General features: G+C 42.6%; 1 protein-coding gene and 1 long non-coding RNA gene across 8 annotated transcripts; one reads left to right on the top strand and one right to left on the bottom strand.

Moving 5' to 3' along the window:
- Positions 1 to 13,788: 13,788 nt before the first annotated feature.
- On the bottom strand, positions 13,789 to 17,182 carry LOC144491712 (uncharacterized). Of its 2 annotated transcripts, none has more exons than XR_013497487.1 (4): positions 17,098 to 17,182; positions 15,182 to 15,373; positions 14,521 to 14,595; positions 13,789 to 14,050 (listed from the first exon to the last, which is right to left on the bottom strand). It is a non-coding gene; the product is annotated as an uncharacterized LOC144491712 (long non-coding RNA). The 2 variants fall into 2 exon arrangements; XR_013497488.1 differs by lacking the exon at positions 17,098 to 17,182 and adding an exon at positions 15,746 to 17,089 and having other exon boundaries at positions 15,182 to 15,411.
- Positions 17,183 to 26,781: 9,599 nt separating this feature from the next.
- Positions 26,782 to 62,777, top strand: LOC144491703 (RNA-binding protein 5-like). Of its 6 annotated transcripts, none has more exons than XM_078209899.1 (26): positions 26,782 to 26,901; positions 30,767 to 30,841; positions 32,049 to 32,262; positions 34,518 to 34,673; positions 35,981 to 36,053; positions 40,064 to 40,137; positions 41,627 to 41,704; positions 43,179 to 43,232; positions 43,508 to 43,568; positions 44,203 to 44,265; positions 45,834 to 45,994; positions 46,698 to 46,795; positions 47,502 to 47,589; positions 48,083 to 48,163; positions 48,749 to 48,842; positions 50,309 to 50,382; positions 50,715 to 50,793; positions 50,884 to 50,975; positions 53,128 to 53,295; positions 53,624 to 53,770; positions 55,452 to 55,538; positions 56,330 to 56,521; positions 57,128 to 57,202; positions 58,895 to 58,992; positions 59,136 to 59,265; positions 62,426 to 62,777. In XM_078209899.1, exons 2-26 carry the CDS (start codon positions 30,816 to 30,818, stop codon positions 62,549 to 62,551), a joined length of 2,589 nt encoding a protein of 862 aa, XP_078066025.1. In that variant the 5' UTR covers positions 26,782 to 26,901; positions 30,767 to 30,815; the 3' UTR covers positions 62,552 to 62,777. The 6 variants fall into 6 exon arrangements, with proteins under 6 accessions (XP_078066025.1, XP_078066026.1, XP_078066023.1 ...); XM_078209900.1 differs by having other exon boundaries at positions 41,624 to 41,704; positions 53,146 to 53,295; XM_078209897.1 differs by having other exon boundaries at positions 41,624 to 41,704.
- The last annotated feature ends 9,312 nt before the right edge of the window (positions 62,778 to 72,089 follow it).

The raw sequence follows: 72,089 nt of genomic DNA, 5'->3' as shown, positions 1-72,089 counted from the left end.
AAAGTCCGTAGATTATATGCTGTCAGACTGAGTTCATTAAATTCTCAATCATTTACATACCAAGATGTATTTGAGTTTTCTAAAGTAGGGGATTGGATTGTCTCATTGTCTATTGTGGAATGGTGTATTTTCTCCTTACTCATCGCACGCGAAAGAAAATGGATTGATATTGTTAAATAGTTTAATAATGTAAAATATCAGGTGGAACGATTGCTTCTCAACCTCAAGTCAAGCTCCAATTACTGCACGATGCAATCCATTCTTATTCTTATAATAGCCTCAAAGCTGCCATTCTATTCTCCCTTGTCCTTGAACCAAGAGGCATCCTCATTTACTGGTGTCTGTGAATCCTCTTGCTTCCAGATCTCCCAGGACCAAGATGCATTTCAAATTCAAACAATGGAGAGAGAATGAGAAGCACCTCCATGAACAATTTTAGACTTGTGAGTATCTGGTATCTTCCTCCAATTTCACAACAAAGGTGTCCTGTTTGACCTTTGCTTCCAGGCTCCTAAAATAAATACAAGCTTTTTTATTTGTGGGACAGTATTTTCTGCCATTCACCAACTTTTCTCCCCTTTCTTGCATTTTCTATGGCACCTTCAATGGGTGCCTCAGATGTTAATTACTCAGGTAGCCTTGGTAACATTCTTAATTCCAAGTCAGTTGGTTGTAGGTTTAAGTCCCAATTCAGAGACTTTAGCACATAACCTCGGCTGAAGTATCTGTGTGGTGATGAAGGTGTGCTGTACTGTCATCGGTGCTGTCTTTTGTTCTGACGTTAGCCCCATCTGCCCTCTCAAGTGGACATAGAACATCCCACTACCTGAAGAACAAGCACTACCTGAAGAACAAGAGAGTTTTCCCCATTGTTCTTCAACCAAGAGTTTAAAGTGGATTAAAGGGCGGCATGGTGGCACAGTGGTTAGCACTGCTGCCTCACAGCGAAAGGGACCCTGGTTAGTTTCCGGCCTCAGGTGACTGTCTGTGTGGAGTTTGCACTTTCTCCCCGTGTTTGCGTGGATTTTCTCCGGGTGCTCCAGTTTCCTCCCAAACTCCAAAGATGTGCAGGTTAGGTGGATTGGCCATGCTAAATTGCCCCTTAGTATGTCAGGGAGATTAATAGGATAAATACAGGGGGTTACAGGGATATGGCCTAGGTGGGATTGTTGTCGGTGCAGGCTCGATGGGCCGATTGGCACTGTAGGGATTCTATGATTCCATGGATTTTCTGATCATTATCACATTGTTGTTGTTTGTGGATCCTTACTGTGCAGAAATCATCCACGTTTCCTGCATTGCAGCACTTCAAAAGTACCACATTTGTAAAGCTCTTTTGGGCATCCCTGAGGTCATGAAAGTGCAATATAAATATTATGTTTTTCTTTTGCTTGTAGCTTATCAGCCAAGTTTTCCTTGTGTGTTTATCAGGACAGTTGGCATCAGTAGCTCTGTAACTGTCACATCTGATTAAGCTCAATTTTGACTTCGCTTGACACGTACACTGTTTTCACTTGTACGCTGACGACACCCAGCTCTCCCTCAACACCATCTCTCTCAACTCTTCAACTTTCGCTAAATTATCAAACTACTTCCAGGTAAATATAGGGAAGACTGAAGCCATTGTTTTCAATCCCTGTTCTAAACTCTATTCCCTAGCTACCAACTCCGATCCCTCTCCTTAACAACTGCCTGGGGCTAAAGCAATCTGTTCACAAGTTTGGGGTCATAATTGACCCAAAATAGCACCATCACTAATCATCTTTATCCGCCTCCTTAACATATCCGGTCTTCATTCCTGCCTCAGTTCAACTGGTGCTGAATCCCCCTTTGTCTTTGTGACCTCCAGAATTAACTATTCCAACACTCTTCTGACTGGTCTCCCACATTCTACCCTTTGCAAACTTAAGCTTTTTACTCTTATGTGAGGAATAAAAGAATGACCAGGGTGAGGTTAGGGCCGGTCAAGGACAGTAGTGGGAACTTGTGTATGGAGTCAGTAGAGATAGGCGAGGTGATGAATGAATACTTTTCTTCAGTGCTCACCAAGGAGAGGGGCCATGTTTTTGAGGAAGAGAAGGTGTTACAGGCTAATAGGCTGGAGGAAATAGATGTTCGGAGGGAGGATGTCCTGGCAGTTTTGAATAAACTGAAGGTAGATAAGTCCCCTGGGCCTGATGAAATGTATCCTAGGATTCTTTGGGAGGCAAGGGATGAGATTGCAGAGCCTTTGGCTTTGATCTTTGGGTGCTCGCTGTCCACGGGGATGGTGCCAGAAGACTGGAGAATGGCGAATGTTGTTCCTGTTTAAGAAAGGGAATAGAAATGACCCTGGTAATTATAGACCGGTTAGTCTTACTTCGATGGTTGGTAAATTGATGGAAAAGGTCCTTAGAGATGGGATTTACGACCATTTAGAAAGATGCGGATTAATCCGGGATAGTCAGCACGGATTCGTGAAGGGCAAGTCGTGCCTCACAAATTTGATAGAATTTTTTGAGGAGGTAACTGAGTGTGTTGATGAAGGTAGGGCAGTTGATGTCATATACATGGATTTTAGTAAGGCGTTTGATAAGGTCCCCCATGGTCGGCTTATGATGAAACTGAGGAGGTGTGGAATAGAGGGAAAGTTGGCCGATTGGATAGGTAACTGGCTGTCTGATCGAAGACAGAGGGTGGTGGTCGATGGAAAATTTTCGGATTGGAGGCAGGTTGCTAGCGGGGTGCCGCAGGGATCAGTGCTTGGTCCTCTGCTCTTTGTGATTTTTATTAATGACTTAGAGGAGGGGGCTGAAGGGTGGATCAGTAAATTTGCTGATGACACCAAGATTGGTGGAGTAGTGGATGAGGTGGAGGGCTGTTGTAGGCTGCAAAGAGACATAGATAGGATGCAAAGCTGGGCTGAAAAATGGCAAATGGAGTTTAACCCTGATAAATGTGAGGTGATTCATTTTGGTAGGACTAATTTAAATGTGGATTACAGGGTCAAAGGTAGGGTTCTGAAGACTGTGGAGGAACAGAGAGATCTTGGGGTTCATATCCACAGATCTCTAAAGGTTGCCACTCAAGTGGATAGAGCTGTGAAGAAGGCCTATAGTGTGTTAGCTTTTATTAACAGGGGGTTGGAGTTTAAGAGCCGTGGGGTTATGCTGCAACTGTACAGGACCTTGGTGAGACCACATTTGGAATATTGTGTGCAGTTCTGGTCACCTCACTATAAGAAGGATGTGGAAGCGCTGGAAAGAGTGCAGAGGAGATTTACCAGGATGCTGCCTGGTTTGGAGGGTAGGTCTTATGAGGAAAGGTTGAGGGAGCTAGGGCTGTTCTCTCTGGAGCGGAGGAGGCTGAGGGGAGACTTAATAGAGGTTTATAAAATGATGATGGGGATAGATAGAGTGAACGTTCAAAGACTATTTCCTCAGGTGGATGGAGCTATTACAAGGGGGCATAACTATAGGGTTCGTGGTGGGAGATACAGGAAGGATATCAGAGGTAGGTTCTTTACGCAGAGAGTGGTTGGGGTGTGGAATGGACTGCCTGCAGTGATAGTGGAGTCAGACACTTTAGGAACATTTAAGCGGTTATTGGATAGGCATATGGAGCACACCAGGATGATAGGGAGTGGGATAGCTTGATCTTGGTTTCGGATAAAGCTCGGCACAACATCGTGGGCCGAAGGACCTGTTCTGTGCTGTACTGTTCTATGTTCTAAGGACTGTAATGTCCTAACTATGTTACGGGTTGTGGGTTTTAACAAAAAAAAAGTGTTTGCACACTTAGATTCAAACTAACAATGACAGATTTGTTGAGGAGCTGATCTCTGCACCAGAGTACAAACTGAAAGTAAAACAACAATCTGTGCTAACACTCTAATGACATCACCATCAATCATGTGATCAGCTATTAAAGCAACCTGCAACCACTTAAATATATAACATTCCTTCCCCTTTATTTCTGTGGTCATGACAACAAATTACTGTGATGTTATACAAAAGATCAATAATACTGTAAACACCATACTGTGCATCACTAATCATTGTACATAGTCAATAAGAAAGTCAATCAGGCGATGCCTATTCCTCTTTGAATATATACAACATTCTGGAATTTGGCTGTCCTTGATCCTAGAAGTATGATTTGGAACTTGACTAGACACTTCTTATCCTGGAATTAATTCTGTATCATTCTCACTCTGTATAGTAGCAGAGCACAATCATCAGGCAAATCAGATTCAGCCATGTCTTCTATAGTAATATTCACAACACCAGAAATTGGACCTGTCTTTTGGCTGGTATCCATTTCTCACTTGTTGATGATAATGCACTAACACTTTATCTCCCTGCTGAAATGAGCACTGTTTTGCCCTCACTTCTTGTCTAGCAATTGGAAATTGTTGTTGACACTCTACTATCTCTGAAGTTTCTGGAAGTAATAACAAATCAAACATCGTTCTCAACTTTCTCTTTAAGAGTAGTCATGCAGGTGAACTTTGGGTAGTCACAAGAGTAGTGTTTCTCCATGATGCCAAAAAGCTATTCACACGACATGATAATGAACATTGCTCTCTTGAAACTTTTAAAGAATGTTTCAACGGTTGTGTGAATCTTTCAGCGAATCAATTGGATGATGGATGGTGAGGTTTACCGAATCTTGCAAAAATGTTGTCAAATTTTCAATGGTTGGTTCCATTGTAGTAGATCTCATGATAACCTCTGGCCACTTTGAGTGTGCATCAATTATAGCTAAGAACATGTAACCCTCAAATGGACCAGCAAAATCTGCATGTGATCATTGCCATGGCATTTTAGGCCACTCCCAACAGAGTAAGGGAAACAACAGTGGTGTATTTCACATTTATATGGCCCAAAAATAGTAGTTAAGTGTTGATGATCAGTCAATAATATGAAATGATGATCATATAAATAATGATGAAACATTTGTACGTCACAAATTATACTCTATGCTCTTTTTCTAGCTGAGCAAAGTGAGATTCAGCACTAGTCAAAGCAAAAGCTATTGGTCGTTCTTCTCCCAAGGCATAAGATGTGAAACTACTGCCCCTATTCCATAAGGCGAGGCATCGTAAGCAAGCAGTAATTGTCTGGAAAATTAGACAACTGGACCAGTTTGCACTAAAACTCGTTTACCCAGGTGCCCTTATTTTTGAGATGAACAAAAGGAAAAGACTTGGTTTGCGGATCAACCCAATTTTATTAACAAGTTCAATCAATATTAACAGTTATTTTACCCAAATTATCTTGACTCTATTTACCTACAATTCTAATACTACCTGTGCTGATGGACTTGGCCAAGCTGCGGGTCCAATTCTCTGAGCCTCTGCCATCTCAGGGTCCTCGTCTGCTAAGGTGTTTCTCATATGCCCTCTGCTGTCCCTCTCTGGGTTGCCACCAAGTCTTGTCTGTAGTCTTCTTCGCTGCAGGTGGTGTTGAGCCTTCGCTGGGGTTGGCCTTCAGGTGTCTCTTCTTATCCCCCCTCTTTGCATCCTTCTAGAAGGTTCTCTGGCTTCCAGCCAATGAGGTTACCAGGCGGAGGTTGCAGCACCCCATGAAGTTGCAGATCCCTCATTTGGAGGATGCTGGATGCACCCTAGATGTCTGTCACTGGGTATACATATTCCACGAACCCCCTCCTTCCAAACAAGGTCGTGGCGGGAACCCGAGGCGCGAGAGAGTTCTGGCTGAAACCAGGGAATACACTATCTGCAAATATGGTCAGGGTCAAGTCCTTCCAATGTCTGCTCCTGGGGCATTACCTGGCCTGCTATGCTCGTTCCTGATCTGTATTGTGTTTGGCCTTGGCCTGTCCGGGTTTCCAGCGTTCCTTGTTGGAGGAGCTGTTTGCTGCAACAGTTTAATTTAGAGTGTCCAATTGTCTGTTGGGCCTACGATTCTGGTCGTTGGTCATCTGGCCACACAGCCTCAGATTAAAAAGAACCAATGTTTCAGACTTCTGCAAACCACCTTTCATATCCTTGTATGCTTTCTCACATTCAGTTGTCCCATGACTGTTTTACACAAAGTAAATTATGCAATGGCTTCAAAAATATAGCTATGTTAGGAACAAATTTACCATAATAATTTACTAATCCTGGAAAGGATCTCAATTGCATCACATTCATCAGCCATGGTGCTTCTAAATAAGCTTCCAACTTTCTAGGTGCGTTATATAGGCCTTTACTATCAATAATGTGACCCAAATACTGGACTGACATCGAGGAAAAAGTCACACTTTTCTTTCCTAATATGCAGATCATGTGCTTGAAGATGTTGCTTCTAAATTATTCAAGTGCACTTGTTCACTGGACCTGCTAATTAGGGGATGGCACAGTGGTTAGCACTGTTGCTTCACAGCGTCAGGGACCCGGGTTTGGTTCACGGCTTGGGACACTCTGTGTGGAGTCTACACATTCCCACCATGTCTGTGTGGGTTTCCTCCAGGTGCTCCGGTTTCCTCTCACAGTCCAAAAGACGTGTTGATTAGATGCATTGGCCATGCTAAATTCTTCCTCCACATACCCGAACAGGGGTGCATGCGGCAACTAGGGGATTTTCACAGTAACTTCATCACAGTGTTGATGTAAGCCTACCTGTGACAATAATAATTTTTTAAAATATCATCCAGGTAACATTGTAAACCAGAGAGACCACTTAAAATCTGATTCAACGATCTTTGGAATAGGGTTGGTGCAGATGTAATTCCAAAAGGCAATCTTGTATATTGAAAAAGATCTTTATGAATAACAATGGAAAGCATTGACTGTGATTCAGCAGCTACGTTCATCTGTAAATATGCTTGCGAAAGATGCTTGCGAAAGACCAATCTTGCTGAATTTCTGCCCATCTGATAGCCCAGAAAACAAACCTTCAATTAAAGGAAGCGGATATTGATCAGCACACAACAATGGATTTATAGTTGCTTTAACCACAAGTACAAACAGAGCCATCTGATTTCGTGACAGGTACGATGGAGGTAGCCCAGTCACCCATTTTAACTGACTCCAACACACCAATGTTAACAAGTGCTTGAGGTGTGGTGATCCTCAGGTTAAATCATGACCAGTCAGCTCTTCACCTCAAAGGGAAGAGCAGCCTATGGTAATCTGGGACTTTTATCTTACCTTTACAGCAATGTGTCCCTCTTGTCAAATATGTCAGATATTGCCTGGAATCTCATCTTTCTCACAAAACCACACAGAGCTTTTTCTTACTCAAGTCTTCCTTCACTGGCACTTCAATCTTTTATCCTGTTCTTGCTTCTCCCCAGCCTGTTTAATATTTGAAGTAAGGACCCACATTTTTTTCTTTTCTCCACTGAGGATCTTTTCTCAATGTTCTCAATTAAACAAAATCCCAACTGTTAGATGTTTTTTTTGCACTGTAGATGTCCTAACTAGAGATGCACCACAAAAGGCATTCTTTCTAGTTGTATCACAGTTTGGTATGGCTCCTGCTCTGACCAAGATTGCAAAAAATGACAGAGTCATGAATAAAGCCCAGTCCATCACTCAAACCAGCTTCCCATCCATTGACTCCATCTACACTTCCCGCTGCCTCAGGAAAAGCAGCCAGCATAATTAAGGACCCCATGCATCCCGGACGTACTCTCTTCCGCCTTCTTCCATCGGGAAAAAGATACAAAAGTCTGAGGTCACGTACCAACCGACTCAAGAACAGCTTCTCTGCTGCCATCAGACTTTTGAATGGACCTTTCTCTATACCCTAGCTACAACTGTAACACTACATTCTGCACTCTCTCCTTTCCTTCTCTATGAATAGGATGCTTTGTCTGTATAGCGTGCAAGAAACAATACTTTTCACTGTATACTAATACATGTGACAATAATAAATCAAATCAAATGTTTGGGGCTATGGATTTTACCAGAATGTGGTTTGCACATGTAGATTCAAATTAACAGATTTATTGGAGAGCAGTTCTCTGCATGGCAGAATACAAACTGAAATAAAACAGAAGCCTATGCATCACCATCAAATCAAGATCAGCTCTTAAAGCAACCTGCAACCACTTAAATATATAACAAGAACTATCCGTATCCGAAATTGCATTGAGTCCCATGTTCACATTGGTTTTTAGACAAGCAACATCTCGATTTTAAAATTCTCTATCCTATTTTCAAATCCCTCTTATGTACTCCTGATTAATCTTCCTTATCTCTATAGTCTCATCCAGACCCACAACTCTCCAACATAACTGCTCCTCTAGTTCTGGTCTTTTGAGCATGGTCACCTAGGCCCTAAGCACTTAAATTCCTTCCCATGTCTCAAAGAACAAAGAAAATTACAGCACAGGAACAGGCCCTTCGGCCCTCCAAGCCGGCACCAACCATGCTGCCCGACTGAACTAAAACCCCCTACCCTTCCGGGGACCATATCCCTCTATTCCCATCCTATTCATGTATTTGTCAAGACGCCCCTTAAAAGTCACTACCGTATCCGCTTCCACTACCTCCCCCGGCAACGAGTTCCAGGCACCCACTACTCTCTGTGTACTTGTCTCATACATCTCCTTTAAACATTGCTCCTCGCACCTTAAACCTATGCCCCTTAGTAATTGACTCTTCCACCCTGGGAAAAAGCTTCTGACTATCCACTCTGTCCATGCCTCTCATAATCTTGATAAACTTCTATCAAGTCGCCCCTCAACCTCCATCGTTCCAGTGAGAACAAACCAAGTTTCTCCAACCTCTCCTCATAGCTAATGCCCTCCATACCAGGCAACATCCTGGTAAATCTTTTCTGAACCCTCTCCAAAGCCTTCACATCCTTCTGGTAGTGTGGCGACCAGAATTGAACACTATATTCCAAGTGTGGCCTAACTAAGGTTCTATAAAGCTGCAACATGACTTGCCAATTTTTAAACTCAATGCCCCGGCCGATGAAGGCAAGCATGCCGTATGCCTTCTTGACTACCTTCTCCACCTGCGTTGCCACTTTCAGTGACCTGTACACCCAGAACCCTTTGTCTATCAATACTCTGAAGGGTTCTGCCATTTCCTGTATATTTCCTATCTGTATTAGACCTTCCAAAATGCATTACCTCACATTTGTCCAGATTAAACTCCATCTGCCATCTCTCTGCCCAAGTCTCCAACTGATCTATATCCTCTGATGGTCCTCATCGCTATCCGCAAATCCACCAACCTTCGTGTCGTCCACAAACTTACTAATCAAACCAGTTACGTTTTCCTCCAAATTTATTTTATTTATTTATATATATAAAAAAACAGCACTGATCCCTGAGGAACGCCACTTGTCACAGCCCTCCATTCAGAAATGCACCCTTCCACTGCTACCCTCTGTCTTCTTTGACCGAGCCAGTTTTGTATCCACCTTGCCAGCTCACCTCTGATCCCATATGACTTCAGCTTCTGCACCAGTCTGCCATGAGGGACCTTGTCAAAGGCCTTACTGAAGTCCACGTAGACAACATCCGCTGCCCTCCCCTCATCAATCATCTTCGTCACTTCCTTGAAAAACTCGATCAAGTTCGTGAGCCGCGACCTCCCCTTCACAAAACCATGTTGCCTCTCACTAATACGTCCACTTATTTCCAAGTGGGAATAAATCCTGTCTCGAAGAATCCTCTCCAATAATTTCCCTACCACTGATGTAAGGCTCACCGGCCTGTAATTACCTGGATTATTCTTGCTACCCTTCTTAAACAAAGGGACAACATTGGCTATTCTCCAATCCTCTGGGACCTCCCCTGTAGCCAGTGAGGATACAAAGATTTCTCTCAAGGCCCCAGCAACTTCCTCCCTTGCCTCTCTCAGTATTCTTGGGTATATCCCATCAGGCCCTGGAGACTTGTCTACCTTAATGTTTCTCAAGAACCCCAATACCTCCTCCTTTTTGATCTCAACATGGCTCAAACTATCTACACATCCTTTCCCAGACTCCTCATCCACCAAGTCCTTCTCTTTGGTGAATACTGACGCAAAGTACTCATTTAATACCTCGCCCATTTCCTCTGGCTCCATGCATAGATTCCCTCCCTTATCCTTGAGTGGGCCAACCCTCTCTCTGGCCTTGGGATTTTCCTTAATCCTGCTGGCAAATGCTTTTTTGTGACCCCTTTTAGCCCTCCTTACTCCTTGCTTAAGGAGGGCTAAATACTTTCCTTGTATTCTACACTTGCTTCGTGTGTTCCCAGCTTCCTAGCTTTGGCAAATGCTGCCTTTTTCACTTTGACTAGGCTCACAATATCTCTCGTTATCCAAGATTCCTAAAACTTGCCATACTTATCCTTCATCCTTCCAGGAATGTGCCGGTCCTGAATCCCTATCAACTTACACTTAAGCCTCCCACATGCCAGATGTTGATTTGCCCTCAAACATCTGTCTCCAATCTACATTCTTCACTTCCTGCCTAATATTATTGTAATTAGCCTTCCCCCAATTTAGCACCTTAACTTGCGGACTACACTTATCTTTATCCATCAGTACCTTTAAAGCTTACTGAATCGTGGTCACTGTTCCCGAACTGCTCCCCTACTAAAACATCGACCACCTGGCTGGGCTCATTCCCCAATACCAGGTCCAGTATGGCCCCTTCCCTAGTTGGACTATCTACATACTGTTTCAAGAAGCCCTCCTGGATGCTCCTTACAAACTCTGCCCCATCCATGCCCCTAGCACTAAGTGAGTCGCAATCAATATAGGGGAAGTTAAAATCTCCCACCACAACAACCCTGTTACTTTTACACCTTGCCAAAATCTGCCTACATATCTGTTCCTCCATCTCCCGCTGGCAGTTGGGTGGCCTATAGTAAACCCCCACCATTGAGACTACACCTTTCCTATTCCTGAGCTCTACCCATATTGCCTCGCTGTATGAGCCCTCCGATGTGTCCTCCCGGAGTACAGCTGTGATATTCTCCTTAACCAGTAGTGCAACTCCCCCACCCCTTTTACATCCCCCCCCATCCTGCCTGAAACATCTGTATCCTGGAATATTAAGCTGCCAATCCTGTCCTTCCCTTAACCAAGTCTCTGTAATGGCAACAACATCGTAGTTCCTAGTACTAATCCAAGCTCTAGGTTCATCTGCCTTACATAACACTTCTCGCATTGAAAAGATGCACTTCAGTCCACCAGACCCTCTTTGATTAGCAACCCCACCCTGCCTGCTGTTTCTCTGGGTCTTACTGGCTTTACTCTCTGGTTCCCCTTCAGCTAATTCACCTTTGCTTTGGTTCCCACCCCCTTGCCAAACTAGTTTAAATCCTCCCGTGTGACACTAGCAAACCTCCCGGCCAGAATATTTGTGCTCCTCCAGTTTAGATGCAACCCATCCTTCTTGTACAGGTCCCATCTGCCCCGGAAGAGACTCCAATGGTCCAGATATCTGAAACCCTCCCTCCTACACCAGCTGTTTAGCCACGAGTTGAGATGCACTATTTTTCTATTCCTAGCCTCTCTAGCACGCGGCACAGGGAGTAATCCTGTGATTACAACCCTAGAGGTCCTGCTTTTTAAATTTCTACCGAACTCCCTAAACTGCTGCTGCAGGACCTCATCACTTCTCCTATCTATGTCATTAGTACCAAATGTACCATGACCCCTGGCTGTTCACCCTCTCCCTTCAGAATGCTTTCTGTCCATTCAGAGACATCCTAGACCCTCCTTTAAGATACCCTTTAAGTTCTGCTTCTTTAACAAAGCTTTTGGTCATCTCCTTACATGGCTTGGTCACATTTTGTTTTACGATGGCTGTGTGTGGCACTGAAGGATGTTTTATTACTTAAATAACATCTTTAATGTAAGCTCTTCTGCATATTTCCCCAGTCCAAAACCTCTTGTGAACAGAGCCTCAATCATTAGCTAAGCAGAGATTGGTTTGGATTCTACACCACGCAGTAGTTTTATTTAAAAAAAAATTTCCACTTCCTATACCCTTCCCCAAATGTGGCAATGTGTTCAAAGGTCTCCATTAGCACTGATTCTATTTTTAGGGCCACATTAGCAGACAAGGGGAGGATCCCCTCCTTCCTCATTCTGTGACAGCAGAAACAAGATTAGGAACTTTATGTGGAAGAATCCAGCAGGCACACAGACACACCAAGATAGATTGTAGCCCATGAGACAAGTCAGGCATTCTTCCGTACAATCAACCTGATCAAATAGCACAATCATGCTTGTGCAGACAGGCAACTCGGATGCATATGCATGCCAAGGATGTCATTTAATATTTGGAGATCTTCTTCATTACCAGTGGCCTAAGCAAACTAATATATCCCAGAAATTCAGAGGTAATTGGATCATAGGTTCATGTCTGTTTCAGAAACAAATGCTATTCATATTTTTTTCCCACTACTTCTTTTCTAGATACTCAATCAGCTGCTACAGGCCAAAAGGAAATCTGCAGGTAAGTACTGAGGCAATTGTTTTCTTAAAAGGTCCCCTCCTTTGCTGGGGACACTGGCTTGAATGTGGGAAGAGGTATTCCACAGATGTCAGGTACCCAAGACCTCGCCCAAGTTGAGACTCTTCACATGGAAGGCAATGTTAAACACAGTAAGATTAATACATCATGTGAGGTTATTCCAGCTTAGCCGGACCCTGCTCACTTTTTAAAAATTTATGCACAGTATCAGGGATTGCAGGCAAGACCAGCATTTATTGCTCATTCCTAACTGCGCTTGAGAGAGTGGGAGTAAGCCACCATCTTGAATACAACTGAAGAACTTGGTATACCATTTCATGGGGAAACTTGGGCACGCTGGTCATGCCATTAGTACACAATTATAGCAGTGTGTACCAAAATGCACTACAGCAACTCACCAAGGCTCCTTCAACAGCTCCTTCTAAATTCACGATCGCTATCATTTAGAACAATGGCAGTAGATGGATGGGAAAACGACCACCAAACCGTTCACCCTGCTGACTTGAAAATATTATCATTCCTTCACTGCTGCTCGGTCAGAATCCTGGAACTCGCTCCCTAACAGCACTCTAGGTATACCTACACCATGTGGACTGCAGTGGTTCAAGATGGCTGCTCACCACCTTCTGAAGGGCAGTTAAGGATGGGCAATAAATGCTGGCCTAGCCAGCGATGCCCACATCCCATGAATCTTTTTTTAAAAATGGCTTAGGAGGCTAATGCTCTTGGATGTTTGAAGAATATCTATCTATAGCACAGGATAAATTGAAAGATTTTTGTTTTGCAGAGTTTAATCATCGTGTTCCAAAGCCAAAAGGCCCACGTCCTCCACCAGCAGCATGGGGCAAACCTGCAAACTGATCAGTGTGTCAAAGACCTACAAACTCCACCAGCAGCACGGGGCAAACCCGCAAACTCAGCAGCAGGAATCCTTATGAACTATTCTGGGTATTGCCGAAAAGTGAGACATGCTGTCAAACTTTTAGTCTTGTACTAATCAGGACAGATTTGTATGAATACCAATCGTGAAGGGAAAATGTATACTGCGTAGAGTGCTGATTGGTTGGCAAGTGGACTCTGATTGGCAGAAGCTTTTGCCATGGAGAATTCACGATGGTACAGTTAACTGCAAAGCTGTCCTGATGAGTGCAAGACGAACAGCTTCTGTGGCCTAAGCTGGCCTATCGTATACTAAAAATTCAGTTTGTTTCAAACCATAGCCTTGTGGCTTTAAGTGACGAGCATTTCAAAACTCATCTACTTTAACAGAAGGTGGTTGGTTACTGGTCACTAAATGGCTCAAAAACTTTGGAATATTTTTCAATCAGAAACCCAATGTACTAAAAAACAGCAAGAAAACAATTACTTTAACAGTGTCTGAACTTTATTTCATTTTGTCCAATTCATTTTTTTCACTATACCAAATTAATAGCATAAAAATCCTGATCCCCATCAGTTCTTAACTCTTGGTCAACTTGCATCACAGCCACATGTATGAATTACAGTGTCCCTATTTGTCCTGTTTCTTGGGCGACCACCTTGTACTTATGCATCCGGTGTGGGGCAGCTCAGCATAGCTATGTCCTCGAACGGCACTCCATTCTTCCTATGGTGCTGTCTCATGAACCCTGGAAAGATAGCATGCATTTTACTTGGTAAAATTACAAAAGATGAGTTCATCTTCGAGGAAGCATATTAAACTGGGCTGAAAGGTTTTAAAGCAAGCTCACTAACACCTGGCTATGTTTTACGGTGAATGCAGTCCTGGGAAAAAACATAGAATGCTGAAACTCATGTTCTTACAGGCTCCATCATATGTGTTGGATGTCCTGTCTTTCTTGGTACCAAGGCATCATAATCTCAGCAAAGATTAAATTTTTACTGATACCTCAACTGCTCAGTCCCAGAACTGAATGTATTTATTTCACCACCTAGCTGTAAGTACACCCTGAGAATACTCTACATGCAATACACATATCTGCTTATGTACACTTGATTACTGTTAAGGTATTAACAGCTTGAACAGCCTTTATGCTGTAGCATCAATGAGACCCATCTCAACATGACACACCAAAGAGTTTGCTCTACATGGACTTACCCTGCCTTCACTCCTGCTCTACTGTCCTCCAAGAAAGCAACAAGATCCAGCATATACAGCACCGCGTAGTAATAACTAAAATGGAAAGAGAAAATTATACGTTACTTTCTTTGACTGTTTCGTGGTAGGTCAGGCTTAGAAATTCAGAATGTGCGGGGGGTTCCGCATAGTTCTAATGATGGGGCGGCACGGTAGCACAGTGGTTAGCATTGCTGCTTCACAGCTCCAGGGTCCCGGGTTCGATTCCCAGCTTGGGTCACTGTCTGTGTGGAATTTGCACATTCTCCTCGTGTCTGCGTGGGTTTCCTCCGGGTGCTCCGGTTTCCTCCCACAGTCCAAAGATGTGCGGGTTAGGTTGATTGGCCAGGTTAAAAAAAAAAATTGCCCCTTAGAGTCCTGGGATGTGTAGGTTAGAGGGATTTGCGGGTAAATATGTGGGGTGGGATTGTGGTCGGTGCAGACTCGATGGGCCGAATGGCCTCCTTCTGCACTGTAGGGTTTCTATGATGCTTACTTCAGCTGTCTTACAGTTAGAGCTAGCTAATTAAAAGTTACACTACACGCTTTTTAAAGCTTCCCAAATAACACATCTTCATTTGCAGGAATACAGCAATCAGAGGCCATGATTTGTGGAGTGCAGGTGGCACAGAAAATTCCTTACCTGGTTTGTTATCCGACAAACATGCTTCTTGCTTGGTCACACAGTTCAAATAGTCTTGTCATCCTCCAGGCTGAGCCTTTCTACTTCGCCCTGTGCTCCAAGGGCCGAGTGCGTTTCACCATACCCACCCGACAGGGCTTTATCATTAAACCCTGGCATGTCTGGATCTGGAGAACAGTGGTGTGGGTTCAGCTGCAAAGAACAGATTGCAGAACAACAGAAGCAAATTACTACAGATGCTAGATTCTGAAACAAAAACAGAAAATGCAGGAAAATCTCAGTAGGTCTGGACAGCATCTGTGGAGAGAGAAAGTAGAGCCAATGTTTCGGGCCTGGGGGATCTTTCTTCAGGGTCATGCAATTCTTGAAATGTTAACTCTGTTCTGGGGTGGCACAGAGGTTAGCATCACAGCATGAAGGACCCGGCTTCAATTCCCAGCATGGATCACTGTCTGTATGTTCTTCCAGTGTCTGCGTGGGTTTCCTCCGGGTGATTTGATTTATTGTCACATTAACATACAGTGAAAAGTATTGTTTCTTGCGCGCTATACAGACAAAACATACCATTCATAGAGAAGGAAACGAGAGTGCAGAATGTGTTACACATAGCTAGGGTGTAGAGAAAGAGCAAGGCAAGTCCATTCAAAAGTCTGACAGCAGCAGGGAAGAAGCTGTTCTTGAGTCGGTTGGTATGTGACCTCAGACTTTTGTATCCCAAAGGAAGAAGGTGAAAGAGAGAATGTCCGGGGTACATGGGGTCCTCAATTATGCTGGCTGCTTTGCCGAGGCAGCGGGATGTGTAGACAGAGGCAATGGATGGGAGGCTGGTTTGCGTGATGGATTGGGCTACATTCACGATCTTTTGTAGTTTCTTGCGATCTTGGGCAGAGCAGGAGCCATACCAAGCCGTGATACAACCAGAAAGAATGCTTTCTATGGTGCATCTGTAAAAGTTGGTGAGAGTCATAACTGACATGCAAAATTTCCTCAGTCCTCTGAGAAAGTAGAGGCGTTTGTGGGCTTTCTTAACTATAGTGTCAGCATGGGGGGACCAGGACAGGTTGTTGATGATCTGGACACCTAAAAACCTGAAGCTCTCGTCCCTTTCTACTTCGTCCCCATTAATGTAGACAGGGGCATGTTTTCCTTTACGCTTTCTGAAGTCAACCACAATCTCCTTCGTTTTGTTGACATTGAGGGAGAGATTATTGTTGCCACACCAGTTGATCAGATTCTCTCTCATTCCTGTACTCTGTCTCGTCATTGTTTGAGGTGCTCCGGTTTCCTCCCACAATCCGAAAAACTTGCTGGTTAGGTCATGCTAAATTCTCCCTCAGTGTACCCGAACAGGTGTTAGAGTGTGGTGACTAGGGGATTTTCACAGTAACTTCATTGCAGTGTTAATGTAAGCTATACTTCTAACGCTCAAACTTAAAACTCGTAATTCCAGAGCAGAGCCACAGCTGCCAAGAACACTAGGGAACTTTCACAGTAACTTAATTGCAGTGTTAATGCAAGCCTACTTGTGACACTAATAAATAAACGTTTTTTCTCTCTTCACAGATGCTCAAACCTGCTGAGATTTTCAAGTATTTTGTTTTAGATGCAGAATGATAAATCTGATTGTTTCAGAAGATGCACAATATAAAAGTGTAATTTTAAACAATCCCCTCCCAGTGAATAAGAGTGAATTGTGATCTGAGCTATCTGGCTGAGATGCCTCTACACTATTGTCGGCTGCAAGATGGCAGTGCCCAGTGGCTGAGGCTTTGTCTTGGCCGAGATTTCAATTGGCCCAACATCCCATCAAACACTCGCTTTTTCTGCCAAACCCTGCCCCACAGAAACTCGGGGACACCATCAGCAGCTGCCTGTCTTCAAAGGATCGCCACGATAGCTGAAACTTATCCAATTACTCGGAAGACTTTGCTCCCTCCCCCTTCGCCGCTCTTCGCCGGTAACAGCGACAAAATGGCGCCGGCTCCTCGTCCGATCGGTACTAAAGCCGCCGCGCTGCACGCCGGGAGAGGGAAGGTCCGCCCATTCCCTTCAATGGGAGGTGGACGGTGAGGGCGCCGTACTGCACGCCGGGAAGAGGGCAAGCCTGCCTGCCTGAGGGTTACAAAGAAAATGGTTTCCTGGCAATGTTGTGGGTCAAGTTGGTGGGGGTTGTTCTGTTTTTGAGGGGCATAATTCTGTTTTTTGAAAAAGTCCTGATGTGCAGATGCCGGCGTTGTACTGGGGTAAACACAGTAAGAGTTTTAACAACACCAGGTTGTTAACCTGGTGTTGTTAAAACTCTTATTGAAAAAGTCCTCCATTGCTGCAGAAAATTTCTTCCTCAAATAATTGTAGGGCTTTTGCCGCCACTACTATCTGCAAGCCCTTTTCCATTTAGACTATAAATCTTTTCCTGAACAATTCCCAGAGATCCTAGAATGTCAGTGCATTGGAGGGGGATAAATAAAGTCAAAATTATTTTGCGTAATGGCAAAACACTGCGGATACTGGAATCTGAAACAAAAACAGAAAATGCTGGATAAACTCAGGTCTGATAGCATCTGTGGAGAGAGAATATAGTAAATGTTTCAAGTCTGGATGACCCTTCGTCAAAGCTGAGAGCAAAGCGAATCAGATGAGATTTATATTACGAGGGTGTGCTGGGAGGTGGTGGGGGCTGTAATTCGACAAAGGAAATGTAAATGATGATGAAGAAGGCTGAGAAAGGTGCTAAAAATGCCCATTAAGTGATCAAAATGTGTGAATGGCAGAACAGAGGTACTGATTATTAGTAGACTACCTAAGGAATGTAGCAGTCGCCCATTTAGGGCACCCTCAGAGTAGAAATCTTGTCTGATTCTCTTTGCGCTCAGCTTTGATGAAGGGTCACCTTGACTCAAAACATTGGCTTGATTCTCTCTCCAGAGATGCTGTCAGACCTGCTGAGATTTTCCAGCATTTTCTAAATTATTTTACACCTTGTGAGGCACTACTTAAGCAGCCCCTCAGGATTGTGGATGATTTCTCTCCACGGGTTTGATGGCTGCAGAGATGGCTGAACAGTCCAACTCTTGGACTGTTGGATAGAGTGGAGTAGTCCAATGCATGATATACATTGCCACATGCAGGCTGTGCTTGAAGAGTTGGGTAGATGAAGTATTTGGGTGTTTATATGTTCTCTATCTGAATTTCACCTTTGCCTTCTTCCAATTATGTCCCTCAATGCACTTTGTTTCTTTTTGATTAAGCCTCCATTTTAGTGGTCAGTCACAGTTAGCCAAGAACTCTCATGAGTTAACAGAGATGTTTTAAGGACATCCCAAAAGCATTTCTGCTGTTCTGTGAGTTTCCTGCTGTGACTGATTAGAACAGATGCTTTGGGGGTCAGTTGTCAAGATAGAACATAGAACATTACAGCGCAGTACAGGCCCTTCGGCCCTCGATGTTGCGCCGACCAGTGAAACCAATCTAAAGCCCCTCTAATCTACACTATTCCAATATCATCCATATGTTTATCCAATAACCATTTGAATGCTCTTAATGTTGACGAGTCCACTACTGCTGTAGGCAGGGCATTCCACGCCCTTACTACTCTCTGAATAAAGAACCTACCTCTAACATCTGTCCTATATCTCTCAGCCCTCAATTTAAAGCTATGTCCCCTCGTGTTAGCCATCACCATCCGAGGAAAAAGGCTCTCACTATCCACCCTATCTAATCCTCTGATCATCTTGTATGCCTCTATAAGTCACCTCTTAACCTCCTTCTCTAACGAAAACAACCTCAAGTCCCTCAGCCTTTCCTCATACGATCTTCCCACCATACCAGGCAACATTGGCAACAAGGAGAGATAAGCTGGGTTTACCCCAACCCTGAAGAACTCAGGCCTCACAGCTGCTGGATACCAGGTAGGGAGAAAAGAGAGTTTAACATTATGTTGATGCATAAATATATATATATATGTAAAATATAATTTAAAGAATATATATATTTGTTTAGATCAATGCAGCTCTTTTAGGCTTTGATAATGAATTCGGCTGTATCTATTTTTAATGTCTTTGCAAGGATTTATTTGATAATTATCAAAGTGCTTACATCAGTGTGTTATATAAAAATTGAATTGTATTTATCTGTATTTTATATGTTTATAAATATTTTGTTGTGTTTGTGATTAGTGTGTCTGTCAGTTTTAAATGTTATCTGCATCTTTAATTAATTATCAATATATTTGTCAGGATCTCTATTACGTTTGAATTTATTTGCATGTATCTCTGTCTTGTTTTTGTAGATTATTTGCTTGTTTTTCTCTGTTATTTCAAATCCCAGCTCACTCACTCCAGTTGTTTGTGAGACAAGAAACGTAACAACTTGCACTTGCAACATGCAGCAGCAGAAGCATTCAGTGTCGGTAACACGCCCACTGGCCAGCAGGAAGGTAAAGGCAAAATACTGCGGATGCTGGAATCTGAAACAAAAACAGAAAATGCTGGAAAATCTCAGCAGGTCTGACAGCATCTGTGGAGAGAGAATTGAGTAAGGAGTCTAACAACACCAGGTTAAAGTCCAACAGGTTTATTTGGTAGCAAACGCCACTAGCTTTCGGAGCGCTGCTCCTTCGTCAGGTGAGTGGGAGTTCTGTTCACAAACAGGGCATAGAACTCCCACTCACCTGACGAAGGAGCAGCGCTCTGAAAGCTAGTGGCGTTTGCTACCAAATAAACCTGTTGGACTTTAACCTGGTGCTGTGAGACGTCTTACTATCTTTACAAAAGGCATCGCCTTGATTTTCTCTCGCACTATATCAGGTATCTTTTGACTATGAACTCACATACTTCACTCCATTTTAAAATGATTCAAAGCACCAATTAGTATTTGCAAATTCAAGAAACATCAGAGGCAGGGTGAATCAGACATGTTGACTCTTGTGAATCTTTCACAAAGAATGCAATTACAAACGGAAGTTAGGCCCCACCCATGATTTTGTGAGAGGGCTCGATAATTTAGAGTTGTGATTGATGAGAATATGCATCCTTCTGAGCATTCCTGAATTCTGAAACTGTCTGGAACCTGTACCCTAGCCCTCAGCTCTGACGAAGGACCATCTAAACTCGAAATGTTGGCTCTACTCTCTCCACAGATGCTGTCAGACATGCTGAGATTTTTCAGCATTCTTCTGTTTTTGTTTCAGATTCCAGCATCCGCAGTAATTTGCGTTTACCTTGGCTATGCTTGACTTCCACCCTCTCTACATACCTAGCCAGGCTCCAGCATAATGGGGGTGAGTGTCTCAGCGCTGGGACAGTACCGCCCAAGCACAGGAATAGTTCCGGTCTATGGTTAGGTCTTCTAGGTCTAGGCTTCTTCCCTGTTGTCATCAGACATTTGAATGGTCCTATCATATTAAACTGCTCTTTTGTCTTCAACCTACCTGTAACTGCAACACAATATTCTGCACCCTATCCTTTTCCCCTTATGTACTGTACGAACGGTATGTTTTGCCTGAACAATACTTTTCATTGCATCCCAGCACGTGACAAAACTAAATCAGTGTTTCTTAATCCAACTCCAAGCACTGTTACCCAGTTCTGACGAAGAGTCATCCTGACTTGAAACACTGGCTCTATTCTCTCTCGATGTGGAAATGCCGGCATTGGACTGGTGTAAACACATAAAGTCCAACAGGTTTATTTGGTAGCAAACGCCACTAGCTTTCGGAGCGCATTTTGTAAAGATCCCAGAGTACAAAAACAAGTATATTATGTATACAGTATAGTAATGTTGCAAGGTGCTCCATAAAGGCTGAATCAGTGAATGTTCAGTAAGAAGTCTCACAACACCAGGTTAAAGTCCAACAGGTTTATTTGGTAGCACAAGCTTTCAGAGCGCTGCCCCTTCATCAGGTGAGTGAAGAGTTGGGTTCACAAACAGGGCATAAACAGACACAAACTCAATTACAAGATAATGGTTGGAATGCGAGTCTTAATAGGTCATCAAGTCTTTACAGGTGCAGACAATGCGAGTGGAGAGAGGGTTAAGCACAGGTTGAAGAGGTGAATTGTCTCAAGTCAGGACAATTAGTGAGATTTTGCAAACCCAGGCAAGTCGTGGGGGTTACAGATAGTGTGTTCTCAAGCTAGGACAGTTAGACATCCACATCAGTGAATGTTCATAGAGCTTGAATAGGAGAAAAAAAGAAGATAAACATTAGAAAAATGATAATAATTAGCATTTTGGTGGAGCCATTGTTAAAAGTAAAGTAAAAGTAAAGTTTATTTATTAGTTACAAGTAGACTTATATTAACACTGCAATGACGTTACTGTGAAATTCCCCCCGTCGCCACAGCCCGGCGCCTGTTTGGGTCAATGCACCTCACCAGCATGGTTTTCAGAATGTGGGAGGAAACTGGAGCACCCGGAGGAAACCCACGCAGACAAGGGGAGAACATGCAAACTCCACACAGACAGTGACTCAAGTCAGGAATCGAACCTGGTTCCTGGTGCTGCGAAACAGCAATGCTAACCACTGTGCTACCGTGCCGCCCATTGTATAGTGTTGTTGGGCTGGGGAAGGTAAAACATGCCCATGATGCTTTTTGTTGATCACTTCATGAGAAATGCATATATTGGATTATGTCTGGCAGTAGAATTGGGTTCTAGGGTGATGTCTTCGTTTTTTTCATTGCTAATCAGGATGTGACTGATATGGGCAGGACCACATTTATTTTCTATCCATAGTTGCTTTGAGAAATTAAATTTACCATCTTAATGCAGTCAAAGCGTAACTCACCACCTGACTCCCCTGTCCACCATCTTCAAAGGCACAAGTCAGGAGTGTGATGGAATATTCTCTACTTACTTGGATGAGTGCAATTTCAACAACATTTAAGAAGCTTGACAGCAAAGCAGCCCATTTGATCAGCACCCCATCCAACACCTTAAGCTTTCACTCCCTCCACCACTGACGTGCAGTGGCAGCAATGTGTACCATCACCAAGATTCCTTTGACAGCACCTTCGAACCATGCGACCTTTTGACTTATTATTGTCACATGTGTTGGGACACAGTGAAAAGTATTGTTTCTTGTGCACTATACAGACAAAACATACCATTTATAGAGTACATGGGAGAGAAGGAAAGGGGAGGGTGCAGAATATAGTGTTGTTACAGATAGAGTGAAGAGAAAGATCAGCTTAATTTTTATAGGTCCACTCAAAACTCTGATGGCAGCAGGGAAGAAGCTGTTCTTGACTCGGTTGGTACGTGATCTCAGACTTTTGCATCTTTTTCCCGATGGAAGAAGGTGGAAGAGAGTATGTCCGGTGTGTGTAGGGTCCTCGATTATGCTGGCTGCTTTTCCGAGGCAGTGGGAAGTGTCGACAGAATCAATGGATGGGAGGCTGGTTTGTGGAATGGACTGGGCTACGTTCACAACCCTTTGTAGTTTCTTGTGGTCTTGGTCAGAGTAGGAACCATACCAAGCTGTGATACAACCAGAAAGGATGCTTTCTATAGTGCATCTGTAAAAATTAGTGAGAATCATAATGGACATGCCGAATTTCCTTAGCCTTCTGAGAAAGTAAAGATGTTGGTGGGCTTTTTTAACAATAGCATCGGCGGGGAGGGACCAGGACAGATTGTTGGTGATCTGAACACTTGAAGCTCTCGACCATTTCCACTTCATCATCATTGATGTAGACAGGGACATGTCCTCCATGATGTTTCCTGAAGTCGATGACTATCTCCTTCGTTTTACTGACATTGAGAAATTATTCTCATCACACCATTTCACCAGATTCTCCATCTCTTTCTTGTACTCTGTCTCGTCACTGTTTGAGATATGACCCACCACGGTGGTGTCATCAGCCAACTTGAAAATGGAATTGGAGCGGAATTTGGCCATGCAGTCATAAGTATATAAGGAGTACAGTAAGGGGCTGAGGACACAGCCTTGCAGAGCATCGGTGTTGAGGATGATCGTAGAGGAGGTGTCGTTACCTATCCTTACTGATTATAGTCTGTGGATCAGGAAGTCTAGGATCCAGTCACAAAGGGAGGAGCCAAGCCCTAGGCCATGGAGTTTGGATAAAAGTATTTTGGGAGACAGCAGTTAATGTTCACGCAGCCAGGTAGCAACCTACTGCGCAGATGGCTTGCACGTGGGATGCATGCAGCATAAAGAACTACCCCTTTATCAATGACCCAAAGATCCGTGGCTTTGACCTTCCTCGGGGACAGGGACAGCACTCAATTGAATCGGCACAAGACATGGGAGATGTGGTAAAAAAGCAAATTACTGCGGATGCTGGAATCTGAAACCAAAAGAGAAAACGCTGGAAAATCTCAGCAGGTCTGGCAGCATCTGTAAGGAGAGAAAAGAGCTGATGTTTCGAGTCCGGATGATCCTTTGTCAAAGGTAAAAGGCACAGAAAGTGGGAGATATTTATACTGCAGGGGGAGGGAATGAAAGATGAGTCATAGCCACAAAAACAAGGGGAAAGGCTGCTAATGGCTGTTCACAGAGAATAAAGAGTGTGAATGGCCAAATGGCAGAGAAGCTGTAAACTGTGACAGATGGAGATATTGGGGGGGGGGGGAATGGGACAGAAGTAGAATGTAGAAAAGGGTAAGCTGGGGAGAGAAAAGGTAAGGAAAGGGGACGAAGTAGGGGGGAAGAAAAATGGAGAAAGACAATAAAGAAATAAAAGGTAAAGAACAGTAAAAAAATTAAACAAAATAGAATGAAAACAAAGGGGGCTGAGGTGGGGTAGAGCAAATAATCTGAAGTTGTTGAATTCAATATTGAAGGCTGTAAAGTGCCGAGCCGGAAGGTGAGATGCTGTTCCTCCAGTTTGTGTTGAACTTCACTAGAATATTGCAGCAAGCCAAGGACAGACATGTGGGGCATGGGGGCAGGATTGTGTGTTAAAATGGCAGCAACCGGAATGTCAGCGTCCTGATTGCGCACAGACCGAAGGTGCTCAGCAAAGCGATCACCCAGTCTACGCTTGGTCTCTCTGATATAGAGGAGACCACATTGGAAGCAGCGAATGCAATAGACCAAATTGAAAGAGGTGCAAGCGAAACACTGCTTAACCTGGAATGAATGTTCCGGACATTGGATGATGAGCATAGAAGAGGTAAAGGGACAGGTGTTACACCTTCCGCGATTGCATGGGAAGGTGCCATGAGTGACGGGAAAGGTGTTGGGTATAGTGGAGGAGTGGACTATCCCAGAGGGAACGGTCTCTGCGGAATGCTGACCGAGGGAATGAAGGGAAGATGTGTTTGGTGGTGGCATCACGCTGGAGTTGTCGAAAATGGCGGAGGATTAAGCTTTGCATGTGGAAGCTGGCGGGGTGAAATGTGAGACAAGGGGGACTCTATCCTTGTTCTGGGAGGGGGGCGTAGTGGGTGAGGACCATGGCGCAGAAGATGGACTGCATGCTGTTGAGGCCCTGTCGACAACTGTAGATGGGAATCCATGGTTGAGGAAAAAGGAGCACATATTAGAAGCACCACTTTGGAAAGTGGCATAATCGGAACAAATGTGATGGAGGCGAAGGAGTTGGGCGGCACGGTAGCACAGTGGTTAGCACTGCTGCTTCACAGCTCCAGGGACCTGGGTTCGATTCCCGGCTTGGGTCACTGTCTGTGTGGAGTTTGCACATTCCCCTCGTGTCTGCGTGGGTTTCCTCCGGATGCTCCGGTTTCCTCCCACAGTCCAAAGATGTGCGGGTCAGGTTAATTGGCCATGCTAAAATTGCCCCTTAGTGTCCTGAGATGCGTAGGTTAGAGGGATTAGTGGGTAAAATATGTAGGGATATGGGGGTAGGGCCTGGGTGGGATTGTGGTCGGTGCAGACTCGATGAGCCGAATGGCCTCTTTCTGTACTGTAGGGTTTCTATGATTTCTATGAGAAAGGGATGGAGCCCTAACAGGATGTGGGGTGTGAAGAGCTGTAGTTCAGATAGCTGTGGGAGTCAGTGGGCTTGTAGTGGATATTGGTAGATAGTTTATTGCTGGAAATGGAGACAGAAAGGTCAAGGAAGGGAAGGGAAGTGTCTCAGATGGACCAGGTGAAGGCAGTGGAGGGGTGGAAACTGGAAGTGAAGTTGATGAATTTTTTGAGGTCTGGAGCATGAAGCGGTACCAGGGATGAGATGCGTTTTGTTGGTATAATGGTGCAGATGAAGTGATTTGAGTTTTGTGTGTTATCCAGACCATTCAACCCATCAAGTCAGCACCAACTCCTTGAAGAGCATCTTAATCAGGCCCACCTCCGCCCTATCCCCATAACCCTGCATATTTACCATAGCTAATCCACCTAACCTACACATCTTTGGACATAAGGGGCAATTTAGCATGGCAATCTGCCTAACCAGCACATCTTTGAACTGTGGGAAGAAACCAGAGCACCCAGAGGAAAGCCAACCAGGAGAATGTGCAAACTCCACAGTCACCCAAGGCAGTAATCGAACCTGTATCTCTGACGCTGTGAAGAAACAGTGTTATGCACTGTGCCACCCTTGAAGCATCACATCTGTACTGCATTTGGTAGTCTGCAATTCATGCATTGCATTTAACTTCTCAGCTATGTCAGACTCATCCAACCGGAGTAGAAACAAATCATCTTTGATTCTGAGGGAATGCCCAAGCAGGAGTTCCACATAAAGTGTAAAATAATTCTAGTTTGTTTATCCTATTCTGAGCCAGTGAACAGTCATCGTTCAGACCACGCTGGAAACCAGCGGGAACGCAGGTTCCATAGACTTTGCGGCACCAAGTGCCTTCAGCAACTCCTGGATATCATGTGGAGTGAATTGAATTGGCTGAGGACAGGCTTGTGTTGTTGGGGCTCTCTGAAGAAAGTCCTGATGGATCATTCGCTTAACACTTCTAGATGTCGAGAGATCGGAAAGTTGTGGGAGATGCGGAAGGTGCTCAGCACTGTGCCTCGACAGCCCGAGCACTCAACATTACGATCGCAGTGTTGGCCACCCTTGCCGTGGTAGTTTCCATTGTGTCGACACTCGTTATTGTTTTAAGTTTCAGTTGAATCCAACAAGAACAACAAAGCATGGTTATTCCAAAGCTTGGAATTGAAGCAAGCTTGGGAATAACCCAAGCAACACCTCATTTTCTCAGTGGGAGTCTTTTTCTGGCCAAACTCTTTTCAACACCTAGATGCATTCTGTCTATAATTGATTTTTCCTATCAACAATGTCTATGCAGTGCTGGCATGTTTGAAGTGATCACCCAGCAACAATTCAGATTTCTTAAACTTGGCCAAGGTGTGGCCTTGCCTGGATAAATAAAGCAATTGATGTAAAAAAAAAGATCTTAAAGTATGGAAAAGGGCTTGAAGATAGTGGTGGAGGCAAAAGCCCTTTTGAGGAAGAAATCTGCTGCAGCAATGGAGGACCTTTTCAATGCATGAAATGAGACTGTCAAAGAGCAGAATTCTCTCCCTCAAACACAGAATTGCCACAGGAAGCCATTTTCTTCGTGACCCGCAGGCAGGCAGACTTGCCCTCTTCCCGGCGTGCAGCGCAGCGCCCTCACTGTCCACCTCCCATTGAAGGAAATGGGCGGACCTTCCCTCTCCCGGCGTGCAGCGCGGCGGCTTTGGTTCCGATCGGACGAGGAGCCGGCGCCATTTTGTCGCTGTTAGCTGCGAAGGGAGGCGAAGCGGGAGGGAGCAAAGTCTTCCGAATAATTGGGTAAGTTTCAGCTATCGTGGCGATCCTTTGAAGACAGGCAGCCGCTGACCGTGTCCCCAAGCTTCTGTGGGACAGAGTTTCGCAGAAAAAGCGAGTGTTTGACGGGCAGTTGGGCCAATTAAAATTTCGGCCAAGACATAAAGCCTCAGCCACTGGGCACTGCCATCTTGCAGCCTACAATAGTGTAGAGGCATCTCAGCCAGATAGCTCAGATCACAATCCACTCTTATTCACTGGGAGGGGATTGTTTAAAATTACACTTTTATATTGTGCATATTCTGAAACAGTCAAATTTATTATTCTGCAGCCTGTTTTTTTTTTCCAGATTCTGCCTTGCGTGTTTTGAGATGGCTGGCAGCTTTTGTGTTTTTATGTAATACGCATTTTCCGTTTAAAAAATGTCTCGCGTCCATTATTTTTGCTTCCATATCTTCAAGTGTAATGCTTTATTAAATTTTATTGCGCCTAGATATGATCAAGAGATCTCTTCGCTCAGTTTTTCAGTCCTGGGTTCCTGCAAAACTGTAGCACAGAATCAGGCGAACTGGTCGACACCGGAATTTATACTCCATGCGCCTCCACCCACTCTAATGACCTCTGGCAAATTTTGTCTTCTGTCTTTCTTGGTTTGGTTTCCAACTGTGTATCAGTGTCACTCCGTGGCACCGGGTTTAATGTTCCTTCAACTTTCTGAATTTTTCATTCCCCCCCCCCAGTGCGCATAGATTTATGGCGCCTTAATTTTGATTTGCCCACAAATGGCAACTGGCTTTACATCCACCCTGTTGAAGCTCTTCTTAATTTTGTCCAGTTCCACCTGGTTTCCTTTTAGTTTCTTTTTCAAGAGGAAGATGTCCAGCTTTCCTTGACCTCCCTAATAGTTGTTTCCTCAGTTCTGGTAAGATCCTGCAAAATCTTTTGCACTTTCTCCAGTACTTTACTACCCTTTGTGGTGTGGAGATTGGCATAATGCACCGGGTGTAGCCTAAGCAAGACTACACATTTGAAATTCCTCCAGAAATAATCCCTCCAATTTTGCGCTCATTGGCCATAGCAACTACTTTTAGCCGTTTAATAGCTATTTGTAATCCCAGTTTTCTGTTCATGCACCTTCTACTTGCTTACTTTCCCAGGAGTGTAGTTTCTTATTTCACCTCACTATATTGAATTTCATTTGCCATTTTGCCACCCACTCAGACTCTTTATCATGCTGCATTTTTATGCAGTCCTATATCTGCCTATGTATTAAAATTAGAATCACCTTCATATTGTTTCACCATATCTCAGATTTCAGAGGCTTCTATTTTTGGGCATCTTCCATTCAGTCTGCTAGCTGACCCCAATTACATGTGTCCTTATCTAAAATCTCTTCTGTAGCGTCTTTATCAAATACCTTCTGAAAACGCAGGATTATAGGTCACTTTCTGTTGCCTCTGCCTTCGTGCCCACTTCTTTAGCCATTAGTTCACCATACCTTGGGATGTAATGAAACTTTCTACCCATCTTCAAAATTCTCATTCCACCTAGACCCTTCCCATTGGCCTGTTATCCTTTTCGGGTATTATTGAGAACTGCTGGAATGACATTGGCCATCATAATTTCTCTGCTGCCCTCTAACCTGTCTCCCTCTGAATTTGCCTTACTCTGTTCTCTCAATCCAACCCTAACATCATCTTTAAATCTGCTGACAAAGATAGTGCTGTTCCTCTTGCCTGGTGTATTGAGCTCTACTTAACAGAAGCCATCTCGCCGAGGCTTCCTCTGGATCTTGACTCCACTATCAAACATAACTGACATCATTCCCTTCTGGAGACTTTCCTTTCATGACCCCCAACCTCATGGACCCAAACAGCCTGCTTCTTCTTTTTGCCCGAAATTCATAAACAAGACTGCTGGTTGACCCGTTGTTTTGGCCAGTTTCTGTCCCACTGAACATGTTTCTTCGTGTCTCAATTCTATTTCTTCTCCTCAGTCTTTCCTTATCTTCGTCCATGACTCAATTCCCTGAATCACTTCCTGTTTCCACCTTGCTGTCCCTGACTGTCTCATTTTCACCCTGGATGTCCCAATCCCTCAACACCTCCACTCCCCCCATCGCCCAGTCTTGGTGTCTGATGTCTGAAATGTGAAATTTTCCATCACAAACGTGCCACACCTCTATACTAAATTCTCACAACTGGTTATTGTTGAACTCTGCAGACTACTTAGAACAATATCTACAATATGGGCGCAGATTATGTTTGCTATATAACAGTGTTTAAGTACTGAGGGTTCTTAATGAACATATTAGTTAACACCAAGCTAGGGTACAGTCTGATTCAATTTCTGTTATATGCAAAAGCATGGTAAACAAGCAGGATGTTAGAAACAAATATCTTGGTAATGCTATGAATGACCTGGAAGCAAAATTTGGGAAGTAAATCGTGTGCAAGGAATTTTAGTTAATTTGGATTGTGCCTGAGATCAAGAGGAAATCAGGGCTGAAGGAAATATGTCTGCGTGTACTTCCTGCAGTGTAAATTCCTGTGCTCATATTGATAATGGAAACTGCAAAAGATTGTTGTACAGTAATAACACCTGTCCTTGGTTGAAGCACTGCAGTGACGCTCCTGTTGGGGAGCTGTAATTACAGTACAGGAAGTTTCCATCGGGTATAAATGTTGGGATTGTAATGAAAGTGTAAAATGACTAACTGGTGTCTGAATTATGCCTCTGTGATCTTGCCCAGTTGTTCCTTGGCTTCTTACCTTGTTTCACCTGAAGGCACATGCTTTTAACTCAGAGTGCAAAGCCAAGGGAGTCTGACCAGTACTTAAAAACATAGTTTTCGATATTAAATAATGGGGATTAAAGAACAAAACTTTTGCAAATATGCATTGCTCACTACTGGATGTGCTATAAAATAATTTTAATTTGAATACACTGGGGTTTGTTTTGAATCTACTGGATGATGTCATGTAGCTATTGGAGCTTCAACTGAAAGAACTGAGGCCTGGGAAAGAATATCCTTTGGGGAGTCAGTGCAGACTTGATGGGCTGAATGGCCTCCTTCTGCACTGCAGAGATTCAGTGGTTCTAAATGGTTACATGGGAGTGGACAATGGCTGACATCTTTATTTGATGCTTCTATATAGTGGCGAATGTTTGACACTTACTGTGGGAAGTGAAAGAGGCAGGTGACAAGGCTAAACCTGCATCATTTCATTCAATTAATCTCAATGTCCTAATGAGTTACGGAATGTTTTTTTGAAAATAATGTCTGGTTCAAATTAGAGAGTAAAGACTTCTAGCAGATATTCTTCCTTGTGTGCTGCAGAATCTCATTAGGTCACACAAATCATTTTTACATGATAAACCCTTAGACAAACTCCAGGTTTTTTACATAGAAATCCTAAATTTGTAGCTGTTAAGAGGTGGACCAGTTGTTAGATACTGTTAAATTGATGATTATGGGCCACAAACATTTGATACAAAAGTGCATAGCTAATGGCAACTAATGGTCATTCCCTTTTTAGGGCAATAATCAAATTAAGATTCTACTGGCATTGTACTCGAGAGGTAATTAGCCCAGGATCTGAATTTGAGGTTTCCTTTTGGACATTTGTGACTGATGTTGTATCTCTCCATCTTATGGGGCTTGGGGTTCTTTTTGTGCCTGAGGTTTGCTGAATTTATTTTGCAACAATGAACAAAGGGTTTTGCCAATTAGCGACATATGGTGTTGTGAAAGGTGTTCCAATTGTTTTTTTTGGAGAAGGGGGGGGGGGGGGGGAATAGCTGCATGGCTGTACATTGCAAGGAAATGTAGTTTTTCTGCTTAATTTATTTCCATGCTCATGAGTTTGGATTTTTTCCCCCGCTTTAGATTGCTCCTCTTAACTTTGGAAGAGTTGAGTTCGCATCCATCAATAACAATGGGCTATGATAAATATGATAAACGGTAAGGATTTTTAAATTCTATTAAGTTATTTCCATATCATGTTTCCTTCTGCCCATCCCTGACCCCTAGTCTGAATGGGTGATGGCAGTTTTGAAGCTGGGTGTTGCATAATTTTGAGAAAGAAAGGACTTGCTTACCCTTATAACAAAGCTGTTAAAACATCAAATAACCCATCTTTAAAACCTTTAGCTCTCCACTTGGAAAATACTTAGAATCATTGTGGACTGGAGGAGAAAAATATGCAGTTTGTTTTATAGTTCTATGGTTATTGTGCCATTATGCTTGCTAATCTATCCTGAATTTGGAGATGGAGGGTGTTACTACAATGCTTCCCCTCACAGGCCTCATTAGTAATGCATCTAGAGTTTTGGTATGGTGCATAATTATCCTTTTCTGGTTATTTTGCTGCTTAGTGCTAAATTACTTTATTAATTTAGTCCCAGCAGTTGCAGTCAAAATTGGCAGGTGTTTAAGTGAACAATCCCCTTTTAAGAGATTTAATCCCATAAAGGATTATTGCACAATTTAAATTTTAAATGATTCTTTTAGTTTTTGTTAGCTGATTATTTATTTCAATTTTTAAAATAAGTATGGTGCCAGAATAAGTACTAGAAATGATGTAATTGCAAGATAAGTTCGTTTTTCTTAATTATATCATTCTTGGAGGGGTTCACGTTTGCTTGAAGCAATCAAAATGCAAATCCTGTATTTAAAAGAAAACATTTTTTGGTGGCTGAAGTTGTGACCAGTGCACCAACTCATGTAGCGCTCAGTCATGGTGACCAGGACACAGGTGTCCCACACTGTTTCTGGTAACAGGCCATTTGTTGCAATACAGAACTCTCCTCAGCTTTGGTTCCTGGCAGACCACAGAGTGACAAGATCAGTTGACTTTATTTCACCTCCACTACAACTAAAGTCGGCTAACAGCACAGGGCGGAGTTTGAACCTGGGGCTTTTCTTGGCAATTTGGCTCAATCTCTCTCTAATTAAGCTAGCTGTGCCACTGGGGAAGCCCCTGATCTCTCAGTAATGTACAGCTGTGTTTGTCTTGAACTATTTTTGCAGTACTTTAGAGAGTTGATTGGATGTTTATGAGGAATAATGAGGGTTACGTGGGGCCTAGAATTCCATCACCGGTCTATCTAGGCACTTTTGCTCAAATAATTTTCTGCCAAACTAATGATTTTAATGCTAATTCTTGCAGTGAAACTAGTCGAAGTGAGCGGAGCGGCCGTTATGGCTCTGAATGGAACAGAGATGAGCATAGAGAGTCAAGAAACAGACGTGACTATGACTATAAGGATGTTGATTATCGTGCTCCACCGAATCACAATAGGGACTACGAACGTGATAGACGCCGCAGTGATTATCGGAATAATGACCGCTATCAAGACTACAGGAACTATGAGAATTCTGAGGTATGCAATCCTGCATCTCCTGAAATAGTAATTGGAGTTGTTCCAGATGCTTCTGTTTTCGATTGTGTCGCCCACAAAGTGAATGTAGAAAGTCTATCCCTGTATCCATGTCAATGCAGCAGTTAATATCACTTTGGGGTAGGAACTTGGCCTTCAGTGTTCATACCCAGCGGTTGAGGAAGCCTTCCCTTGACTGAGGTGGTCAATATCTGAATTTTAGCCCCTGACTAAGAATATCAGCATAACTCTCTTGCCCAAGTACTGCTGCAATCTTACATTGAACAGCTGTTGTAAGAGGAGTTGAGTAAAACTGAACACTGGAATCATCAGCAATGTTTATATGGAATGAGCGTGTAACCTGGCAAGGGCAGCATTTGTTGCCCTTCCCCAATTGCCCTTGAACAGAGTGGTTTGATATGCCATTTCAGAGGGCAGCTAAGAGTCAAATCACATTGCTGTATTTGCAATCACATGTATCGTAAGTAAGGAAGGCAGATTTCCTAAAGTCTAGGTGGGTTTTTATGACGATCAATGGTAGTTTCATGGTCACGATTACTGAGTTTAAATATGTAATCCAGGTTTATTAATTAATTTAAGGTTTTGAAACCATGTCCCCAGAGCATTCTATGATTCAAAGCATTTGCCTAGGTTTCTGGATTAGCAGTCCAGGGACATTACCACTATGCCACCATCTCCCAGGCACTCCTGGTCTTATAACAGCTGGAGAGGTCATTGGTGAAATGTTTCAATATCTGAGAGGAACTCCAGTGGCAATCTGTAACTGCATTGACGACGTCTGGCAGCCAGCCATCTATCTATTTGTGTTCCTTATGCTGGCCACTGCAAGATTTGACCCACGTTGACACCTGTTTTGCTGGGATTTGTTGCTGCTGTGCTGAATGCTGCCTTTAACCCAGAATCAGCTGCAGTCACCTCTTGCACCCGTACCTCTGTGTTTCTGATTGAACATACGTTGAGTACCTGTGAGCAGTTATTGGTGAATAGATTTTGTTGGATTCTATTAATGATCCCTTTGTTTTGATTCAGAGGGGGCCGCTTCTTAATTGGCAGCAACCATAATATTTTCAGCTTTTTTTTGATCAGCTGTTCCATATGTAGTAGTTTGAGTTTTACCCAGTGCCTCCCTGTGACAGGAATTTAAAGCTTTGTGGGCGTATTACTGGACCACCAATATGGTATCTGGCATTTTAAAATATTGAGCTTTTAAGTAGAAATCAGTCTTTTTTATCAGTCATGGATGAAAGGGAACATGGTTGCTGTATTTAGTCCCCTCATCCTTAAAGTTTAAAAGTTTATTTATTAATGTCGCAAGCAGGCTTATATTAACACTGCAGTGAAGTTACTGTGAAAATCCCCTAGTTGCCTCACTCCGACGCCGACACTGAGAGAGACTTTAGCATGGCCAATGCACCCAACCAGCATGTCTTTCGTACTGTGGGAGGAAACCTGAATACCCGGAGGAAACCCACACAGACACGAGGAGAACATGCAGACTCTGCACAGACAATGACCCAAGCCGGGAATTGAACCCGGGTCCCCGGTGTTGAAAGGCAGCAGTGGTAACCACTGTGCTGCCTATTTACTGGTTGGTTTGTGAATTATTTTATTCCTTCATTTTGCAGTTGATTCTTGGTTGGCCTACAGCACACTGGATCCAGAGATATGCTGTTCAATCTGATGTCACTCATTTTGAAGATTTTTTAAATCAAGTTATATTTACTTCTTTGATTCAGGAGTTTAAAAACTGATGCTTGATAGTAATCGGATTTGTATGACCATTTTAATGCCTCATTTTAATTGACACTGTCTCATTTACGGAATGCGGTGGCAGCAAGTGATGGTACCTGTCCTAACAGGTTGGCAAAAGAAATATGTCTGGCCCTGGAATCCCAGAGATTTCAAGGCCATGATCTAATTGGGTTCAGGTGGCAATTACCAATAGTTTGTGTTTTCATGCAATCGTTTTCAGCATCTGCTAAACTCCTGAGATACCTCTTAATCACTCCCGTGTGTGTCACCCATTTAACTCCAGCTTTAATCGGTTGATGTAGGTAGGCTTACTATAGTGGTACTGATATGCACTAAGTTTTTTCAAATCACAATATACCTAAGACGATATTGACCTGCTTACCTCAGATTTTTTTAATGCATCTAAATGTTGATAGAGTAAGATGTACTTATTTGAAGTGAGAATGGAACTTTTATACAATGAGCAAAAATGTCTCTGCCTCCAGAATTGTGAAGATGACAGCAGATATGAAAGATCCGAGGGAAGCCAGTACTATGACGGCGACTACAAGGACCACGATTATAGAAATGATGGAACTGAAGAGAGGGAAAACAAAACGATCATGTTGAGAGGTCTTCTGCCGTCAACAACCAGAGAGGATGTGTGTATATGTTTAATGACATTTCCATATACATTTGTGTTTATTGGAATTCCAGGAATTAATTTTGTGCAAAATGGTCATACAGCAAGCAATTTAATTTGCAGCACAAAGGTAGCGAATGAGTCGCCACAAGTATCCACACTGCGCAAACTATTCATTTGTATTTTTGCTTTATTTGAGTACATGGCAGCAGGCAGTGTTCTGTTGCAAGCTATGGGGGAAAGAGAGCAGAACAAAATACAATATTTTCAAGCGCATGGCAAATTATAGCCTTGCTGTAATGCAAAGTGTGGCATTTTACAGGACTTTTGTGGAAAAACTTTGCAGTTCATACCTACAGATTGTGGTAGCCTGTTGCTTGTCCTAAGTTAACATTTGTTGTATTAACAAACTGCAGTCTTTTAAATGAACTACTTTTGAAGGAACCAACAAAGATCCAGCTTGCTCATTCTGAACAGATGATGCTCTTGGCTCTCTCAACCTGTATTCTTCCATTCTGTCTTTTGTTTTCCTACTATTACTAACATCCCCCTATTACTGATACAAATGCAGCAATACAGTGTATATAATTGTAGGATGGAACATTTACAAAGGATAGAATGCATTCACCAATGGTTATGCTTTCTATTTGTAAATGTACAAAATAAGTTGGTAGTTTTAAGCGCAATTTCTTCCTGGTTTTCTGAGCATAGACTTTCTTACTAGAATCTGTGGGGAAATGGAACTTTCAAATATCGAGCATTTCTGATTGTGTATGATCGAGGTGAAGAAAGCTCAATCTTACCTAAAACTGAACAAACTGCTTTTTGCTGCACCCACTAAGAGCAGCCATCCTTGGTGCCTTTGTCGTTGCTGAGCTATACATTGTTTTGTACAGTGGATTGGCATGCTGTGGAGTGGGGCCAGGTTCTGACTGCCTTGCAAGTTGCAGCTTACTTGCTATTTACAGTCCAAAGCACCGTTTCTTCTCAAATTTAATTCCCTCAAAGGTAATGATTTCTTGTTGAGTTCACTAGTTGCATTCCAGTGTCTGTTCAAAGTCATATAAAAGCTGTGATAAATGCCAGTTGATTATTTAGCCTCGAAGGTGTCACAGTTGATCCTGTCTTCTGATGTCCAGCCATGTCACTAAAGCCATGTCACCCAACCACCCTGAAACAGTGCAGCAATTGAACCTTGCATTTTCCTATATTTGTATGTCAGAGCTACTTTCCAATGACTAGTAATAATACAAATATTTTCAATTACGTGCTGTTGGGTAAAGTCCCAAGGAGAATAATGCAATGTATTTTAAAATTTCCTTTCAGATTCTTGAAATATTTCAGGACAGTGATGAATTTCAGCCCAAAGACGTGCGAGTGATGAAGTGTAAAGTATCAGGTGAGATTTTGGCTGCTCTTGCAGGTGTTTTCGGAGAAAAAAATATCCCATTTCCTCTTTCAAATTCCGGAAAGACAACTCACTGACCTTTGCTATGGCTGAGGTACATGTGATTGTATTAACCAGTTAAAAATGAAGTTGCTTTAATCTGCAATGGATAAATTGCAGAGATTTGCGTGGTATTAGTAGATTGCCCAACAAGAGAACTCTTGAACAAAAACTTTGAAAAGTTACATTTGTATTCCTAAAGCAAATTTGTTAAATTATTCCATGCGCCACATGCCGACCCTGGAAGCACTCAGATTGCCAAAACCACCTCTTCACTAGCATTGATGGGATTACAGCGGATGAGGCAATCCTTTTGGAGAATGTTAGGAAAGTTTTTATTTGCTTCTTGAATGCTGAGACTTGGTAGCTCTTGGTTGCCAATATTTTTTTCCTTCTGAACTTATTCAATCTTTCTATTTCTTACGTGATTGGGCCCTTTTAATGTAATTCTATATCTTGTCAACTATTAAAAATTGAGCTTCCATTTCATGGAAGTATTGTCAACTTGAACCTGTTGACCACAGCAATTCGCTTCAAAAACATTGTTTCATATTACGTTTCTGTACAGAGTGCAACCTACTCCAAAATAAACAAAGCTTTATTATTAGTTTGTGTTCTGTATTCCCATGAGTCTAGTAATAGGCTCTGAGGTAAGGTGTTTGTTATTTCTCTGCATGCCTTTTTTTAGTTAGCATCAGGATTGTTATTCGAGCAATAACTACTTGTGTTTATGTAGTACCTTTTAACATAAAAAATTTCAAGGCCTTTCACTGGAGTGCTACAAAATACTGAACACGAGGTGTTTGTCAGGCAGATAACCAAAAGCTTGTAATAGAGGTAGATTTTAAAGAATCTTTGAGGAGAAAAGACAAAGAAATTCAGCTTAGGACTAAGGTAGTTGAAGGCACAGCCACCGATGGTATGCAAGGTGGGCAAGGGCAAAGCCATGGAATAGCTTTGAAGCGATGATGAAAAATTTAAAATACGTGCATTGTTTAACCAGAAGCCAACGTAGTTCATTGAGTGCAAGGGTGACAGGTGAGGCAGGAGCCTTTTAGAATGACCTACGGTTTACTGCTGTCAGGCTGGCAAGGAGTGTACTGGAATAGTCCAGTAAGGTCTGGGTGAGCTTTTCAGCAGAAGATGAACTGAGGCAGGGGTGCGCTCAGACTATATCAACAAAGTGGTTAATAGTCTTGGTGATGGTGCAGGTCTGTAGTCTTCACTAGTTCCTAGGACTGGCATTCGGCCAAGATCCTAATGATCTCCATTGGTTATAGATTTTGTAGAAGAGATACTTGTAAGCTACCCAAGCATGCACAATGTGGAATTAAATTCAACATGAATTTTGAAGCCAGTTTTTCCATTTACTGGTGAATCTTAATTAAATTTAGGATGTAGCGGGAGTGATAATGCAGCCATTTATGCCGTGTTAATGATCATGCAACTTGCTGGCATACAGGAGGAAAAAATTGGGAATATTAAGCTTGGAAACTTTTATATTTATAATTTCTTTGTGAGAAACCAGTTTAAGCTGTTGGTGATAATTTGTGTCCTGTATACTGGCAAAGAAAGGGTCAAAGGGCTGGTGATATTAAAACAGCTATTTGCCTTGATTTAAGTAGAGGGCACCACTTTCTTTGAAACTTGTTTTTATGTGTATGTGTAATTTCTTTATGGAACCTAGGTATGGGGAAATGTTAAATTTTGTGTTGTAGCCAAGAGCTTTCCTTTCCAATGGAAGCAACACAGTTGCTTGGGACTGAGGTTACCCATAATCGCAAAGGTCAATTTCTCCTGGGATAAGGATTGAAGTATCTTCCACCTTTGGAACATCCAATAGCTGGATAGAGCTGCATTGTTTTAAGCTAGTTTGCTGTTGTCTCACTTGATGTCTGATCGGAATATTGAAAAACAGCTTAGCTAGTGAGTCTACAAATTATTTTTATACGTTTTTTTTATTTGAATGAAATGAGTTAAATGTAGGTATACAAGTTGTATTTTGCCCTTCATACACCATATTCAATGTCAGTAGGCACGGATCTTGGAAAAGGCAGAATTTTCACACTCAAAGTGGCTATTTTGCACCAGCAGAATTTTTTTAATTATTAAAGAAGATTCTCATCCAGAATGAAAAGCTAATAACTTAGTATAATGGATATAACCTTTCTAAATTATTCCGATATAACCTGGGTGTATCAGTAACTAAAATTATGGACCAATAGACTAATTAAAAAGCTGCAATTTATTGTCTCACTTTTTCAGTTGGAATCTATATGCTTGAAATTGCAGATGAAATAATGCAGAACCGTTGTGCAGATATGGGCGTATGGATATTAACACAAGGAATAATCTCACTTGGCTTCAGATGGGTACATGGGGATAGCTGTATTGATACTTGGAATTATTGCACAATTGCATTAGCCATTTCAATTTCCCACAATCTCTCTTATATGGTTTGCTGTTTAAATGCCAGAACCACTGTCTTTCACAGTTTTGGAATTCAAAAAAAGACAATCAAGTCTTATGTAGTTACAATGAGATATGTTTGCGGAAATGCTTTTGTTAAAGGGATTTTGTCATTTGCAGAACAGCCTCAACTCTGCCAGAGTCCCAGAATTAGTTGCCATTTGAGCCAAGGGGCAATTTGCCCCATTTAAGCACTACATTTACATGAAGGTTTGAACATTTCATTTGGCAGCGGCTGTTAGATTAGAGAGTGGTGAGGATTTTATTCCTCAATGCTGCACAGTTCTGGACTGTTGGAAGCAAACCATCCCTTTTAACAGTTATAGGGCAGTAGTATCATATTCTGTCTTTTTATTTTTTACATTCTAAAACTGACTGAGGAAGCTGGCAGAGGATTATCATTATGGTTTCATAAGTAGGAAAGATGGGGGTGTGAAAAGTCTTTCCTGTTTGTGCCCAGATTGTACCTACATGATCCAGTTAATGGAGGGGTATTAGGTTAGTTAGATGGACAGCCATTTCGTGATGCAGAGTGACGCCAACAGTGCGGGTTTAATTCCCGTACCGATGGAGGTTATTCATGAAGGCCCATCTTATCAACCTTCCTCCTCGCCTGAGTTGTCGTGATCCTCAGGTTAAATCACTACCAGTCAGCTCCTCAAGGGCAGAGTAGCCGAAGGTCATCTGGAATAATGATGAGTTAAACCTGTTTAAAGCATCATCTGCCACTTGTTACTTTTAAGTGTACTGGTATTAGCCCCCCCCCCCCCAAATATTTTAGCTTCTGAGACAATTTGGTGAAAAAGTTCTTTACATTGGAATTGTGATTTTAAAAAAAACAAGGTGTGTAGAACAAATGTATGTGTTCTTCACTAATAAAAGTAAGCTATCAAACTTCTAAAAATACACATTGTTAGGATTCTGCCTCCCTTCGTACAAAGATGCTGCATCAGATTGTCTAACAGTTCTGATACTCGATCTGTTATGTGATGTTGCAACATGGACTCAATGATACTGGGGAGCTCCTGATATAGTATTGAGAGACAGGGCCACAACTAGGTACTATGTGTCATAATTATTATCCATAGGGAGTAGTGTTGTTAGAATATACTGGGAACAATGTAATATTGGAAACCAACTACAATCTTTGATGGGTACGAATATTTCAATACAGGTAGGTTACAAATGATGCAAAACAAATGGCAGTTTTTGTTAAATAATCATTGCAATGATTTCTGTCATAAACTTGGAAGATGATAGGTGATACTGATACCTGTGTGACAAATGCTACGAAGAATGTGTAAACGTTTAAGTGCATTTTTGAAAACTGAGTTCAAATTTTTCTGTTCCCTCCCATGGTTTAAAAAAGACAATAAGGCCTCTATCATGCCACACAAATAGACATTTGTACATAACACGTGGCGACAGAATGAATGGCTGCTTTAAACACGCTGACTAACACAATCCCGTCTATATCTGAATGCTGTCTCTAGGTCAAAGCCGTGGTTTCGCCTTCGTGGAGTTTAATCACTTGCAGGACGCAACAAGATGGATGGAAGCCAACCAGGTTGCTTCATCACAAGTCTAGATTTATTGGAGGGGGGAAGGATCAAGTGTTTTCCGCTGCGGAAAAAGACCCAGAGGGACCAAATATTATTCCACCCTTTCCCTCAAATACCAGTACTTCTTGATTACATTTGTAAAACAGACACAAGTTATTATTTGGGTGTTTGTAATTTTGTGCTTTTGTGGCCATGAACCTGATAACTGCTTGCAGTAAAAAAAACTAATAGTGGTTACTTGGTGCTCATCTTAATGGCCGGTGTCATGTGGCACCTACCCCCCAACTACCTATCTGTGAAATGCAACACTGCACCATTTAATTTGTTGTGGAGAGACTTTTAACATGTGGAAAAAGTTGTTGATGGACATCAAATGCCTGTTTTTTGGGCCTTTCCCTCTTCCATCTGCATCATTTCCAATGAAATGTCCGGTAATTGGCAGTCTGTGCTGATTTAGCTGGCCTTGTTTTCAGGCACGTGACTTCTAGTTTCTCAGATTTCCATCTCGAGCAGAAGGAGGAACCTCAGAATCGTGATAGTTCCCATGGCTCAAGACGGTTGTTGTGTTTAATTGGAAATACTGATTTAACTATTGCTAGACGTTATTAGTGTAGCATGTAAAACTTACTTACAAATTCCACTAGAGCTGTGGGGGCTGCACAAATGCCATACATGCGTTGTTTATTGTCATCTTAAAGAGCCTCAGCTTAGTTAAATTCCATTAGCCAGGTTGTTTAATCAGTTTACCCATCATCAGTTGAGTGGATGTGGTGAAAATTTGTTGGCTGCTACCGAAATGGAGCTTCATGCATGCGCTAAGGAATTGGGATTAGGCTGCAAATATTGTGGCTTATTGCTTGACTTGAAAGATGCACTGTAATTGGCAACTTATTTGCCGATACAGTATCTTTGTCAAGTGAAGTGTCTTAAGTTTCGTATTTCTAAATGAGAAGTTGAAGGTTTCTGTGGAAATGTGCACATCCTTGATTTTCTCAAGTGGTGAACCAATGTATATTTAAAAACCTGTCCCTTTGGAAGGAAGACTATAAAACAGTGCAGTACATGAACATGCCCAATATTGTGAGACTGTTAACTCAAACTTCATGATATTTTCTGAGGTGATCTCAGGATAAATTTTATCTTTGCAGATTAAGTGGGAAGAAAATATAGGAGGCAAGCAAAAAGCCACCAAGTAACGTTTCATATAGCAGAGAAGAATCAACTGTTTATCAGTTAAACCAGACTTGCTTAGATCTGCATCTAGGTAGAACAAATATCATCTGTATCCTTCATCTTCCAAGAGTTGAGACCCACTTTCATCTTTGAAGTTAAATCATGACTTGATTACCTAGGTGACTAGATCGTCTACATCCAGGATACTTTTAAAAATATATTTGAGAGTAGTTTTCATCCCTTGCTTGGAGCCAGTGTGATCTGTGTTGACAAACTTGTGCTACATTGTGTAGATTCTGACTTGCCTTTTGTTTCCAGCAGCGTTGTCTTACCATTCTTGGAAAGTCCGTCTCGATGCATTACAGCACTAAGCCTTTTGAGGACTGGAGTTGCAACAAGGTAGTATGAATATATTTCTCATTGCAGCCAATCTTTTATGCTTGCCATTTAAAAAAAAAAATCTCCTTGGTTAATATGTGGAAATTCTGTATTTTACAATTCCCTTTTGTTTTGGAGCCAAGTTCTAAACATTTAAAACTGGTTGTGTGTTTGTAATGCTCCGTACCGTGGATTGAGGGGGCACAAGTTTGAAATCCTGATTTCAGCACTACTACCTTGGAAGACATCCCCATAGACTCTGACAATTTGACAAAATTATCTTATTAGCTGGAGAATATTGTGTCTCATATTATTTCTGAGCACTGTTGTGGCAACCAGTGAACCTCTTTGGAGGAGAAAAGTTGCTTATTTTTCCTCTTGCCTGTCCCATAGGTCTTCAGGTGATGCATGATCTGTGGAGAAGAATTGGGTTGGTGGGGGAAAGTATTGGTTGGTTATATTGAGGTTTGTTTTTCCTAGGGAACCCTATTTTTAGCCACCTTCCCATTTTGTATAAAGGGGTTCAATCATAAATCTGTTTCCTTTAGTGTGGAAATGGAGAATAAAGGAATGTAATCTTAAAATTAGAGCTAGCTCATTTAGGAGAAAAATCAGGAAGCACCTTTCTTGCATAAAAGGTGGTAAAAGGCTGGAATTTTTTTATCATAAAGGCGGTGGATGTTGGGACTGCTGGATTTTTTTTAAGACTTGAGATTTTTGATAGGGTATTGATGTGTAAATTGAGTTTGTACAGATTAGTTCCTTTGTTGGATTTGGAATGCCTCATCAAAGGGCCCAGTTTAGATTGGAAAGTGACTAGTTTTTAAAAAAAACAATCCAGTAAGGAGCGTTTTAGTGATTAACCTTGGCTATATTTATCCCTGCCCATGATTTCCCTGTGGGGAGATTGGTGAGAGGTGTGCAATTGAGTTGCTGTTAATTAGGGAGAGTTGCAAGAGATTGCCTGTTCTATGATTTTGCAGAAGACAAATGCTGTTGTCTGGAACTCAAAAATTGATTGCAATTGCATGACACTTGATATTAAAGTTTTACAATTTATTAGTGTCGCAAGTAGGCTTACATTAACACTGGAATGAAGTTACTGTGAAAATCCCCTAGTCACCACACTCCGTTGCCTGTTCGGGTATACTGAGGGCGAATTTAGCATGGCCAATCCACCTAACCCGCACATCTTTGGACTGTGGGAGGAAACCGGAGCACCTGGAGGAAATCCACACAGACACGGGGAGAATGCGCAAACTCCGAGTCACCCGAGGCTGAAATTGAATCTTGGTCCCTGGCGCTGTTGAGGCAGCAGTGCTAACCACTGCCACACTACTGCCCCGGTATTGGGAATATATGATTTTCCACATTTTATACCCAGGACCTGGTTTAAATACTCAATCCAAGATTGAATACATAGGCATAGCATCATATTCAGTGTCTTGATAACGAGCATTAATTCTAATTAAAATATTTTTTGTTCTTGCATTAGTACAACACTGCAGACTATGCCTTGAATGATTTCACAATCTATACCAATCAGAATGTGAGTTGAACACCCTGTCCTTTTATAGCCAGAAGTTAGATTTATAACTTCTGTTTTGGGCTTTATGTAAATCCAGATCGCAGATTAAAACGGGCCATATTTTCACCTATTAAATTAATCCCCCAGTTCACAAGTTTCAAATCTCAATGCCATTCACTCAAACATTGTGCTCTCTGCAAAGACAGCTTGTATACATAATCATTTTTGTGTAAGGTAATGAGTATTTTTTACGTAGTATATTCTAGTGCTATAAACCTTTCCCTTTTTTTCTGTAGTGTGGAGTGACTAACTTCAAGCGACGAGAGAGATGCTTTAAATGTGATGCTCAGAAGCCTGGTAAGTCATGTGGAGGGTTCTCTACCCTGTGCGGTGAGGGGGTTTAGTTTGGAGGTTTGCTGTGTCCCATTGTGCGAGGCTGAAGGTCTGTGCTTTTGTGTTACACTTTTCATCTCTGCTGTAGAGAAACTCTTGGGGTGGGGAGATCAGAGGGCAGAATAACTCATTCATATTCCCACTCGTCACTATGCGCAGATACTGATGAGTGCTGGGAATTAGGTGTCCAGGTCATAATTTCGGTCAGCAAAAATGAAGAGAACAAATGATCAGAATCTAGTTTTCGCAATCTGATGAATGCTGTGCGATTCTCTGCCCATCCACTTGAAATTCTTGCATATTCAATGTCATTTCAGTTAAAATCATTGGAGTTCTAAATCATAAGACCATAAGATATAGGTGCAGAATCAGGCCACTCAGTCCATCGAGTCTACTCTGCCATTCAGTCACGGCTGATGTGTTTCTCAACCCCATTCTCCCGCCTCTTCCCCCCCCGTGACCTTTCTCTGTCTTAAATGCACTTGCAAGTGAACAAAAAGATTAACTTTGTCCGTTTTTGCTATTGGATCTTGCATTCTCCCATCACCTCTCAGTATTTTCATAGTTTATGATGAGTTGTATTCTCAATTTCTTCCAGAAACTGAAGAAGAGCAAGTTCGTGTGCAAGGTGAACCATTTATGTCTGATTACGCAAACGACAGTAAGTTTCTCTGAATTCTGAAAACCCATTGATTTTTGTGTTAGTACTCTGCAGTAGTCTTGTGTTTCTTAATTTCCCCCCTGAGATGTGTCGATTGATGCATCTCATTGATCTGATTAGTATCTGGCTCAGTCTCAGTTTGCTAGTCTAGAAAAGGTTTTTAAACTCAAATATCATTATTTTCTGTATGTGCATGTTGAGTTGTACAAGATTTCCAGCTCTAGTCTTCGGGGTTTGTTCTTTATAATACTTGGTTTCTCAGCAGGACTTTGCTCAGAAATGAGATTTTGAAATTATTAAAGTTGATTAGAACTGAGAATGAAGCTCTTGTTTTTGTGAATTGGCCTCGGGACATTTCTCACAAATGCAGGTTGCTGTTGAAACCAAGATTTAAATGTGCTTGGTATTCACTGCATCTCAGCATGAATTATGCGTTAACTGTGGTTTGCAGTTGGGAGTCCAAAGTTATGACACAGAACAAATTGAAAGCAATAGATATAACAACCATGTACATACAATTGAGTCTTTGGTTTTTAAAATGAGGGCTATCTCATGGAAACTTACAAAATTCTAACAGGGTAGATTCAGAAAGAATGTTCCCAATAGTAGGGGAATCCAGAACTAGGGGTCATAGTTTGAAGACAAGGGGTAAACCTTTTAGAACTGAGGGGAGAAGAAATTTCTTCACCCAGAGGGTGGTGAATGTGTGGAATTCACTACCACAGAATGTAGTTGAGGTCAAAACGTTGACTGATTTCAAGAAGAAATTAGATATAGCTCTCGGGGCTAAAGGGATATGAAGGGGGATCAGGATATTGAATTCGATGATCAGCCATGATCAAGGCGAATGGCAGGTTAGACTCGAAGGGCCGAATGGCCTACTTCTGCTTTCTGATTCTATTAATTGTGTCCATCCTTTAGTTTTGTTTGCTCAAGCTATGGTATAGGTGTGTTGCAGCAGCAGGTTGTAATGTTTCCCCCTGTAACCATCTGCTGTCTCTTATCAAACAATCCCAGTTGGGTGTTTTACAGAGTAGAGACAATACTTTCCACTGTATCCCAATACATGTGACACAACAAGTCAAATCAATTCAGCAAAGCTGCAGTGTTCTTGTAACTTCACTTCATTCTTAGCAGAATATATTTTGCTGCACTAGCTTGATTCATTTGTCCACTGGCCATTTCTGAGTCTCAGGCTGGAGTTATCCAGCTGAACGCACCCTGCCAGAGCGAATGGAGAATTTAGTGCTTAACCAAATCACCATTATGGAAACCTCTATGACTCATTGACTGCAGCAGGACTGGATAATGCCAGCTCCGGGTGAGGTTGGAGAATCCAGCCCTCAATATCAGTGTCTGGTAATGAGGAGTTTTGGGTTCTGGGGTTATTGTTAATTGGCTGCCAACCTGTTTTTCATAATGTTGGGAGCCTTTGGTTCACCAATATTGTCAATAACCAATTTTAAATGGAAATTATACGTATGATGTTTCATTGTTGCCATGTTAATTGACTTTGCATTTGAACGCTGCCATTGTATTCTAATTAAAATCATTTTATTTGTCAACAGCCATTATTTTAAGAAACATAGGTCCACATACGCCAATGGAATCTATCCTGAGTGCATTGGCTCCATATGCTGTGCTGTCCGCTGCAAATGTCAGGTTGATCAAGGACAAACAGACCCAATTAAACCGGGGATTTGCCTTTGTTCAGCTGGATTCATCTTTTGTAAGTTTTGTTTTATCTTTTATGTGGTCATTAATAGCATGGTGTGATTCTGTTCCCATGAGATAATTTTAACCGAGAGATTGCAGCAATTAATGTTCTTAAAGCAAAGACTTGATTACAGTGCTTTTATGAATGTTTTATACCTCCGTGACCAAGCTTTTGGTCTTATTTTATAATCCTGTGAAGCTTCTTGGGACATTAAAGGCACGATGCAAGTTGTTAATGTATATAAAACTAGCAAGAGCTGAGGCAATCATGCTCATTTGCAACTTTGACCAATAAATCACAGAAGTTATGCTGTAACTAGTTGGGTGGGGGAGCTTGGAGAGCACAAGGCTTCTCAAAGGCTTTGGGAACATAATCACTGAGAATGTAGGAAGATGCTTTCCTTGGAAATTCAGACTCCAGTTTGTGTGTAACGGACATGATGTCTGATTAAAGGTGAAATAGAATACTTTGTAATCCACCTTTTTGGGTCTTGCCTCAGCATTGACACAAACCATTGATTTTACTATCACAGTGAATCAAAAGGATACTGTAGCATATTTGGTGGGTTGACGTGCTCCACTATGTTCATGGGCAGAGTGAGCGAATCATTGGGTGGATGAGTTGTCTGTCATTCACTCCATTGATGAAGCTGGAAATGTTTTAAAAGGCTGCCACAGTATGCATTCTTTAAACTGTATTTTTTTTCCTTCTGCAGGAAGCTTCTCATCTTATTCAGATACTGCTTGCGTTACAGCCTCCGTTAAACATTGATGGTCGGACCATTAATGTTGATTTTGCTAAATCTTTAAAGAAGTAGGTTGTCTCCAAATGTCTCCACGTTAAGTATGGCTGGGATATTGTGTTTTATGTATCTGCAGGGCTTTAGAACATCTCGCATTTAATAGTTCTTATACCATGCAGTCCCTGGGCATCATCCCAGAGTTGATTGGTATGTGGTGGGCTATCCCAAACCCTTCCAACAATGTCACTTTGAACTGATTGACCATTAAAGTGACCCAAGGTCAACTACAATATTGTTTTTCTCTTTCCCCTGTTTTATAATCGAAGCTTGAAGCCTGACTTTATGTAGGCTGTACACAGCAAGTACAAGATTTATAAATGATGAACTCTGACTGGCACTAGCCCAAAACAGTGTGGCTACAATGGAGACCACGACGGACTGGCAAATATTACATCTCCAATTAGTGATGCCACATACTGTTGCAGTGTGCTGTGCTTCCTTGCTTTGATTACACCCACCTACGATCCTAGTATTCACTGTTATTTCCTCCCTCATTATGATTCTGTCTGTTTTTCAAACCATGAAATAGCCACAAAGAAATTTCCAGGATAATGGGTTTTAGAATGTAAAATGGCGCAAGTGCCATGTTGCATCTTGAGAAATTAGCTGTGGGCATTGTTGCACAGGCTTTTCCATCTTTCTAAGTTAAATATAAACGCATTGCTCCTGTATTCATTCTGAAGCCCTCAACAATCCACAATTAACTGTTTATCTTAGGGACCATATCCTTTCTGATGGTAATAAGATCAGTTCGTCAACTGTTGCGATCACAGCAATAGCTGCAGCCCAGTGGTCGTCAAGCCAGGTAACAACTCCTTTTTATGTGGTTTCCCTGTGTGAATCTGCACTGCTTGTTTAGTAATTTAATGCGACGACAGCAGCTCATGTATGTTTAGTGTGATCGGCACTAGCTCAGTTAAGTCTGTGCCTTTGGTCTGATAACATTTATGCCTTACATTATGTGGATAGAATTCTACTATGTTTCTCAGAAATGCGGACTGGTGTAAAGAACTATAGGATGCTCGGACCACTGCATCTTTTCCAGTTTCATCTGTTTTTCTGCTGAGCTCTGACCCAAACTGGGGTTGGCGTTCCAAGGGCACAATACCCTTTTGTTTCTCTGCCACATGGTTCTCCATGTGTGATCGCCACCACTGGATGCCATCAGGCTATTCATCTATCGAGGTTTACTTCAGCTCACCTGATCCACTTCTCATCTTAATCTATAACTGACAGGACAGTGAACGGGAGTGAAATATTGACTTTTTCACCCAATGATTTTTAATTAATTGTTGCAGGTGCAGCAAGGATCAGAAGATGGAAGCATTGACTACAGCTACTTCCAGCCTGGACAGGATGGCTACAATCAATATGATCAAGTATGTACAAGAAAGGGGAGATTTTGAAGTGCTTAACTCTAGGCTTTTTGTGACTAATGTGAAATTTCTGTGTATGGCTTCAGTAACGAGACACCATCAAACAAGATGTAATAAGTCTTTCGCTTTGACAATGAAAGATGACTATTTTGATGATTCGGGTTCCATGCAAAACAGCATTTTACATGTTTCAAAAGGCTTCATGTGCAATGGAGAAATATTTTGGGGTGGCACGATTTTCATTTTCCCTCGGTTTGACCACTTTGGTACAGAGGACTGCAGTCCTGCTTGAGTATCATAATGAAAATGAACAATTGTTTGTCTAGATTTCCTCATTCTACATAAAATTTGTAAACATAACTGAATATTTTTGCAGCGCATGTTAATGGCTTGATAGTTCTAAGCATAGTTTTATTGAATGGGACAGATTGGGAAATGTCACGAGTTGGAATGTCACTGAAACCCAGCCACTGGATGTTTCTCTGCAAAAAAAGGTGCACTGAGTTGCAAGTTGATGCACTACTAGGTGAGATCACTCATGTCCAGTCAAAGCAAAAGTCATGATGGTTTTACTTTTGTCTGTTTTAGATGTCATATGCACAAGACTATGGACAGCAAAGTGGCTCTGTAGATTCTACCCAACAAGGATTGGCAGTCTACCAGGCTCCCGCAGTAATCTCAGGTGGAACCTTTTTTTTCTTCTCTATCTGCAGGATATTTTATTACTAGGTTTCTACTTACCTATGCTCTCTGCAACTATGCTGACTAGCAGCCCTTAAATGTTTCAGATTAGTAAGGAGCAATTCTTGCTTTCAATTTCCCTTGCTCCTTGAGAAATTGCTTACCTTCCATTTAGTGTTTCTCCACACTGAAATTGGGGAATCATCGGACATGTACTTGAGGCTCAGCACCTTGAAGGAAGAATATTGATCCACTATTCTCCACCCACAAAAATAGTTAGTGTTGCAGGGTGGAATAAATGTTGCCATCCAGCCTTTGGAGCAGTTGGTTTTACATTTATTATTATTCTTGTTTGTTTTCTCACTAGACCATCTTGCAATTTATTCTTCATTCAGTGCATTATCATTTTTTTTTCTCCCACCTGTATCCATGCAGTATTTCTTGCTGACTTTGCTTTTTGATTGTTGGATTACCATTCAGTTCCATTATTACATAGAAACCCTACAGTGCAGAAGGAGGCCATTCAGCCCATCGAGTCTGCACCGACCACAATCCCACCCAGGCCCTACCCCCACATATTTACCCACTAATCCCTCTAACCTACGCATTTCAGGACTCTAAGGGGCAATTTTTAACCTGGCCAATCAACCTAACCCGCACATCTTTGGACTGTGGGAGGAAACCGGAGCACCCGGAGGAAACCCACGCAGACACGAGGAGAATGTGCAAACTCCACACAGACAGTGACCCGAGCCGGGAATCGAACCCAGGTCCCTGGAGCTGTGAAGCAGCAGTGCTAACCACTGTGCTACCGTGCCGCCCATTATTATCTCCCACTCTCACCATGGAAAGTTTTTCTCTCACTAACGGAGACTCTAATTGTGCACGGAGTGCTTCTCTCAAGTTTACGAAGCTTTTTGCTGCTCACTGAACATTGGCTAAACTCTACCTCCATTAGAATGAAGTTGACCCATACCTTGGTTAAGGAAGAGACCTTCATGCTGTACTTGCACCACTAAAACCTATTTGGTCATGTGAGATGTTGACTGCAGCATTTCTGATTTGATATTAATCAGCTTTTGACTTCCTGTTGATGCATTTGAACAATACATGGTGGCACAGTGGTTATCACCGCTACCTCACAGCATGGGGTTTGATTACCAGCTGGGGTGACTGTGCGGAGGCTGCACATTCTCCCTGTGTCTGCGTGGGTTTCCTCCGGGTGCTCCGGTTTCACCCCACAGTCAAAGACATGTTTGTTAGGTGCATTGGCCATGCTAAATTCACCATCAGTGTACCTGAGCAGGTGCTGGAGTGTGGTGACTGGGGGGTTTTCACAGTAATCTCCTAAAAGTGTTAATGTAATCTTTCTTGTGACACCAATAAATAAACTTAATTTAGAAACTTAAACCTACATCTCACCCTGTTCCTCAGCATGTTTCTAAGTTCAATTTTTCTTCTTGACAGCCCCTCCTACAGTTGCTAAATCTGCAACAATTTCTCAGGATGGTCAGTCCTACCAGTCACAGACGCAATCTGAGGTATGTTGGAAGTTTTTTTGTTTGTTTCTTGGGTTTTTGAAATTAGTATACACCAGATAATACAAAAATACTCGGTTCACACTGTCAATCCCAGAAGTAATTTACTGATCTCATTTGAACCATCTAGCAAAGTCCCTGATTTTAGTGTTTACGCTCTCAATTTTCCTTCCCTCCAGCCTTCCTTGGCCAAAGGTTACCCAATTGCTACTTTTTATGCATGATGACATTATAGGAATTTGGCTGACATTCTATCTGTTCACATCATGAGTAGTTTAAAAACATTAATTCTGTCGTTTTCTTCATTCTTAAAGCCAGGTAATTTTTTTTTTCAGGCACTGCAAGCAGGCCAGTCTCAGAATGCAGACACCACTCCACCAAATGGTTCTTCAGATTCTAAGGATTCGAGTTATCGTAAGTACCTGCCCAGATTGATGCCTTTTGCCAAGGTTTATTGAAGTACTTTTTATTTAGCTGCTGAGTCATGCTGTTTATCTGTTCCAGCTGTACCAGATGTGTCTACTTATCAATATGATGAATCATCAGGATTTTACTACGATGCACAGACTGGGTTCTACTACGACCCAAATTCCCAGGTATATACGCATGTTTAGCAAAGCAGCAAACAATATTTGAACCGTTCTGATTCATTAGAGCATTGAGACAACTTCTGAAGCTTAGATGCGCCTGCTGAATGTTTAATAGGTTAAGTCAAACACGTCAACTAAATTGACAATGATATAGTTGAGATATTTTTAAAAAAATCTTTGTTTATCTTTCAATAAATGTGCCTGTTTCATTAAGATGAAGTTGATGTTTTTGATTCTGTGGCGTCTAAGAATTTCAGGGTCTCATAATCAGGTTTCAGCTCAAAGCTATGACAAAACATGTTTTCATGACAATATGCACTGAGGCAGTACCATACTCTAAAATACTGCTTATCTGGACATCTTTCCTAATTTTTTAAGCTTTTGACATTGCTTATTCTAGCTTATGTAACTTGTCCCCACAAGCATTATTTTAAAATTTGCAGGGGTCCAGAGATGCATTTTTCAGATGAAGCCCTCAAAGTAAATGACCACCGGTTAGGTTTAAAGGCTATTTTCTTGTTTGAGCCAATTAATACTCATATTACAGAAGCAATTGTGTCAACTTCAGCATTATTTTAAACGAGCGTACGACTAGCTTGTTTGGAAAATGACTATGAACATTTTGGTATCTAAAATATGGATTTAACATTTTAACAATAAGTTCAATAGCCGAATTCTAAAAATATTTGAGATTTTAGTCCATGGTTAATTTTGTCATCTGATGTTATTCCTTTTTTCATTCATTCATGGAATGAGTGTTGCTGACAAGGTCAGCACTTGTTGCCCTTGAATTGCTGCAGTCCATGTGGTGTAAGGTGCACCCACGGTGCTGTTGGGGAAGGAGTTCCAAGGCAGTGATTATTAGCTCCAAGTGAGAATGGCATGTGATGAGGAAGGGAACCTGCTGGCAGTGTGTTCCCATGTGTCTGCTGCTCTTGTCCTCAGAGGGTGCTGTCGAAGGAGTAATAACGAGTTGCTGAAATGCATCTTGTAGATGGTGCATACTGCCACAGTGCATCTGTGGTGGGTGGGTGCCAATTAGTGGGTTGCTTTGTTGTGTATGTTCTCGAGCTTCGTGAATGTTGTTGGAGCTGCACTCAAACCAAGCAATTGGTGATTATTCAGCCATATTCCTGACTTGTACCTTGTGGGTGGAGTCAGGAGGTGAGTTACTCACTGCAGAATTCCCAGCCTCTGCCCTGCTCTTGCATCCACAGTATTTATCTGGCTGGTTCACTTCAGTTTCTGGTCAGTCGTAATTCCCAGGATTTTGATGGTGGGGGATTTAGCAATGCCATTGAGCAGCAGGGATAGGTGGTTAGATTCTCTCGGTTGGAGATGGCCATAGTCTGGCACTTGTGTGGTGGCAATGTTACTTGCCATTTATTAGCCTAAGTCTGAAAGTTCAGTTCTTGATGCATGTGGGCACAATTGACAGGTACAAGGATTTGAAAAACATTTAGCAACGTGGGAACAGGAGTAAGCCATTCAGCCCATCAAGCCCACTCCACCATTCAACATGATCATGGCTGATCGGATGCCTTTTACTTTCACTATCCCCATAACCCTTTACATTATTCTTAATCTGAAATCTATCTTATCTCTGCCTTAAGTATGCTCAATGACTGAGCTCCCACTGCTCTCTGGGAAAGTGCGACATCCATGGTACTATGGCACATTATGATAATGTATATTATGCAAGTATAATTTGCCTATTCCAATGGAGATGCCATCCAAATGCGACATAGGCTTTCTCCAGGAAAAAAGAGTGAAAGCAAGGACTGTTGCCCTTGAATACATTCTTGTGTTGTTTCTAGGGTCTCCAAATTTGTTGGTTCTTGCTGACCCACATAGGTTTTTTTGTGTGGAGGAAAACAATTTAGTCTTCAACTTAAAATAAACGCCATTGTCAAAACCCTAGTCTCTTTGAGAAGCCATGCACCACTCGGGTGCACATCTGATAGATTGATTGGAACAAAACTGAGACAGTAGGCTAAGGGAGAAGTTAGCTAATAATAAATTGATCGCTGGGATCAGTTAGCTGGTGTAGACTTTTTCCCCCTCTGTAGAATCCATATCAAGTGACACTACCCCTCTGAATTGGTAATCGTTCAGCTCAAACTACGTTTGATGTATTTGTCAAATCTTTCTGTTCCAGTACTATTACAATCCACAGACTCAGCAGTACATGTATTGGGATGGAGAGAAACAAACCTATTTGCCTGCTCCGGATCAAACTGCACAGCAGAACAAATCAGCCACAGGGACTAAAAACAAAGAGGGAAAAGAGAAGAAGGAAAAGCCAAAGAGCAGGACAGCACAACAGGTGAGAACTTTGTGAGCAGTTTATGAACACTTAATTGATTTGGTCCCCTCTCCCCTGGCTTCAACATTGCTGCATATTAACTGCTCTTGGGGCTAACAGAAATGTCACAGAGGTACTGGAAGATGAATGAGTTAATACCAGAATTTGCTTTGGTTGCCTATTCCTAGTTTCTGCTTAGTTCTAAAACTCTTTGAAATTCTGTGCATGTTAGTTCAACATTTAAAAACCTGCCCCAAGGACATTGATAGTGTGCTGCCCTTGTGTTTGTAGAGTAAGTGGAAGCTAAAGATATCATGTCAGTGAATTTTTTTTTTCCTTTCACTTGTAGATTGCCAAAGACATGGAGCGATGGGCTAAGAGTCTGAACAAACAGAAAGATAATGTCAAAACCGCCTTGCAGATGATTGCATCTAAAGAAGAAGAGAGAAGAGAGTCTGCAGCAGCTGATGCAGGATTTGCTTTGTTTGAGAAAAGGGTACGATAGTGGGATTTAAAAGTTGAAAGCATTGTTTTTTTGCTGCAGGTATGGCATGAGGGAGGTTGTCTGGATAACTTGGGAAGGTGCTAAAGGAAAGAGGGTGAATGAGGACAGAACCTCAGTAAAAGAACAACTTTTCTACAAATGCAAAAATAAAATTTTGATGTAGGATTTCCTGAGAGAACAGTCAGTCAGAGGATAAATTGAAGCCTGAAATACTTTACATCTGTATTTACAAAAGGCAAATGGAGGAGCTAAATCCTAAATTTGTTAAAATTTTAAGCTGAGAAATGTCATAATAAAGAGACGATATGAAATTAAGAGATATATTGCCGGAGTCTAGTGGGATTATATGAAGATCATGAAGGAAATTGGGGAAGAAATAGTGGCGGCACAAGAAATTGTATTTCAAGCTTCTATTGTAATACCCATCTTTTAAAGACACTGTTACCGTGGGTAATCTGCAGGTCAGTTAGTTTAAAGACTACAACATTTCCCAACCACACAAGTTAGCCCCATATCCGTGTGTGTGAAAGTCAAATGATTGGTAAGTGTTGTTAAGCACATATAGAATACTGTATGCTCTTGGACTCAACATAGAACATAGAAAGCCACAGCACAAACAGGCCCTTCGGCCCACAGGTTGCGCCGATCACATCCCCACCTCTAGGCCTATCTATAGCCCTCAATCCCATTAAATCCCATGTACTCATCCAGAAGTCTCTTAAAAGACCCCAACGAGTTTGCCTCCACCACCACCGACGTCAGCCGATTCCACTCACCCACCACCCTCTGAGTGAAAAACTTACCCCTGACATCTCCTCTGTACCTACCCCCCAGCACCTTAAACCTGTGTCCTCTCGTAGCAACCATTTCAGCCCTTGGAAATAGCCTCTGAGAGTCTACCCTATCCAGACCTCTCAACATCTTGTAAACCTCTATCAGGTCACCTCTCATCCTTCGTCTCTCCAGGGAGAAGAGACCAAGCTCCCTCAACCTATCCTCATAAGGCATGCCCCCCAATCCAGGCAACATCCTTGTAAATCTCCTCTGCACCCTTTCAATGGCTTCAACATCTTTCCTGTAATGAGGTGACCAGAACTGCGCGCAGTACTCCAAGTGGGGTCTAACCAGGGTCCTATAAAGCTGCAGCATTATCTCCCGACTCCTAAACTCAATCCCTCGATTAATGAAGGCCAGTACGCCGTACGCCTTCTTGACCGCATCCTCCACCTGCGAGGCCTATAGGAAGAATAGGAAGAATGTTAAGACAATGGAGAGGAAGCAATGCAGATTCACAAATATGCTGTCTACTCTGAGTGCACAAATAAAAACTTGCATTGGGCTGTCTTTGCTACAGCAGAGGATCTGACATTTGTTAGAGATGTTTTGAAATTATGAAGATGTGTGACAAAGAATCCAGCCATGTCAGTGGGTGAGGGACCTAGAATGAGGGGACATAAATGATGGAGTTTTAGGACAGAAACAGCCTATTTGTGTTGTAATTGCTGTATAATTCTTTGTAGTCTGATTGAGGGTCCCTATAGAAAGTGCTGCAAAACCCCTGAAACCTTGTTGTTCAGCCAGACTATGTTCTAAAATATCCATCACTCCTGCCTTCAATTCCCACTCTCCAAAGCTGCAATATTTTAATGGGCGTTAAACTCATCTGTTACAGGGGATGATGGAACGGCAGCCAATGGTACTAGAACCTTTCAGTGGTTTAGTGGAGCACCTACGAGATGATGATGAAAGCCCATTGAAGGTATGAATGTCTTCAAGTCACAGTTTTGTTTTCTCCTTTTTCCTTCCAGCTGCCTGAGGCAACTGGCTGAAGACCATTTCACTGTTGCAAATTCTGTGAAGTGATGAATATCTATGGAAGAGGGTGATCCTCTTTGATTTTTATCCTTTCTGTGATGGTGGTCACAGGAAGGTACCAGAAATATGAAGTGTGGAAGACAACCCGTGTATCATTCTGATGCATTTGAAGCCAGCTGAAATTTAAAATCTCCCACAAGAAGATAGAAATGGAAGTGAAATTGTATAAAACAGTTTTGAAAGATCAAAGAGTTTGCTGATGTTGCGATTCCCTTAACCTGTAAACTCCACCTGAGCCACTTTCTCCGGTTGCGTATGAGAATATACAAAACCTTAAATGAAATTAAATAAACCAATAGTTTTTTTAAGTGCAGATGGCAAAACAATCACTCTGGTTTGTGCAATTGGGAGTTCTGAGTGACCTCTGGAGCAGCTTGTGTTGTATCAGATTTAGGGCACATGAATTGAAGCTGACACTTCAATTATTCAACAGATGTTTACTGGAGCTTTGAGTGAGAAATTGCACAATGTTTCTTGCATTGTTTGCATCTCATCTCAAAAATTCACAATATTTTGATCTTGTCGTCTTTTCCATTTCTGCTGTATTTCTGTGCTAATACTCAACGTCGTCATTTGGGAGTGCTTTATTATCTTGTCAGTTTTCACTATCCAGGTTAAGGTTTCACTGTCTGAAATATGTATTTTAACAACTGAATCTTGGTATCCATTTTGTAGAGAAAAACAAGCCCACTACAGGGACTTGTAGCGTCATACAGTGGAGAGAGTGATGATGAAGAGCAAGAGACGGTTCAAGACCTGGAAGAAAGGCTGACAGATTGGAACAAAATAGCTTGTCTGCTGTGCAGAAGGCAGTTTCCCAACAAAGAGGCACTTACTCGGCATCAGCAACTCTCTGACCTGCACAGGGTAATAAGAGCAAAACTAATAATCTTTGTAGAATCGTGTGTAAATTAAACGTAGGTCCATGTGGATAAAGCAGTATTAATTCAGTGATCTGAATTCTCAGTTTGGTCACAGGCTATGCTGTGCCACTTGATATTGAGTCTATGACGATAATTTTATTTGGATGGTCCTTTGGTCTATGATGAGAAACCATGCACCACTCTGACATATTTGAAAAGATGCACTAAAATCAATCTGAGACCAAAGGATAAAGGAAAACTGCTATATTCTTGAGAGAGAATTCCGGTTTGCCTTTAATTTTAAACTTTGCAATGGTAGAAAACTATAGACTTGACACACTGTTCCCCCCTGACAAAACTACTTGTCCTTCTATGTACCCCGCAGCCATTAGGAAGCTTGGTAAATGCACAAGATTTTCAAAATCAAATCCTGTTCACACCACTGGAAGGACAGTATTTTTGCTGCCAGTTCCATCAAATATTATTTAATTTTGACTTGCCCATCATCTCTGAGAATGGTGTATAAGGTCTTGGAGGTAGAACAGTAGTCTTCATGCTGCAGCCAATTATTAAATGTCTTTGCCATAACTTACACTTTTTATGTTTACAGCAAAATTTAGAGATCCGTAGAAGATCAAGAATGTCTGACCGAGAACTCGAGGCATTGGAAAAGACGGAAAATGAAGTAAGTTCACCTATAATCAAAGCACCAAGAGCTTATGATAAGTGATGTAGCTGCCCCCCTTTTCTCATCTACAAGGTCCCCTTCAGTGACAGCATTCAATAAGACATTGTTAGATGTGTATGTTGTTGATACCCAGCTATTATGGATAGTGGGGGTGGTGTTTAACTTAAACAGCACTAATTCCTCCTCTCACCGCGCATCAGCAAAGTGTTTTTAATCTATTTCCCTCTTTTAGTAAAGAGACAGCAACAGAGGAAAGAAAGATTTATAGTGCAGAGACCAGAGAGAAAATAATTATTGTTTCATGTGGGTCCCAGAGGGCAGACTGAAGTATTCTTTTGTGGAAGTCAGCTGAAAACTGATGCTTTTTAAATTATTTTTCTGCTGATGTTGACTTTGCAGAGTTAGGCACGCAGAGATGAATTGGTCTTGTCGATGATGGTATAGAATTTCCAGCAGAAGCAATGTCGATGGGGTTAGAGGTGTCCAACTTGGGTAGAACTTCTTTTCTGTGAGGCTGCCAGTTAGATAGTAAACAGCAGACTGAGCTTGGCAGTCCAGCAAGGAAGTATTATTACTGGTTCCACAAGCCAGAGGCTTGACTCCCACATTTCCACACTGCCTTTGACAAAGAGTGTGTAGCCCTTACCTGGGGTCCTGAGATCATATCAGTATTGATCTCAATCTGTGTGGCCTTTTGGTCTATGATGAGAAAACATGCACCACGCTGATATATTTGAGAAGATGCATTAAAATTAATCTGAGACCAAAGTAAAGGTAAATGACTATATCTTTGAGAGAGAATCCTGGAATGATTCAACCTTTAGAAATTAAGAATTGAAAGGAAGTTTGCAAAGCCCTTTGTCTCAGTAGATGTGCAGATTGCTATAGGCCAGCCTGAGTAGTTGGCCTTTGTATAGCTGTCTTTGAATTTGGCCTGTGCAGCCCACAGAGAGGCTGTTAGTGGATCCCCAGAGATAACCTTGTACAAGTTTCTCTGAAAGTGCCAGGCAGCTTCTTTTGAGTCACGGACAGACATTGATTCAGCCATTTTAAGGATCTTTTTTAAAATTTTAGAAATAACCACAAGGATATCTATCCTTGGATAGGATAACTTTTTTTCTAAAAATATAGTGAGAGAAATTCCATCTGATTAAATATATGGAAGACCCAAAATCATTCGGTCCTTTGCCCCTGCCACATGCTTCATTCCCTGGATACAGATCCTCCAGAATGACTTTGTGAAGCTGAACCAAAGATATTTGTACCCGCTATCATGTTTGAACTGAGCTTCAATTACCAATATCACCTGCTTGCATTTTTGCAATGTGGCTGCCTCAGCCCCCGTCTCAGGCCATTGCCCCCCATCACAGGTGCTACTTAAAACCTGTCTCGCTGACCAACTGGTCACAATACCTATGCGTCTGTTCATTTGGTAATGCCCCTGCGAAATTGTGCTATATAAATGCAAGTTGTCATTTTCGGTAACTGGATAGAAGTTACTTGTTATTTGAAACATCTCGGAGCTGAAGGGATTAGCATCAGTTTTGTGTGAAAATACTGCCGATTAATGCATGGGATTAAACCATATTGTTTTGCATTGTTACTTAACCTTTAAAATAGCATTAAATGACTTGTACCTTAAAATGTCTTTAACCACTGTGTCGTTCCCCCTCCCTCTGTGCCTCATAGATGAAGTACAGAGACAGGGCAGCAGAAAGAAGGGAAAAGTATGGTATCCCAGAGCCTCCAGAGCCCAAGAGGAAGAGATTTAATAATGCTGCCGTAATGTAAGTTTTGTCGTTATCCTGCTGTATGATGAGCATAATTTTCTCACTGGCAAATTGAACTCACTTTCTGACAGTGCTGTTCTTGAGTTCTCTGAATGCTTATGAAAGTCAGAAATCAATACAAGTTGTTTTTGTTCCGACAGTGACTTTGAGCAGCCAACAAAAAATGGTATTAACAGTGACAACATTGGAAGCAGGATGCTACAGGCTATGGGTTGGAAAGAAGGCTCTGGGTTGGGTCGAAATCAGCAAGGTATTACAGCTCCTATACAGGTATGTTTTATGCTCTATTCTCAACTGTTGTCATTTGTCAATGCAGTTCAGATTGTGTGGGATTGTTAGACTCAGTGTATTGATGTCAGTAAAATGTGCTGTTGCTCCTTTAATGAATGGGTTCACCATTTTAAGCAATAGAAGTCAACAAAGTTCAGGGATCTACCCAGATAAAGATTTACATTTTGCATTTGGCATTTCTGGTAAGGGCAGCATTTCAGGATGGCACATGCTTTGAACCTATTCTGAAGAGGGTAGAGTAGAAGTAATTGTGATACCCTCATTATTGAATTTAAAGAGATCAGTAATCTGGATACCGTCAGTAGCATTGCTGCCTCAGCGTCAAGGACCCGGGTTCGATTCCTGGCTTGGGTCTCTGTATGGAGTCTGCACATTCTCCCCGTGTCTGCCTGGGTTTCCTCCTGGTGCTCCGGCTTCCTCCCACAGTCTGAAAGACTTGCAGGTTAGGTGCATTGGCCATGCTAAATTCTCCCTCTGTCCCTGAGCAGGCGCCGGAGGGTGGTGACAAGGGGATTTTCACAATAACTTCATTACAATGTTCATGTAAACCTACTTGTAACACTAATAAATAAACTTTAGCTGGGGTAACCCAATATGTTCTAAATATATTTTGCAAAAAAAAACTTGAGATTGGGGCAGCAGATGTGAGGAGAATGGGGGGGAAAAAACTGAAGATTAAAAAAAAAACTTAATGTTAATCTGTTCTTGAATTCCTACTCTTAATGTTGCGAAATAATTGGCAGTAATTGTGCAATTTCACAAAAGGGAGTTACTTTTCTCATAGCATCCCGAATTTTGTCAAACATCTGGTGTTCCTTTTCATTTATAACTTTAATTCCTGTATTATTGAATGTAATTGGGGAACTGCTGGACCTTGACTAATTCAGCTTGGTTCAGAAAAAGGATTCTACTGGTAATTTGGGTGGATGTTTGCTCCATGCAAATGAGTTTAAACAGGCATAAAATTGCAAGATGTGGCCTGGTATAAGCTGAAAGCAGACACAACTTGTGCATGAAACACAGAAAGCTAGCACACAGGTGCAGCAGGTAATCAGGACGGCTAATGGAATGTTGGCCTTATTTCAAGGGGTTTGGAGTATAAGTTTAGGGAAGTTAGCTGCAACTATACAAAGTACTGCTGATACCACATCTGGAATACTGAGAGCACTAGGATGATCCCTGTTATGTAGGGATTGTCTTATGAGGAAAGGTCAAACAGGTTGGGACTGTACTCATTGGAATTTAGGCGTTCTCACTGAAACATATAGGATTCTTAAGGGGCTGGCCAAGGTAAATGTTGAGAAGATAGTGTCCCCATATGGGATAATCTAGGACCGAAGAGCCTAGTCTCGCAATAAAGGGGTGCCAATTTAAGACTGAGATGAGGAATTTCCTCTGAGGGTTGTGTGGCTATGGAACTCCTGGCCACAGAGAGCGGTGGAGGCAAAGTCATTGTTTATTTTTAAGGCTGAAATGGTTAGATGTTTGATCAGTAAGGGAGTCAAGTGTTACGGGAAAAGGGCAGGAAAGTGGATGGGAGTAATGTTGGATCAACCATGGTCCTGTTGATTGGGTAAGCGTTTTAACAACAGGTTAAAGTCCAACAGGTTTATTTGGTAGCAAACACCATTAGCTTTCGGAGCGCTGCTCCTTCGTCAGATGGAGTGGAAATCTGCTCTCAAACAGGGCACAGAGACACAAAATCAAGTTACAGAATACTGATTAGAATGCGAATCCCTACAGCCAACCAGATCTTAAAGATACAGACAATGTGAGTGGAGGGAGCATTAAGCACAGGTTAAAGAAATGTGTATCTCGGTTTAGGCCGCATTCATGTGTGCGGAACTTGGCTATCAGTTTATCCAGTAAGAAATCATCATAGAAATCATAGAAACCCTACAGTGCAGAAGGAGGCCATTCGGCCCATCGAGTCTGCACCGACCACAATCCCACCCAGGCCCTACCCCCACGTATTTTACCCGCTAATCCCTCTAACCTACGCATCCCAGGACTCTAAAGGGCAATTTTTAACCTGGCCAATCAACCTAACCTGCACATCTTTGGACTGTGGGAGGAAACCGGAGCACCCGGAGGAAACCCACGCAGACACGAGGAGAATGTGCAAACTCCACACAGACAGTGACCCGAGCCGGGAATCGAACCCGGGACCCTGGAGCTGTGAAGCAGCAGTGCTAACCACTGTGCTACACAAGCTTGTGTGGCTTTTGCTACCAAATAAACCTGTTGGACTTTAACCTGGTGTTGTTAAACTTCTTACTGTGTTTACCCCTGTCCAATGCCGGCATCTCCACATCATATCAGTTTATCAACAGCTACCAACACATGAGGATGTTGGATTTATGTCACACTATCAGTAACCCCCACAGCTTGCCTCCTGGACTTGCAGGCTGTCCTGTCTGGAGACAATACACATCTCTTTAACCTGTGCTTAATGCTCCCTCCACTTACATTGTCTGTATCTTTAAGATCTGGTTGGCTGGAGGGATTCGCATTCTAATCAGTATTCTGTAACTTGATTTTGTGTCTCTGTGCCCTGTTTGAGAGCACATTTCCACTCCATCTGACGAAGGAGCAGCGCTCTGAAAGCTAATGGTATTTGCTACCAAATAAACCTGTTGGACTTTAACCTGGTGTTGTTAAAACGCTTACTGTGTTTACCCCAGTCCAACGCCGGCATCTCCACATCATGACTACCTGTTGATTGGAACAGGCTGGAGGAGCTGAATGGCCTACTCCTCGCAACATTAAGAGTAGGAATTCAAGAACAGATAAACATTGTTTTATTTTTTAAATCGTCAAGTTTTTTTCCCATTCTCCTCGCACCTGCTGCCTCAATCTTGAAGTTTTTTCTTTGCATAGTATGTTTAAAACATATTGGATTACCCCAGCTAAAGTTTATTTATTAGTGTTACAGGTAGGTTTACATTAACATTGTAATGAAGTTGCGGTGAAAATCCTCTCGTCACCGCTGTTTCTTATGGTCTTAACTGAGGAGCTGCACTGCTCATTAATTCCACAATAATCTGGGTGCTTGAAGCTTGTATCCTCATTTTTTTTGGTGGGTCTAAGCATTATTTCCTCACAGTTCAACGTGGTAACAATTGATTTTTAATTTCAGGCTCAAACAAGGATGAAGGGTGCTGGTTTGGGAGCACGGGGAAGTTCATACGGTGTTACTACTTCAGATTCCTACAAAGATGCTGTTAAAAAAGCTATGTTTACAAGATTTAATGAATTGGAGTAATTAGACAGTAGTTGTAAATATGTAAATATTTTTCCTAATTTTTGCTACTGGGTATGTACTTGAGTAAACAGTGCGATTTGTCTGTAGGAAATGTAATTTTTTTGATGCTTTGATTAAATCTTATTTATGTTAAATGTACAATGTACATTTTGTATTGTCCATCAAGTGTATAATAATGTATCTACTGTTTTCTTTTGCAAAATAAATTTTGAAAAGAATCCAAGTATTTTTCTTTGTCTTCAGCTTTGTCTTTGCAAAGACAGAATTTTCAGAACTTGGGATCAACCGCAAATAATCCATTAATTTGGAAACCGAAAGGATTGATGGACAGGGTATGATGGAGCAGCTGAGACAGGAGCATTTTATTGTGTAAACTATATTTCAAACTTTAAGGTGAACATAGAACACAATGTATTTTGTATAATTAGGACTTGCCAGTCTGTGTAGTTAATCCACAGTACAGTGTTTCAGGAGCTGGTGCACTGTACTATTACTTTGAATCTGGACTTTGACTAAAGTTACTTTTTTTTTGGTATCCTGCCCCAATGTGAGGTGGTTAATTGGTCAAAAATAAATGCAGTTATATATGAAAAGTTCTGGTAGGAGCTCAGTTGAGACAAACTTTACTGCTTGTGACCGTAACATTTCTAATATAAAATGTGTTTCGTTCTCCTAATGTTCTGGTCAGCATTTGTCTTTAAACCAACACTTAAAACATGATCTGGTCTTGTAATTCATTGCTGTTTGAGAAAAGTAAAACTTAGTGTGACGTCCTGTGTTTGTGAAAGATGCTCTATGGGGTGGCATAATGGTTAGCATTGTTGTCTCATAGTGCCAGGGACCTGGGTTCAATCCCTGGCTTGGGTGACTATGCAGACTCTGCACATTCTCCCTGTGTCTGTGTGGGTTTTCCCTGGGTGCTCCGGTTTCTTCCCACAGTCCAAAAGATGTGCTGGTTAGGTGCATTGGCTGTGCTAAATTCTCCCTCAGTGTACCGGAGTGTGGTGACTGGGGGATTTTAACATTAACTTCATTGCAGTATTAATGTAGGCCTACGCCCTTGTGACTACTAAATTTTATTAGATGTTCCTAGTTTGCTTAGGAACAAAATCTTTAAACTTTCAAGTCCTGTGGGCTTATCACCATAAGAGTTTTAACAACACCAGGTTAAAGTCCACAACAGGTTTATTTGGTAGCAAATACCATTAGCTTTCGGAGCGCTGCTCCTTCGTCAGATGGAGTGGAAATAACTTACTGTGTTCACCCCAGTCCAACGCCGACATCTCCACATCATGGCTTATCACCGTACAGGGGCAATATCAAGGCATTTTATCAATAAATGAAGAACCTGTTGCTCCATGAACAACATCTGTATCATGTGCAATAATGTAGGATTTTTAACGGTACTGTGGAAAGTGAACTTGGGATGGAGGTGCAACAAAAAACTACACTTTAATTTTGGAGTCACAAAGTGGCACAGGAAGCTGATGCCTAAGCTGCTATTGCACCAGGTATGCAGGTCTAATATTTGATGCGCTGGATGTCTAAAAGGCTTCTGCTGATAGGTCAAGTTACCACACCACACAGACAATTATGAACAATATATTCATGTCGCTGTGTGTGCAGAATTCTGTGAACAAATCCAGCCCCCCTCAAATTACAAAGCTCCGTTGCGGTTTGAGAAAGGCTATTGTCCCTCCGCCAGACTGAAAGGAGCGGCCATTTTCTCAAAGTCTGACACGGGAGGAGTTGGGAGGCAGAAACGCGCTTGCGCCGGCTCCCCACACACCGCGGGAAGTGCGCAGGTGCGAAGCCGGTTCCCGCGCGCACACACACACTGCGGGAAGTGCGCAGGTGCGAAGCCGGCCCCACGCTCCGCGAAGGAAGTGCGCAGGTGCGAAGCCGGTTTCAAACACCCGCGCGGAAAGTGCGCAGGTGCAAAGCCGGCTTCAAACACCCGCGCGGGAATTGCGCAGGTGCGAAGCAGGCGCCGCGCGGAAAGTGCGCAGGTGCGAAGCCGGCGCCGCGCGGAAAGTGCGCAGGTGCGAAGTGGGCGTCGCCCTTGTGGCCAACGGTTACTCCCATTTAACGGTCGGGAGGCAAATAACCGTTTGTACTTTGGGGAGAGTTACATTGAAGGTGGGGAAGAAACTTACCAGAGCTCACCGTACGGACATTGACAGCGCAGAGAGAGATTATTCAGCCAGCAGAGCTCACCCAGGCTGAGGTAGATAGATTTTGTGAGGCAATGGAATGAAAGGTTATTGGGTGTGGGTGGGGGATGTGGAATTGGAAATACAAACATCAACCAAGACCTTATTGAATGATGGAGCAGATTCAATGGCCTATTGAATGGGGGCGGCACAGTGGTTAGCACTGCTGCCTCACAGCACCAGGGACCTGGGCTTGATTCCCGGCTTGGGTCACTGTCTGTGCGGAGTCTGCACGTTCTCCCCGTGCCTGCGTGGGTTTCCTCCGGGTGCTCCGGTTTCCTCCCACAGTCCGAGAGACGTGCTAGTTAGGTGTATTGGCCGTGCTAAATTCTCCCTCTGTACCCGAACAGGTGCCGGAGTGTGGCGACAAGGGGATTTTCACAGTAACTTCATTGCAGTGTTAATGTAAGCCTATGTGTGTCACTAATAAATAAACTTTAAACTTCTGCTTCTGAATGGTACTCTGACAGCGATGTCCAAAAATGTACTGGTTAGGTAGATTGGCTATGCTAAATTGCCCGTTGGAGTCCCAAGATGTGTAGGTTGGTGGGGTGAATATGTGGGGTTACAGGGATAGGGCCTGGTTAAAATGCTCTGTTGGAGAGTCAGTGCAGACTCGATGGGCCAAATGTCCCCCTTCTGCACTGTAGGGATTCTTTGAAGAGTCATCCAGACTCAAAATGTCAGCTCTCCTCTCTCTCTCACACACAGCCAGAATCGCTGAGATATATCCAGGGATCTTGGATAAGCAGTCTTAGCAGTGGAGGAATTATGAGAGACTCATGAGAGTACCATACATACAACCATCAATCCTGGGCTCCACTGAAGTAAATGGACTTAAAACCTTAAGCACAGTTTCTGCCTAGGCCGGCTGAGGTTTTCCGACAATTTCTGTTTTTGTTTCAGATTCTAGCATCTGCAGTAATTTGCTTTTGTACTTCTGCTCCTGTTTCATATGTTTGTCAGAAATACCATTTACAACACACAGGGAGGTCATTCAGCCCATTGTGTCCTTGCCAGCTGGAAGAGAGCCATTCACTCATCCGGTTCATAGCCCTGCTGATTAAGGTCAAGTGCCCATTCAAGTGTTTTTTTAATGCAAAGAGAGTTCCTGCCACACTTTTCTGCAGTGAATTCAAGACTCCTGCCACCTGCTGGGTTTAAAAAGTTACTCCCCAACTTTTCTCGAATCCTTCCATCAATTATTTTCAATCTCTGACCTCATCCAGTTATTGACTTCTCTTCTAACAGAAATAAATCCTTGTTCTAGCCAGGCCAGTCAATACTTTTGTACAGCTCTTGTATGGCCTATTCTATTCTGATGGAAGTGAACCCAGGCTATGCAATTTTTTTTCATCACCAAAATTCTCCATTCCTGGCAAATTCCTTTTAGTTTTAATTGTCCTTTTCAGAACATTTCACGGAGGCCAACTGTTCCAACTGCATTTAAATTGAAGGAACGCAGAGTGGAGACAGTTAACAGAGAAGGAACGCAGAACGGACACTTTCTAAACAGCAGGACGACAGAGCGGTTTTAAAAAATGTTTTGTGCGCATGTGCCTGGAGTCAGTCGGTAGTTCGACTGAGGGTTAAAGAGGAGAACGCACTATTCAGCGGGCAGGTAGCAGAGTGAAAGGCTTTGGCTCAACGGGCTTAGGAGGAAACGGGCAAGGGAGGGTAGGTTTCTCAACTGTTACACCTCAGTTCTTTCCCTGTGGATTCTGAGGAAAAGGGGCATTATGAATGTGAAGCCAGTTTGCTGTTCTCGGTGCCGGATGTGGGAGGTCGTGGAGTCTCCTAGCCTCCCAGAAGTGCATATCTGCGCTGGGTGCGTCGAACTGCGGCTCCTAAGGGACCGAGTTAGGGAACTGGAGCTGCAGCTCGAGGACATTCGTCTGGTCAGGGAAAACGAGGAGGTGATAGATAGGAGTTATAGGCAGGTGGTCACACCGGGGCCACAAGAAGCAGGCAAGTGGGTCACAGTCAGGAAAGGAAAAAGTCAGGTGGTAGAGAGTACCCCAGTGGTTGTGCCCCTTAAAAATAAGTACTCTTGTTTGAGTACTGTTGGGGTGGACAGCCCACCTGGTGGAAGCAGCAGTGGTCATGCCTCCGGCGCGGAGTCTGGCCTTGTAGCACAGAAGGGTAAGGAAAGGAAGACAGTGGTGATAGGGGACTCTACAGTGAGGGGGTCAGACAGGCGTTTTTGTGGAGGAAGTCGAGAAACGCGGATGGCGGTTTGCCTCCCTGGTGCTGGGATCAGGGATGTTTCTGACCGTATCCAAGAAATCCTGAAGTGGGAGGGAGAGGAGCCAGAGGTCGTGGTGCATACTGGTACCACTGACATAGGCAGCAAAGGGGAAGGGGTTATGAAAGGAAAATATAGGAAGTTAGGTAGGGAGTTAAGAAGAAGGAACACAAAGGTAGTAATCTCGGGATTGCTGCCTGTGTCATGAGACAGTGAGGAAAGGAACGAAATAAGGTGGAGGATAAATGCGTGGCTGAGGGATTGGAGCAGAGGTCAGGGATTCAGGTTCCTGGATCATTGGGACCTCTTTAGGGGCAGGTGCGATCTGTACAAAAAGGATGGGTTTCTCTTAAATCCCAGGGGGACCAATATCCTGGCGGGAAGGTTTGCTAAGGCTACTGGGGAGAGTTTAAACTAAAATGGTTGGGGAATGGGAATCAAAATGAGGTGACTGGGAGAGAAGAGGTTAGCTTAAAAATAAAAGGGGCTTGTAGACGGTGTCAGAGGGAGGATAGGCAGGTGACGGAGAAGGGGAGCGCTCAGACTGAAGGGTTGAGATGTGTGTATTTTAACGCAAGGAGTGTAGTGAACAAAATAGATGAGCTTAGAGCGTGGATCACTACTTGGAAGTGTGATGTGGTGGCCATTACAGAGACTTGGTTATCTCAGGGACAGGACTGGATACTTCAATTGCCAGGTTTCAGATGTTTCAGGAGGGACAGGGAAGGAGGCAAAAGGGGTGGGGGAGTGGCACTGTTGATCAGGGATAGTGTCACGGCTGTAGAAAAGATGGATGCCAAAGAGGGATTGTCTACGGAATCTCTGTGGGTGGAGGTTCGCAACAGGAAGGGGTCAATAACTTTACTGGGTGTTTTCTATAGGCCGCCCAATAGTAGCAGGGATGTGGAGAAGCAGATCCTGGAGAGATGTGATAATAACAGTGGTCATGATGAGAGATTTTAATTTCCCAAATATCGATTGGAATATCCCTAGGGTAAGGGGTTTAGATGGGGAGGAGTTTGTTAGGTGTGTTCAGGAGGGCTCCCTGACACAGTATGTGGATAAGCCTACAAGAGGAGAGGTTGTACTTGATTTGGTATTAGGGAATGAACCTAGGCAGGTGTCAGATCTCTCAGTGGGAGAGCATTTTGGGGATAGAGATCATAACTCTATCTCCTTTACATTAGCATTGGAGAGAGATAGGATCAGTCAAGCTAGGAAAGTGTTTATTTGGAGTAAGGGCAATTATGAGGCTATTAGGCAGGAAATTAGAGGCATAAATTGGAAGGAGGTTTTCTCAGGGAAATGTACAGAAGAAATGTGGCAAATTTTCAAGGAACATTTGTCTGGAGCTCTGCACAGCAACGTTCCAATGAGACAGGGGAGTTATGGTAGGTTACAGGAACGATGATGCACGAAAGCTGTAACGAATTTAGTCAAGAAGAAAAGAAAAGCCTACAAAAGGTTCAGGGAGTTAGGTAATGTTGAAATCTAGAAGAGTATACGACTAATAGGAAGGAACTTAAGAGGGAAATTAGAAGAGCAAGAAGGGGTCATGAGAAGGCCTTGGCAGACAGGATAAAGGAAAACCCCAAGGCATTCTACAAGTATGTTAAGAGCAAGAAGATAAGATCTGAAGTAGTAGGACCTATCAAATGTGACGGTGGGAAAGTCTGTATAGAACCGGTAGAAATAGCAGAGGTACTCAATGAATACTTTGCTTCAGTATTCACAGTGGAAAAGGATCTTGGTAGTTGCAGTACAGACTTGCAGTGGACTGAGAAGATTGAGCATGTGGACATTAGGGGAGAGGATGTGTTGGAGCTTTTAAAAAGCATCAAGTTAGATAAATCGCCGGGACCGGATGGGATGTACCCCAGGTTACTGTGGGAGGCAAGGGAAGAGATTGCTGAGCCTCTGGCTATGATCTTTGCGTCATCAATGGAGACGGGAGAGGTTCCGGAGGATTGCGGATGTGGTTCCGTTATTCAAGAAAGGGAGAAGGGATAGCCTGGGAAATTATAGACCAGTGAGTCTAACCTCAGTGGTTGGTAAGTTGATGGAGAAGATCCTGAGAGGCAGGATTTATGAACATCTGGAGAGGAATGGTATGATCAGAAATAGCCAGCACGGCTTTGTCCAAGGCAGATCATGCCTTACGAGCCTAATTGAATTTTTTGAAGATTTAACTAGACACATAGATGAGGGAAGAGCGGTAGATGTAGTTTATATGGATTTCAGCAAGGTGCCCCATGCGAGGCTTATTGAGAAAGTGAAGGGGCATGGGATACAAGGGGACATTGCTTTGTGGATTCAGAACTGGCTTGCCCACAGAAGGCAAAGAGTGGTTGTAGATGGGTCTTTTTCAGCATGGAGGTCGGTCACCAGTTGAGTGCCCCAGGGATCTGTTCTGGGACCCTTGCTCTTTGTGATTTTTATAAATGACCTGGATGAGGAAGTGGAAGGATGGGTTGGCAAGTTTGCTGATGACACAAAGGTTGGTGGTGTTGTGGATAGTGTAGAGGGATGTCAGCAGTTGCAACGAGACATAGATAAGATGCAAGACTGGGCGGAGAAGTGGCAGATGGAAACCCAGATAAGTGTGGTGGTTCATTTTGGCAGGTCGAATAGGATGAAAGAATATAATATTAAGGGTAAGACGCTTGGCAGTATGGAAGATCTGAAGGATCTTGGGGTCCGGGTTCATAGGATACTCAAAGCAGCGTCGCAGGGAGAGGCTGTAATTAAGAGGGCGTATGGAATACTGGCCTTCATCAATAGAGGAATTGAGTTTAGAAATCGGGAGATAATGCTGCAGCTGTATAGGACCCTGGTCAGACCCCACTTGGAGTACTGTGCCCAGTTCTGGTCGCCTCATTACAGAAAGGATGTGGAAGCCATAGAGGAGATTTTCAAGAATGTTGCCTGGATTAGATGGCATGCCTTATGAGGATAGGTTGAGAGAGCTAGGTCTTTTCTCCTTGGAGAGGTGAAGGATGAGAGGTGACCTGATAGAGGTGTATAAGATGTTGAGAGGTATTGATAGAGTGGATTCTCAGAGGCTTTTACCCAGGGCTGGAATGGTTGCCACAAGAGGTCACAGGTTTAGGGTGCTGGGGAGTAGGTACAGAGGAGATGTTAGAGGTAAGTGTTTCACTCAGAGGGTGGTGGGTGTGTGGAATCGGCTGCCAGTAGTGGTGGTGGAGATGGATTCAATAGGGTCTTTTAAGAGACTTTTGGATAAATTCATGGAAGTTAGTAAGATAGAGGGTTATAGGTAAGCCTAGTAGGTAGGGACATGTTTGGCGCAACTTGTGGGCCGAAGGGCCTGTTTGTGCTGTAGCTTTTCTATGTTCTATGTTCCGGATTTGATCCTCATCAGCTGTACTTATTTCCTTTGCTCTATTTGGAGAGCTGGTGCAGAAGCGATGGGCCGAATGGACTTCTTCACTGTAACAAGTATGATATTTTTATGGAGTGTTATGGATTTCTTTGAAAGGATTTGAAGAACAGTCTAAAGATATGTGGGTTAGGTTGATTGGCCATGCTAAATTGACTCTAGTGTCGGGGATTAGCAGGGTGAATAAGTGGGGTTATGCGAATAGGGCCTGGGTGGGATTGTGGTCAGTGCAGACTCGATGGGCCGAATGGTCTCCTTCTGCACTGTAGAGATTCTATGATTGTATGATTCTATAAGTGTATTAATAAAAGCAAAATACTGCGGATGCTAGAAATCTGAAATAGGAACAGAAAATCCTGGAAAAGCTCAGCAGGTCTGGCAGCATCTGTGGAGGAAGAGATAAAGTTAACATTTGACTCAGTAGTATTTTTATTGGTAGTTAGTGGTATTTACAATGCTGCATTTTTAAAGACAGTTGGTATATTCACAGAGGAATGATGGTTAATGTGTTAAATGGCTGTAAAACATATCGCAAGTGTTTTCAGTGGCTTCACTATGGAGATGGAGATTCTAGGAAGACTAAATGTGCTCAAAACAAAAAAATGCTCAGGGATATATATCGCATTTATCTCAGAGTGAGATATAAGGAGAATATTTTGAGGCATTTTTATAAGGTAACCAATCGACACTGGAGAGATTCTGGAGAGATTCAGGGACACGGTAACACAGTGGTTAGCACTGCTGCCTCACTGGGCCAGGGACCCGGCTTCAATTCTGGTCTTGGTCACTGTCTGTGTGGAGTTTGCACATTCACCCCATGTCTGCATGGGTTTCCTTGGGGTGCTCTGGTTTCCTCCCACAGTCCAAAGATGTGTGGGTTAGGTCGATTGGCCATGTTAAATTAACCCTAATGTCAGGGGGATTAGCAGGGTAAATGCATGGGGTTACAGGAATAGAGCCTGGGTGGGATTGTGGTCGGTACAGACTTGATGGGCTGAATGGCCTCCTGCACTGTAGGGATTCTATTCTACTCTATTCACTGCTGCCTCACAGTGCCAGGGACCCGGGTTCGATTCCCGGCTTGGGTCAATGTCTGTGCAAAGTCTGCACGTTCTCCCCGTGTCTGTGTGAGTTTCCCCCGGGTGCTCCGGTTTCCTCCCACATTCTGGTTAGGTGCATTGGCCATGCTAAATTCTCCCTCAGTGTACATGAACAGGTGCCGGAATGTGGCGACTAGGGCACTTTCACAGTAATTTCATTACAGTGTTAACGTAAGCCTATTTGTGACACTAATAAGTAAAATCAACTTTATAGTAGAGTGGGCAAATATGATGCCCATATTCAAAATAGATGGCAAATTAGCCACAGATAACTACAGTCCTATTCATGGCAATTCCATTCCATGGAAATAACACAATCAATTGGAAGTAAGCTTGACTGTTTACTCCACAACAATAACAGCAGTCAGATCAACCTCTTCAACTTCTCTGAGGAAGTAACAGCACAAGTGGACTGGGAAAGCCTCACAATATTATGCACAGCTTCCAGAAGGCTTTTGATAAAGTTCCACATGAAAGATTATTGGTAAAATTGGGCATTATAGAGATTTAGGGTAAACTCTTGGAATAGGTAAGAAAAGGATGAAAACAACAAGAGTTGTTGGTGTTGGAAGAGTTGTAA

This window comes from Mustelus asterias, chromosome 3, assembly GCF_964213995.1.
Source record: "Mustelus asterias chromosome 3, sMusAst1.hap1.1, whole genome shotgun sequence".
Taxonomy (NCBI): Eukaryota; Metazoa; Chordata; class Chondrichthyes; order Carcharhiniformes; family Triakidae; genus Mustelus; species Mustelus asterias.
The sequence above is the reverse complement of the archived record's forward strand: the minus strand, read 5'-3'. Positions and strand labels throughout refer to the sequence as shown.

Bases quoted from the DNA above. Each gene is read 5' to 3' on its own strand.
- LOC144491703 (XM_078209897.1), top strand. From the start codon at position 30,816: ATGGGCTATGATAAATATGATAAACG. The intron at 43,569-44,202 runs GTAAGTCATGTG...AATTTCTTCCAG, and splicing joins ATGTGATGCTCAGAAGCCTG to AAACTGAAGAAGAGCAAGTT. The intron at 55,539-56,329 runs GTATGAATGTCT...TCCATTTTGTAG, and splicing joins ATGATGAAAGCCCATTGAAG to AGAAAAACAAGCCCACTACA.